At 36.6% G+C, this 72089-nt stretch overlaps 1 protein-coding gene across 1 annotated transcript; it reads right to left on the reverse strand.

Moving 5' to 3' along the window:
* Positions 1 to 30643: 30643 nt before the first annotated feature.
* Positions 30644 to 32053, reverse strand: LOC149202398 (uncharacterized). Its single transcript, XM_089399967.1, has 2 exons — positions 31840 to 32053; positions 30644 to 31635 (listed from the first exon to the last, which is right to left on the reverse strand). The coding sequence occupies exons 1-2, from the start codon at positions 32024 to 32026 to the stop codon at positions 30917 to 30919; spliced, it is 906 nt and encodes a 301-aa protein (XP_089256093.1). The 5' UTR covers positions 32027 to 32053; the 3' UTR covers positions 30644 to 30916.
* Positions 32054 to 72089: the final 40036 nt, after the last annotated feature.

Below are 72089 nucleotides of genomic sequence, written 5' to 3' on the forward strand. Positions count from 1 at the left end.
GCTCATGCATGCAGAGAATTCAAGTTACCCAGTTGATATTGGAGTTCAAGGGAAGTATAATATCAGTTGTAAACTATTCCAAGTTGTACAGGAGATGCATGCAGTTAGAGGATGAGCCTAAAGGAACTGCGCAATCGAATGGAGGAAAATTCGTATTAAATAGGAGCCTAATTCCTCAAGGAACAGTGCAAGGAATTGGGAGCTTGAGAATGCTTTAAATTAGCTAAGTGTTGGCCAAGTTCAATCAATCAAGTAGAGAGAGATTATACAACTGTAGGTTGTGCTCAAGCTTGAGAAATCATATGTATTCATCTCTATTCTTTGATTAATGCAATACAAATAGGAAGGGGTTTTGAGCAGTTTCTTTCCCCTAGATAAATCTATGTGCATGTGTGATGTTTCATCTTTCATGTCTATGATTTGCATTCTAAACGGTGAATTAATTTCTGCAGACGAGTAGAGTAGATTTGAGTCTTGTGATTTAGTAAATTTCATGAGCAATTTTGAATCTACACGTTAATTTCTACATGGTACCAAAGATAGATTTGTAGAAATTTTGATATGGTATCAGAGAAGGATTCACATTAGAACCAGTGATTAAAGTACTCATGTACAATGATATTTGAATAACTAATGAGTTGTTAGGAGGCAAAGTTGATGGAGTCCTAGTTTAGGGCATATCCAGAAGACCCTATGTGCATAATTCTTAATGGAGCAAGAGGGGTGCTAGTGGCAAGATTAGTGAGCCAATGTTTAGTGACACAAAAAGGAATTTTGATCATTAATATTGGTATATCGAGGGACAAAGAGATTTACCACAGGGAGATCGAGACTCAGAGGTAATCTAGTTTTAGAGGGAGCGAACTTATGGAAGCTAATACTTTAGGATATAGGGAGATCAGACTCATTATTGCAGTAGTTGTAGTGGAAGTACGGAAGTAGCGACAAAGAAGTAGTTTTAGAGGGAGCGAACTTATGGAAGCTAATACTTTAGGATATAGGGAGATCAGACTCATTATTGTGGTAGTTGTAGTGGAAGTACGGATGTAGCAACAAAGAAGTAGCAACAAAAGTATAAGTAGATCATATTTCACCTTGCATGCAGCTATACCTCCAGAAGTGAGGTGGGGTGATGTAGATCCTTAGTCTGAGAGTTGAAGAAATTTTGGTAGGGTCCATTGAGGAATTATCCTCATGGATCATTACCTTGCTATGGGGGCCCACAATATTCAATAGTAGGAGGATCAATTTCAGTTAGATAATGAGGATTGCAGAGGAGTGATGACACAAGAGCAGGAGGCTTAGTAGAAAAGTCAACATCAAAACAATTTTCCCAGTAGATAGTTGCAGATTGATTCAATGATTATTTTTAATTTTGGATGCTTCTTAGTTGCAGATGTTGCAGTAGCATTAGCAACAAAGAGAAGTGTTGCATGTAGTACATTCCAAAGGTGTTGGATTAGGGTAGATGTGAATCCCTTTCTTGCTAAGAGGGAGTGTTGAAAATGCAGCAAGAAAAGTCTTAATTTGATTTTTTCCTTAATTAAATTGAGGAAATTTGAAATTCCATATCAACAGACAACTTGGATGAGTTAACTAAGGTGACATGGTTGTTATCACTCAGTTATCTTAGTTAATTCAAGTTAGGGGCATGAAATTTAGTTGTGTGCAGTGATTCCTAAATTTTAGGAGCCTAGGTTGAGTTAATTTCAATTGTAACAATTTAATTCAGTTAAATTGAGTTATGGTGAGTTAAACTAGTTCTAACTATTGGAGGAACTAGTGGAAGGTCAAGTAGTGGGGTGTGACTTCAGAGATCAACCAATTAACTAATCAATTAGTCTAAATTAGCTCATCCATGCAGAGTATTCAAGTTACCCAGTTGCGATTGGAGTTCAAGGGCAGTGTACTATTAGTTGTAAACTATTCCAATTTGTACAGGTCGTGCATGCAGTCAAAGGATGAGGTTAAAGGAACTGCGTAATCCAATGTAGGAAAATTCATATTAAATAGAGGCCTAATTCCTCAAGGAACAATTCAAGGAATTAAAAGCTTGGGAAGGCTTGAAATTGGCTAAGCGTTGGCCAGGTTTAGTCAGTCAGGAAGAGGGATAGATTATATAGCTGCATGTTGTGCTTAGGCTTGAGAAACCATATGTATTCATCTCTATTATTTGATCAATGCACAGATAGGAAAGGGTTTTGAGCAATTTATTCCCCCTAGATAAATCTATGTGCATGTGTGATGTTTCCTTTTGAATGTCTATTATTTGTGTTCTAAATGGCGAATTAATTTTTGCAAATGAGTAGACTAGATTTGAGTCTTATGATTTAGTAAATTTCATGAGAAATTTCAAATACACATTAATTTCTACAAAACATCCCTTCAGTTGGCTCTCCCATTGAAGCCAAGTGCATGAATCAAGTCAGGAATGAGGTTGACGAATACTTGGATTAGCTCAAAAAGATTGACACCAAGGAAGATTTGGAGGTGAACAGAAACAATATGTAGAATTACATTGGTGGCCCTGTCCATATCAACACCATGTTGCTCCCGCTGAAGAATGAAATTCAAACTGGTTCCAAATCTGTCTACTTGGATGAAATGGAGGATAGAGTCTGCTTCCATCTTGATCCCATCGCATAGTTTGGGTAAGTCATCACACAGTACAAGGCTTGGCACTGCTATGTGACCGAGGAGCTACAAGTTGAAGTGTTGAGATGGGGTTTCCCAAAACTAAAGCTTAACTTGTTTTGTATCATTAGGCTATCTAGTTGACTCTACCTAATTTTGTCTTACATGGGTATGAGAAATATGGTAATATTTTTGTAATTAATTGTAAGTGAAATTCTAAATCTCAATTATGGAATGTGAAGAGCTATTTTGAAATGAAGTCCAAAGGTCACGGTTGAAGGAAGTCAAACAATCATGAGGGAAGTCAAAGAGTCACAAAGGGAGATGAATAATCACCCCTTTTGTTATAAATATACCCTCATTAGTCATGTAAAGGGCCTTTGTCTGAGATTTTGGCTTAGGAATAGCAGCATAAGATTTTTGAGCCTTGGATTCTCCGTAGCATAGAGGGAGTATATTTCTTTGGAGGAGAAGGATTTGGCTTCATGTTCCATTATTGGGACTAGTGGTTCGTCAATTGTACATGTATGCTTGGTACTTTCATTTTAATAAAAGCTTAGAGCCGACATGTTTTCATGCATATGTTGCAAATATGGTAGGACTATTCTTGTTATGTTTTCCATATATGTTATTTCATTTACGCTAACGCTTATGAACTATTTCGTTTGCATTAGTATGAATCTTGTTGAATGCATGTTGTTGTATATTTCCATCATGGTTAACTTGTGAACTATTTCGCAGGCTAACTTGTGATGTCTTTTATGCTCGTGGGTTCCTTTCAAGTTGCGTATTATTACAGGATTCCAAGGGGCTCACTCACTTTCCCTTCATTGTGTTAGAACCTTTCATGCATTTAACTTGAACCTTCACAAAGATATACACTTGTTTCACCAAAGTCATGAATACATCATTCTATGCATTATCGTAGCCAAGGCATAACAATAAATCCCACTATTTTGACAACCAGGTCGTATTTCAAATGCGGCTCCTACTCCAAATGGTGTGAGGTATAATTGGGACTTCATATCGGGGATACCCCCTAAATTTTGGTAGGTACGACACTGTCAACATTTATGGCGCTAGAAGGAGGGTCATATGACAAGTTGAGATTTCGAAGTCTGTTGTGAACTTTCCTATATTTTAATGGCTTCTTCCCATGTCTTAACCCCAACATGTTTTTCCAGAACTACAAATATGAAAGTGACCAAGGTAATAATTAATCACTTGTCAAATTTGAAGTTCAATGGTGAGGGTGGAACAGCCATTCTCGATCACACCACTCGTTTTCTTGATTTTTTCACATAACACGATATGTAAATGATGATACTGCATGTAGGTTGTTCATTCTCACGCTCGAACCACACGTTAAGGAATGGTGTTACACATTTCCAACTACTTCTATTCACTCTTTTGAACATCTTGTCAAGGAGCTCTACCACACCTTTGATAGGTATGATTATAAATATGTTTATATAAAAATCATGCATCTAAGAAAAGAACCTGATGAATCTATTAACGATTTTCACGATTTATTCATTCATTTATGTTATGAATTTTCTGAAGATGATATTGATTGGAATTTCATGAAAGAGAAGTTTGAATTTCTTTTTTATATTTTAATGAATCCAAAAGAATATAAATCGTTCAAAAGTATCCCAACATATACTGGTTAGGGAGTTCTTAGATCTGCGATGAAGGAATTTGTTGTTCCAATTGACTCTTAGTCTCCCCCTCATCAAAAAGATCCATTTACATAGGTCGATGTTGGAGAACTTGAGAGTCCATCCATTTATTTACCACCATCTTCTCCCACCCCACATGCTGAAAATCTAAGCATAAGTTTTGACTATGAATTTGATGATACCAATGATTCTCTTTCTCCTCCTCCATATGTTGGTTCCTTTAGTCCTCCTAATTATGGGTTTTTATATCCACTTGTTTCAATCATTTCTTCTGATGCTCATTGGGATCGAATTCAGGATGGAGTCAGCGTTAACTAGCCATCTTGCGATATCATTTATGATGATTATATGTGGGATTCTATTTCTGAACAAGAAACTATGACAAAAGTTGATGTTTCTCCTTCTTCCCCTCTCCCTCATTATCTTGACATATTCCATGATTTCATCATACTTGTTGTATATTTCAAAGAACCAGTTTATGGTGATGTTCATTATGATCACGCTCAGGGCTCATGGAATATTAGTTTTACATCTAAATTTGGAGAGGGAAAACCTTCTCTTCCTGATCTTTCCCGTCCATGATTTGATCACTGTGAAGATACAGGGAGTGAAATTTCTTGTTTTCAATCTCCACCTCTCTATGATTCATCAGATCATGAGGATCCTTTTCTTCTTGACGATGGTATTTCTAATCATGGCTATCATGACCTATTCATTAACTTATCTAGTAATGACTCCAAATTTTCTACTGTTTATTTTTCTAAACCACCAATTTTCGATGATCTACCTTTTGATATCTTGGAACTACTGCAAGTTGTCGAGACACTTCAACCCATGCTGATGGTTATGTCAGGTTATCATAGTCTTGATGTTAGTCCTAATTAGGATATTACTTCATCTCACAAGAATCCTCATCATTTGATTGTGTAGATTGAAAATAAATCCATTTCAAAGTTTTCACATCCTCCATCTATTTTTCATGATCCCATCACTCAATCATTGGAGGAGTCATACCTAGCAAGCCCATTAGCTAAATGCAAGTTTGTCACTTTATTTGTGTTTGCCAAGTTTGGATGTTCAGAAGAAGGATTTTTCATGTCATATTGTTGCAATGTGTATGAACACCATAATGAACCCGCATAATGTTTCGCATGTGATTTCCTCATCTATTTTTCTGCCTACATTTTCAATCTTTGAATGTTGCAGCATGTCATGATTTATCTTTATTGTCTACCACTATTCCTGAATATCTTTCTTACTGTGGATTCCTTCACCTCTATAGGTCAGTTTATGCTTCGGTGGTTAGGTTGGAAGTTTCATTTTACGTGAGCTTGCCCTTTTCTTGGTTAGTAGTTTTATTTTTTTATTTTTTATGTTTCATTTCGTTTTCTTTTCACCTTGCCCATTTCTTTATTTTCCATTGTAAATAACTTTCGCATGAAACTGTGTTTGGTTTCAAATAAAGCATGGTGAAGTTCAAGAGGGAATTTCACTACTACCAATGCTTGGTTATCTATTTATTACATCTCTTTGCATGGATATTGCACCTTTTTGTTGATGATACCTTGATGGAAAATACATTCATTCTCAGAGAGAACTGCAGTGGAATCACGGTGCTTGAATCAATAACTAGTACCACCTACTTTAATTGGTTGTAATGATTGGTTAGTTTTTCCTTGTCAACTAAGTCGAGTAGAGTAAGTAGGGGAGGATTTTTTAACAAGTGAATTGTATTTCATAGGTGTATAAATATCCTTCTCTAAAGGGACAATCTCCTATGTTCTCAATAAGTTGGGATCCCTCTTCCACCCCATGAAATCAATGAATTTCGATGCACAGTTCGATGAATAAAATATAAAATAAATAAAGGGTGAGAGAAGAGAAAGGCTTCTTGCATAAGGAGGTGAAGCAAGAAACTCCGCTGGGGTACTGTTTAGGCTCGCTAGCAGTAGAGCAATGTTTGTGTCCCTGAAGTGACTCCGTTGGAATACTGTCTAGGCTTGTTACCAGTGGAGCAACATCAGAGATGAAAAAAAATACTCTGGCAATATTTTTTCACTTGTGTATCTATATACTCCCCATCCCCAATTGAAACAACTGAGTTTGACTTGTTAGTGTGTCATCCATGAAGAGAATGGTAGAGACTATATCTTTAAATCAAGCGAAGTAAAGAAGATATGGTGATTAATGAAATGAATAATACTTCTTGAAGAGTTAAACCTGGTTTACATGAGTTAAGACCCATACAGAGAGATGGAGTTATACTACTGTGTCGCCAAGTGTTGTAGCTGCTACAACCACCCTCCAAAACTTTACCCATGCTTAGATTTTGGAGCCTTCCTTCTATCTACATGAGCATGCCATTCAATGTTGTCAATTATTCATGTTATATTAAAGAATTATATTTCATGCAATGCATTTGATGTTTTTTATTATTATCCTGATTTGATACTTTTCAGCCACAAGCTATCTCTTGCCTTGACTTTACAACTTTTCCGATCTTCCCTTAAGAAATTATGCAATCTTGGAACGAAAGCCAACCTTAAGGATATAAATTTTTCAATCTAGAGAGGTAGGTTAACCTTGGGGATATGAAATTCACAATATAGAGAGGCACACCAACCTTGAGCTCAAAAACTATGCAATCATAGAGGGAAGCCCGACCTTGAGCTCAAAAATTGTGCAGAGCCATCCTTCTCCCCAGAAACTATGCAATTCACTGAGGTAAGGAGTTACCCAAGCCCTTGAGCTCGGGAACTGTGCAATCTCCTTTTCTAGTGCGAAAAATTAGTTTCTCGAAAAAGAATAGTTGACATCCCTAAAAAATAGGAGTTGACCAATTGATGTCTGATTCAATCCACTAAGCTGATAATTATGAATTTCAGACAAGTGGCGCTCTTTTCCTTCACTTTAGGCATGTGCATCAAAAACCCTAACCAACCTAGATCTATATAATGGACACCCCTAGATCTCATTGGCACACTCGATCTTGGAGCTCTAGCCTTCCTAAGGAGATCAAGGAACTTTTAGTTGAGTTTGCAACACTTTTCCAAGTGAGTTTTGCTTTTGTTTCTTTTTTCTGTCGTTTTTTGTCATTTCGCTTCTTTGAGTGTTGTTTCACTTATTTATCTTCATAATTTCTAGCATTTTATCTTATATTAGCTTGCATAAGTGTGGGTTCAATTTGTCATTTGTTTTTTAGAAGTGTCACATCAACTTCTTAATTTTACCCATTAATGGTTGTCGTTTCGACGACTCCCTATGCATGTTTTGTTTCCTTTTGAATGTTGATATTATGCACTTGATTTTCACTGATCTATCCTTCCCTTAGTCATACTTTCTTTCTTACTTGCACCATCACTAAGATTTGTCACTTTTCCATCCTCTTCCTGGGAAAATCTACCCCTTTACTTGGCGACCAGTTGCCATGATCAATTGGGAATTGCGCAACTCAAGGCCAGGCTTCATGCTTGGCCTATGATATTGCATAATGAACATTCCCTAGCTTTCCCAACTTCCCATTTCATAGTTCTAGGTCTCAAGCCTCATCCCTAACCACTGAGTCTCCGCAATGTGTAGTCTCTCCCTCAGTCTGCCTAGGCTGAGACTGTGCATTACATAGTCTCAAGCCTCAAGCCTCTCCCCTAACTGCTGAGACTGCGTAATGTGCAGTTCATGAGGTGATTCTCTTTCATAAGTCGAATAATTGTGTAGTTTTCCCCCTCAGTCTTGTGTTTGCTGCCTTGATCTTGATTTATGAGTCAGTTTGCTTGAGTTAATTTATGTTTTCCATCAGTGCATTTTTCTCCTACATGTACTGTAGTTTTTGAGCACTTCTCCTAATCAGTTACTATCATTATGGATCCCAAGAAATTTCTCTCAAAGAAAACTATAGATAGTAGCACCAGGCAGGAAGTTGAGATTACTCCAGTGAATTTTCCAGTTTTCTCAGAAACTTAACTTTTCATCTAGAAAGAGTTAGAAATTACATGGCAGAAGGTGAATGAGGTGTTCTCAGAAAAAATATTCAAAGAACATCTTGAATACTGACAGGTGCATGTCAATGTTTAAAGGTTAAGATTACATAATATTGCATGCATGTACCCGATTTTCCCATGTGTAGACATTGTCAGCTGGATATTGTCCCATACAAATAACAAGACCATTACTCGCAACAATACCCATGGACAAAGGCTTGAATCTTTTATTGCACATGATTTTCAAAGTATGTATCATTTGTCGCTGCCAGAATCTCACATGGATTCCCGCTTCTACGTGGTCACTAGCTCCTTGAGAAAAAAGGATATTGTTAAATTTTGGGTGAAAGAGCCCTCCAATTTCTGCCAAACACCTAACAACACTTACAAGACCAAATCTCTGAAGAAATCTTATCATTACTTGATAATATTATGTTGGATTTGTGGCCAAAACAATATTGAGACCTTTCTAGAAGGATGGGAATTATTTCTTAATCAAGTTTGGAATGAAGTAAAACCATTCAAATGGTTAGATTTGTTGGATCAACAATTGAGAACCCATGTAAATAATTCTAGGAACCCTCCAAAGGGTAAGAAAGCCGAATTCTACATGTTTTCCTACCTACTGGATGCAATCTGTGCTCAAAATTCTTTTCCTGGCATGAGTTGGACCTGGTCAACCAAAGATCCTACCTTGCGCATTTACTACAAGCTACTTTCGAAGTGCAGTTAAAAAGGAGTAATTTAAAAGGTGACTGATCACTTCCTCATTCCATTGTATAAGTTAATCTTTGAAGAAGATCCACGTTGCATGTCCCATGGGGTAATGGAAGCAGTGTCAGAGTTAGCATATTGGTTTGCCTCACCGAATGGCACCTTCCTCAGAGTGTTTGGTGGTCAGAGGCCTCCACATATTTTGCTGAGGTATGCCACCGACAAGTTGGTCATACGAGAAGTCACTTATCATCTCTCCACATGGTTATCAAGAGTGTTTCATCGAAAGAAGAAGGCACCTTGGCTTGTTCTACCTTTTAAAATTGGGTTGTACGAGATCAAGAATTTCAAGGTTACAGGCACTAAAGGTAAGGTGATAGAGAAATACACATTCGGTCATTTAGATTTCAATCCGTATGATTGTAAGAATGTATACAAATAAAATTGTGCGATGATTCATTTCCATTGGCCAAGTGGAACATTTTACAAGCAAGAGGAGGAAGAGATGAAGAACTGTTACAATGCCTCCAAGTCCCACAAACCAGTCAACTTTGTAAGAACATCATAATTTACTCCTGATAAAGAAGTCACTCTGGAGGCAGAACTAGTAGAAAGGTGCAAACCAGTGTGCGAAAAGGGAAAGAGGAAAGTTGCACATAGTCCAGTAGAAGAGCAAAGCCACAAGATGAAAGCATATACAATCATCCTGAAAGCAGCCATAGCAACAGAAAAGAGGAGGAAACAGAGGAAGCAGGAAGAAGAGATGAAGCAGAGGGAAGAACAAGAGCATAGGAGATTGGAAGAAGAAAGGAAAAAACAACAAGAAGAAGAAATGTGGAGAATAAAATAAGAAGAACCAACACAAAAACAAGTCGAGGAACAAAAGAAAAACTAGCTACTAGAAGAAGAGAGAAATTGGATGCAGGAGAACGAACTTCCTTAAGAAATCAAAGAACTGATTGTGGTTCAAGAAATGTAGGTGGAACCAAAGCCGCTAAACCAAAATTTTGATCTTATGCTAAGTACTCTGTAGGTCTCCATTGATTTTCCCACTCCTCTAATAGTAGAGCAAGCTCCAAGAGAAGAAGAGGAAATCGTTCCTCTTGATGATGGTCTGGTCATGGATACATACAATCTAACTTACGATGAGATTTAGAAGAAGATTGTACAAGCAAGAAAGAAACATTTTTCGAAGGATCTTACATCTCATGTGTTCATTAGAGAAAGGGTGATTGTGACAAATACTAGGAGAAATCCAAAGGCATTTGCTTCAACCAACTTGGCCTTTGAAGGTGATACCAAGTCAAATACAAAGTATCTAATGGTCGACAATAGGAAAATGACAAATAACTTGTAGGCTACAAGGAAAAAAATTGAGCAACTCCAAACAAAGGTCTAGAAAGCAACTCTTGCATAGGTATATCTAGAAGAGCTAAAGGCATCCATACTTGGTGAAGTATCTACATTGGGAGGAACCATGTAGAGCCATTATGAGGAGCTTGTCACCGTGAATAAGGCAGTTGTTTGCTTGCATGACATGCAACAAAAGTGCAAGGATAATGCTAAATGCCTCAAGGTTGTCCATACAACCATCACTGTCATGCATGAGTGGTCAATGCAACATAAATGGGCATTGTTCGAATTGGAAAAGAAAACAAGGAAACATGCAGAGTTGGAGAAAGCACAAGTGCAGATGATCATATAGAGTAAGAAAAAACTTTCCTCATACATCGCCAATATTTAGGCATCATATGCACAATTATACAACACGTATTTCCTGGTGACAACACATAAGATCCCTTCTGTTGGCTAACCCACCGAAGCCAATCACAAGAATCAAGTTAGGCAGGAGGTTGAAGAATACTTGGACCATATCAGATAGATCATCACCAAGGAATATTTGGAGGTGAACAAAAACAATATTCAGAAGTACATTGGTGGCCCTAGCTAGGTCAAGACCATGTTCCTCATGCTGAAGAAGGAAATCCAAACCAATTCCAAATTAGTCTACTCAGATGTAATGGAGGCTAGAGCCTGCTTCCATCCTAATCCCATTGCACAGATTGGGGAAGTCATCCCACAATAAAAGGCTTGGCACTGTTATGTGACTGAGGAGCTATAATTTGAAGTGGCTGAGATGGAGTTTCCCCAAACTCAAGCTTAACTTGTTTTGTCTGATTAGGCTGTCTAGTTGACTTTAACCAATTTTTTCTTACATGGGTATGAGTGATATTGTAATTTTTTTTGTAATTACTTAGAAGTCGAATTCCAAGTGTCAATTGTGGAATGTGAAGAATAATTTTGAAATGAAGTTCTAATTGCACAGTTGAAGGAAGTTAAAAAGTCATGAGGGAAGTCAAAGATTCACAAAGGGGGATGAATAGTCACCCATATTGTTATAAATATACCCTCATTAGTCATGTAAAGGGCTTTTGGCCATGCATTTGGATTAGGAGCAGAAGCTTGGGAGTTTTTAGCGTTGGCTTCTCCATAGCATAGAGGGATTATCTTTTTTTGGAGGAGAAGGTGTAGGATTCATGTTCCACTATTGGAATGAGTGGTTCGTCAATTGTATATGTATGCTTGGGACTTTCACTTTAATAAAATCTCAAAGCTGGCACATTTTCATGGATATGTTGTGAATATAGTAGGAATTATATTCTTGTTATGTTTGCAATATATGTTATTTCATTTACGCTAACGCTTATGAACTATTTCGTTTGCATTAGTATGAATCTTGTTGAATACGTGCTATTGTATATTTCCATCATAATTAAGTTGTGAATTATTTTGTAGGCTAACTTGTGATTCCTTTTATGCTCATGGGTTCCTTTCAAGTTGCATACTATTATAGGCTTCCAAGGTGCTCAATCACTTTCCCTTCGTCATGTTAGAACCTTTCATCCATTCCACTCGACCCTTCAAAAAGCTATACACTTGTTTCACCCAAGTCATGAATACATAATTATATGTGTTATTGCATCTAACGCATAACACTAAATCCCACTATTGAGGAAACCAGACCGTATTCTGGATGGGACTCCTACTCCAAACGGTGTCAGGTCTATTTAGGACTTCATATTAGGGACATACCCTGAATGTTGGTGGGTCCAATGCCATAAAAAATGCGGAAATTAATTGAGCCGAGCTTCCCTAGAAATAGATTATCACAATATTGAAGCCCAATAACAATTATACATACTTTCTTGGCCATCCTTTCGCTATCGAAATGCGGTGTTTGCAGGAAGGTCTGGGAAGTCGAAGATAGCAAGAATTGCAATACAGTTATATTGTCCACACTTGAAGGGGAAGTGTCTACCTTGTTCATGATGGAGGATCAATAGGTTTGTACTTTTTTACCGCACTTAATGGGGTGAGCCACCTAAAACTCGAGCATAGTCATTGCAAGGCCTATGGGCTTTATCTTCTATGAAATTTTTAAATTTATTATGGTTATTTCGTTCGTCTATGAAATGATTATGAAAGTGATTCAGTACTCAGAGAGAATGGTTGATAAAATTGCGATTGTCTTATCATGGAGTCTTACCTGCTCCGATACCATTGATCCAGATCTTAGGGGGCCAAGATCTCAGGAACTGAAGAGAAAAAAACAAAAGACAACACACCAATAAATTCTTTATTAAAATAGTGAGAAAAAGGTTACATCTCCATTTTTTCTCAATTAATCTGTCTTTTACAAAGTGAGGCTCCTCATTTACCATGGGCAATTATCATGGTTGGATACCATGGGTATATATCCTGGGTGGATTTCATTTCATTTCATTTATTTATTTTTAGATCATACGTTTAATAAAATAAAGAAGTCTATAAGTTATGGCAAAAGTGCATAAAGAAATAATTGATAAATATCAAAATACAAGATAAGTATTTCACAGATAAGAGTATGATTTTAAAAACATATGAGTAATTGTATATAATCCTTACCCTTTCACAAGCATGCATAGGAATTTCGATAATCTAAGCCTTAAGAGAAAAATTATAGAGAAAACCTTTGGGGTTTGGGTAGGTTTACTCACTACTTTCATTAAAGATTGATGATTAGGGTATTTGGATAAAACCCTTATTTCTAATGATTAATTTCAAGGAAAAAATATAAAACATCAATGCAACAAAATCGTATGTAGAAAGAATACTACATCGATTCATCGTACAGTTTTAAATAAACACCATGGAATTGTATTAATAAATACAACTATTTATTGGAAAATTAGCCATATAATCTGTTTGAGCAAGAACCACAATAAAAAATTATGGTTAGGTAATAGTCATGGAGAACACTGTATACAAAATGACCTTTCTTCTTCAAATAAAAAATACATATGTGAAGGCCGCACTGACCAACAATACTATCAATATAGAGACAAAGTCCCAAATTAAATATACATTATATAAATAGTGATAGGAATCCAATAAGGGTTGGTCGGAAAAAAATCTTTTCGCTCCTAGGATTGGAATTTTAGAACATAAATTGTAACTATAGATAACAATAAGGATGTAAACCCCATGATTGCAAATCCTTAGCATAAAAATACAAGAAAATATGTATCAAAACCTAGATAAATTTGTCGAACCAAGAACTCCAAGGATCATTAGAGAAAATTTGAGGTAAAAATGGGCCTCAAAACAAAAATGTACAACCAAATCAACTTTATAAGAACCAATAGGATTCAAGATGATGACAAGGATTAAAAATAAACTTTATAAGTATTGATTGAGACATTAATTCCATGATTCTCTTCTTTGAATTTCTTGAACAATTCTATTTGAGTGGTGTTCAAGATATGTTTTGGATGCTCTTCATACTGATTTCGTGTTATTCTTCGTCACATCACATCCATTTCTTTTGGTGAAACACGTGAATTTTTCATCCAATATTCACATATCATATTTTTAACATTTTCTCCAAGTCTATCTTTGTATGGTTTCCTACAAATGCCTTTCCAACAAGCACGCTCATCATTTTCATCTATTTGGAATCTAAATTTCCTATGATTGTGCAATTTTTTTCATGAGGTCCCTAATGCTTCTGTCATAGATTTTATCAAACTATTTTCTTGAGTAGTTGATGAAACCACTGCTGTTTGTATCTCTCTACATGCATCTAGATCACTTTTTTTTCAAGATCTTCCGAATGATTTTAAAGCACTATTTTTATTTTCAATCACATTCTCCTTCACATTTTTAACTTTTGTTGATTTTTTAACGCCAAATAGTGTTGTAGCTTCTTTTAATTTATTCGATGTTAAGAGACCTCTAAAAATTTGAGCTTGAACTATCACATTTTTATCTATGAAGAACTTACCAATAATTTAACATGATCAAGTTTTTTGATACTATCACATTTTTAACTCTGAAGAACTTATCAATAATATAACATGATTAACTTTTTTATCTTCATATGTGCTAGTGTCAATATTTTATAACGTCTCATCATCAATATTTATTTCACCTATACATATGAGAATTTAATGTAAATGAGTATAAATATACATTAAATAATCAAATTAAAAAATAGAGAATGAAATTGAAACTAGTAAATATATATAATTTCAATAATGCATGACATATATATACATACCTATGGGTGGTTCAACTTCTTCTTCACTTGAATCTCTTTCAACATCTTCAACAACTTCATCAATGACTAGTTCATTTTCTTCTTCACTTTGTCTTTCATCATTTTCAATCTCATCGTCAATGTTTTTTTCCGAAGAAAAAACAGTAACTTTTTATTAAAAAGATAATGAAAAGTTACATCTGCTTATGCAATGAAGCATGTAGTGAGCTGCCACAAGGGCTCTACGCAGCGTTAGAAGACTAACGTGCAAAAAGAAATATGAAGAAGAGAAGAGGAAAGAGAGAATGAAAAGGAGCAGAAAAACTGAAAATAGTTCAAGTTTTCCGCCCCTTTTTCTTTTCGACCTTACGCCACTCTCCTTGAGTGGGCTCGGTCGAAGCAATGATCAACTGTGTTTCTACATTCTGTAATCCAATTTCTTTGTCTGAATCTGAGGTATCTGAGTGGTGATGTCGCTTGGTACCTCCTATGCTGTGGTCCACGCTTGTCATCTTTGCCTTATTGTCTTTTGTGTTTCCTTTCTGTTTCTCCATTTCTTGAGCTGCCTCGGTCTTCTCTGCAGAGATCTCTTCCTCCTCTGCTTCTGATTCTTCGTCCTCTGAAGCTGGTGGTGAGAATTGCCATCCTTTCCGCTGCTTCCCTTTCTGCTTCTTTTTACTCTTGGCTTCTGGGCATGTGCTTTGTAAGTGTCCTGTCTGCCTACAGAGTCTACATCTGAAGGCGGTATTTTCATAGTCTAGCACTTGCAACCAGTTTTGTTGTTTGTAGATCAGCCTTATATTGTCCGGCAGCCCTTTACTTAAATCTACTTCCACACAGATACGTGCGTAAGTGTAGATTCTCTCATCAATCCTTTCCAAATCTGTTTTGATATATTTCCCAATGCTGTTCCCTATGCCTTCCAGGACTCGTTCATTCCAAAAATGCAGAGGTAGATTATATAGTCTAACCCAGACCGGCATTTTGGTTACAGTCATTTTGTTTGGATCAAAATCTGGAAACCATGGGGTCATAAACAGCCCCGATGTTCCCCAAAACCAGGGTCCTGCACTGATGACTGTGTCTCTGACTTCCTTGGATGAAAATCTGACTATAAAAAACCCCTTTGAGCAAAGGTGAATATCACATTCCATGGTCCAGCTGGTGAAGATCCAATGGAATAGATCCAGGGGTTTTGGCCAAAAACTGTTGAAACGACAAATGAGAGCTTGCGTTTCATAAGACGCTACGAAATCATCCAGCCCAGAAGAATCTAAGTTTAAAGCTGGGGTTTGCTCTGCCTGATCTACTATGTATGGTCTGGGTATATGGCTGCCTTGATCTGGAGAGGACCCTGAATCTCTGCTGCCCTGTAAAATATTTTTGTAGGATAACCCTCCCTTGGGTTGGTGCTGAGGTGCAGTTTTTTTTCCTTTGTCTCCACTTTGCTGTCCCTTAGGCGTAGCCCCTCCTCTCAATCTGAGGTTTAATGAAATGGTTGACCCTGGCCCAATCTCATAGCTTTCCATCGGTCTACAGTCCTGTAGAGACCGCCTTCCACTGACCAGGTGTTGGATCTGGACTGGGTATCCCATTTCTACCCATATTTGTTGTTTCAGTTGCATGGAGGTAGTTCCTGCATAAACCCACACTAACCGGGATTTCCCTTGTGGGGGTTTAATCAAAATCTGAAAACAATTTTTTGTTACCTGTTCTGGCTGAAGGTCAAGCTCCAGATCTGGCCCTGATCTTCTTCGTTTTTCCTTTTGCATGTCAAGATCAGCGTGAAACCTGCTCGATCTGGGGATGGTGTCTTCGATCTGCGGCTTGGGATCAATCTGAACTCGTATGGAGGCTAGATCAAGTAGATCTGAGCCGAGGCCACACTGATTTGATCCATGTGTTGCAGAATGTGGCGGATCTGCACCATAGATTGATGAAGGAAGGAGCGGATCTGCATCAAGCAGACCTCCCCTACCGATTCTCCATGGATATTGGGGTTGACGAGGCCCGGCCTCCAGATGCCATTCGTCACGCAGCTTTCTAAAGTCAGAAGCGCATTTTAGGGCTACGATCTTCTGCAGAGGAAAACCCTCCTTGTATATCCATGCCGGAATGGGACCTTCGGTTGCTCGAGTAAGGCCTAGATCGTGTAGATCCATGCCGTAGTTACAAAGTTTGAGCCCATTCGTTGGAGGGGAGGGCAAATCTGCAACATGCAGTCCCCCCCAGCCGTTACTCCACGCATTCTGATTTTGACGGGCCCTGGTCCCTAAACTCCTTACGGCCCAACGCCTTCCTTGTTCCAACGCGCAGTTTGGTGCTTCGATCTTCAGCCATCCCGCCGCATTCACTGTTAACCCAAATCCTGTGTCGCCCTCGAGGCCTGAGACTGGCTTGGGGGCCACTGCGGCTACAAACAGAGCTTCGCTCGGCCATACCCTAATCAACGCCATCGCTTCCGAGAACACACTTTCTACCGATATAATCACATACAACAACCTCTCATCGTCAATGTTATGAGGGAAATCTCTCTCTTTACATTGCAAAATATTTTTCAAATTGTTTCATCAAATAAAAATTAAATTGCACAATACACTATTAAAATTTAAATATCCTTTACAATATGTACATCTACATACCTGGTTCAACTTCTTCCTGTTGATATTGGTTTTCCCTTTCAATATTTAAATGTTCTTTCTTCTTTCTTCTGTAATATTTTTTCGAGTATTCTCTATGAAACTCAATGTCTCTAATTCAATCATATTTTATCTTGTAATTTTTTCAATTCCCCATGATAATTCAATCTATATAGATTTAAAAAAAATGAATGAAAAATTTATATTAAGAAATATATTTTCAAAGAAAAAATTTTATACTTTAAAAATATATTTAAAAAATTTACAATCATGGAGAAGAAAGTGGGCAATAGATATTTTTAGTAAAATAAATGTTTGAAAAAAACTTTAATACTAAAACATTAAAAAATCTTACTTATGCTATCCATAATCTTATTTACCCATTCAAGAAATTTATTACTGAAAAAAGTTTACTATCTAAAATCTAGTCCAAAAAGGTTCACTATCCGAAAGGTAGATCCATTTTTTTTTTCTATCCATTTATCATATAAATGAACACCCTATATTCTATTTCAACCTTGTCAACACTCAAAGACAAGTCAACAACAAACCATACTCAACAAAAATAATCAACCCAAACCCTAGCTCTACAATCCAATAGCACTTAACACTAGTTGTAATACAACAAGTATTAAACCTTGGTTCATGTATATCAACAACATCATCCCTGGCACATGAGCCAACTTTACAATAAAATATGCTTAACATTGTCAAACTTAGTATCTTCAGTAGTAAACCCTTGTGATTAGCAACATTAATAACCCTGAATAATAAATATATCTAATAATATAATGATACACTAGAATTAGCAATACATCCTAAATATTCATACAACCAAACCCTAAATCAGGAGCTTTGGCAAGCTTAACTTAAACCAAAAATTCAAAATTCTTCAATAGTAAACTCAATGAAATATATGATACATTTTTTCTTGTAAAGATTATATTCTTAAAAAATTTTCATATGCCTTTTAGTAGAAACATCATCATCTCCTTTAAATCTTCGAAGGGTTTCAAGATAATTAATATGCATATCATGGAGAACTAGTGGGAGATTTATGGTTTTATACTTATTTGTGAATTTAGAGGAATAAAGGTTCTACACCTTTGTAGAGGTTTTCTCAAATTGGTTAATCATTAAAGGTGTTTCATCAAGTTAGTTAATCACTAAAAGAATGTCCCCATATATCTCTTGATGAATAGGACTACCAATGGCTCATGATGGTTTTCAAGAGGTAAAAGTGGAAAATATTTATCATCTTTAGCTTATGCGGAATAGATAAAAAAACATTTTTAAATATACAAAAAGAAAATAAGAGGACTAATTTGTTACAGATCCATTTGGGCACATCAAATCCCAACATTTAGATCAGTGTTTTAGGGCTCATCAAACCCTAAATTCAGTTGTTTCATGCCCTAAATAAGTCAACTCTTTGAGTGCCTCCTTCCCAGACAGTTTCACGACTTGAAGACATCCAGAAATTGCCTCTAGAGGGACCAACACAGGTAAGCCCTTATGAAGGTGTGCTGCAGAGAAGTTGAGTCCACTGCCAGGGTACTCTGTAGAGCGCTTATGCTTTCCTTTCACCTGCGCTGGGCGAGAATGAGCGAAATTCACATAGGGTTTGGGGAATATTCTTATCTTTTGGAGTCATCTAGAAGTTTCCCTTTCTTATAAACTCCAATGAGCTCGAAAATGGATGAGGAATGAGTTAAGGATCATCATATCCTCTCATCCCTTCCTCCATGGAACTAATTCTAAGTATGGAAGGCCATTCAATGTCACCATTAATGACAAAACCTCCTTCATCTTCCTATAAATTGACCACTCATCTAAGTGATCAGGGGTTGGATTATGTTGAATTATAAGGAGATAATGCTGCTATGAGACTTGACTTTAGAGAAAATGATGTGATGCTGCAAGCTTGTCTTGCTTTTGATGTGATGTGGATGGGATCCAAGCTGAAGGAATGACTTTGAATCAGACACGGATGGTTGTAATTCCTTCTTCTATCTAATAAAGTGTTTGAACCTTTTTCCATATGGTGTGTTCTTTCACAACACTTATATGTATGAATTGCTTATGATTCCTTTCATTTATATTCAATGGATTGTATGCTTTGATCGATTTTCGTCTTCTGTTGTGTTACAGGGTGATTTTCAAGCAGATTAATTACGAGAAAGAGCAATGGAATCGATACAAAGGAGACAAGAGGAAAGAGGAACTACAGGTAGGCCTTCTATCCTCTCTTGTTATCTATTTCTTATAGGGAAAGTCTAAAACACTTTAAACTATTGTTCTAGGCACAACTACTTGTCTAGTGAATTAGTATTTATCCATAGATGCTAATTCTCCAAAACAAATTGGCGACTCTGCTGGGGATTTTATCACCTTTCCTAGTAGCTTATTCACCTCCTAAGACATTCTTGTAGACCCTACTTGTGTTCATTGATTGTATTTTAGCTCTTTTGCATTGAATTTTGGTAAAAAATTGAGGTTAGATGACTCTTGAGTGGTCTCTCAGAAATCATCGCAGGCTTGGTTAGGGGACAGTGCTTTGTAGAGCACCCTTGAGTGAGAGATAGTGCTCTGCAGTGCAGTTAGGCCCTCTTTGACTTGCGATGATCAACCTAAGGTAAAATTCCCACCTTTGGAAAGTGTTTTTGCCAACTTTTCTCTATTTTTTTGCTTGCGATTGATTAATGAATGTCATGTCTTAGAGAACAAATTTTTATCTCCTTTGCTAGCCCTAATTTGATTTGATTGATTAATGTTTCTTTAATGTTTTCTTTGTCATTATCAGTCTATAGTCAAAGTTAGAATATAGTTGATTAATCTTCATTCAAAAGAAAGTGTGTAAAGTCTTCTTTTCCTTCGAAATAGAACTATCATCAAAGTCTTCTTTTCCTTTGAAATAGAACTATTGTCAAAGTCTTCATTCTTATGAAAGATTGATTGACTTTATGTGCATATTTCCTTTTTTGTTCATCATAACATTAAGGGATTCAAAAAGAAAAACTTGCATCGTTCATATTGTATTTTGTGAATGCTTGAAAGGAATAGCTAGGGAAATTGCATTAGATGTGCTCTTTGCTCTTTGTCAAAAATTTGATTGCTCTATCCCTACTAGCTAAGGATTTTCATTGTTAAATTGAATGGAAAGAATGCTTATCATATTAGTTTCATTTTAGGAATTGCAAACATACATCACGTGGTGAACCTTGAAAGGCAAATTCTAAAGAATATCAACTTAAAATTTATCTGAATTTACCTAATGGAGCATTGTCACCTAACGAAAAACATTTAGAGGTCTAGGCTAGAGACGTGTTCCGACATTGTAAAACAAAGCAGCTGTCGCTAACTTGTCTGCAATACATCCCGAGTGTGATACCTCATTCCACGTACATGAGTATATCGTAGCTCGTCCACATACCTTCGGGTATATAGGGCGGTGTTACAGTACATAAAGTATATGGGAATGCTCTCACTGTGCGGTTTTGCATTAGACAGTGCTTATACAGATTGGGCCTCCACGTACTTTCGGGTATATATGGGAGGAAAAAACTAGGTTGCTATCCATCCTTAGGTAACCGAGTCGGCTACCTTGTACACTGTGATACACCGAACACAACATTCAGGGAGATTTCCTACCCGTACTTCTTGGTTCACCGGGAGGTATTCTGCAGTTCACAGTTGCTTGGTAAACCTTTTGCCTAGATTATCCCTCTTTTATTTTGTTATGTTACTTTGATTAAAATAAAATTAATTTACCGCAGATAACATCCTCCACGCTTGCTCCTTAGTTGATCTTAGGTTGAAACATATGGCGACAAATCTAGAGTCCACCAATCAAGGAATTCCTTTTGATGGGAATCCTAGTCCTTTTCCTCCTTTTGGAAATATTGGTGCTCCATATATGGCTACATTGTCCCTTCCGGTATTTACCATTGGCTTTCTAGTATGGTTGTTTTCAACCTCCTTGGTTCAAAATGTCATGATTTCTCCACAATCGAGTACACCTCCAACTGGAAAAAATCAACCTCTAGTTGGTCCTAAAGTTGAGCCTTTGTCTTCTTCCTCGATTGTCTCTTCCTCCCCTTCTTCCTCTTCGTTTGGTGAAAGTATTGGTACTAGTAACCAGGTGGCTAAGAAGAAGAAGAAAGGGAAGAAGAAGAAGAAGAAGCAAATTCAGCAGAGGGGCAACCAAGCAACCATTTCTTTAAATGCAACATCTGATGAGAAACTGTCCATGAAGCCTCACAAAGTTCGATATCCATGCAAACTTTGTGTAGGAGACCATCTTCTTCGAAATTGTCCTGATATTCCTTAGATCTTAGAAGAATGGTCTTCTCGTTCACATCATCCTGTGTCATCAACTTCTGGAGATCATGCTGGTGACACACCATCAACTAGTGAAAGTAAAGTTCATGGAAAGAAGGGTAAAGTTAAGTTTCCCTGTAGGTTATGTGAAGGGAATCACCCCATTCACCTTTGTCTCGATTTGGATGAAGCCAAAAAAGTGTTGGGTAACCGTCCTGTTTCATCGCTGCGACTTCCATCTGGTTACAGGAGACTTTTCCTTAATTCTTCACTAGTTGATGAATTGACTGACCAAAATCAACAGTCGATCAAACCCACTCTCTCTGAAAGTGAATCCTATGAGTCTATACCCGACCCAAATCAACACATCGAGGTAACAGTTGAACCAATTTCACCTTCAGTTAATAGTACCTTTCCTGAAGAGGGTGAATATGATACCACTCAGGTTCTTTTTGTTTCTTCAGATTCCAATGAGCTTGGGGGCAATCTTCCTGTTCCATCAAGACAAGAGGAAAATCCTCTCACTCTCATAACTCAAGGGGTTAATTCTCCCGTTTCTATGGTACCCCCTCCAAGTAGTCTGGTCACTTCCTTTGATTGGAATCGACTGGCAGGATTCCATCTTCCTTCTTATGTGCCTTTCCAGATCATAGTACAGGTTTGTAATATGATTGTATCTGGCACTATTATAGATGAAGGTGCATATGTGAGTATCCTTTCCTCAACTGCTTGGCAAGCGCTCGGTTCGCCGCCACTTGTGCCAATTACCCAGAATCTGTTGTCTTTTAATAAAGGAACCAGTCAACCATTAGGGATCCTTCCTCAGTTGCCTATTACTTTGGGAGGAAAATTCGTTTATTTGAGCGTGATGGTAGTCTCAGGTCCTTTAGATTACAATTTACTTCTAGGGCGTGACTATGTTTATGACGTGGGAGCTATTGTTTCAACACTCTTTCGAGTGATTTTTTTCCCGCATGAAGGCAAATTGTCACCGTTGACCATCTTTCATTTCCTGATCCAAATATGGCTTCCAGTCAACCATCTTCCCTAAATGATCCTTCTGTACCAATGGTATTGTCCCCACCACGGGTTAATTATGTGGCAACCTGTTCCATACCTACTTCAACTGACGATCAATTCAGTGATGTTGTACATCATGTACTGGGGGCATTGGAACTAGATCTCTCCTTCATGACCTCTTATGAGTTAGAAACAAAGGAGTATGAGGATTGTTCCTTGTCTTGTGTCAACCTCGTTAAAAATGAAACAAGGAATATGAGGATAGTTCCTTGTCTTGTTTCAAGCTCGTTAAAAAGTGAAACAAGGAATCTGAGAAGAGTTCCCTGTCTTTTGTCAAGCTCATTAAAAAATGAAACAAGTTCCCTTGGAGAAAAGTTCCAAGTTGAGTCTTTGATTAGATCTCGTAAAATCCCAGTCGAGTCTTTCACTTGATCTCGTAAAAGAACCTTCATTCTATCCACTTGATAGCCACAAGTAGTATACGTAGGTGAATGTAATGAAGCTTGAGGGGCATGCACCTAATGGTAAAGTTAAGTTTCCCTGTAGGTTATGTGAAGAGAATCACCCCATTCACCTTTGTCCCTATCTGGATGAAGCCAAAAAGGTGTTGGATAACCATCCTGCTTCACCGTAGCGATTTCCATATGGTTATAGGAGACTCTCCCTTTCATCATGCTGGGGGCATGTAAACTGAATCCAAGCATAGTTTTTTGTTTCGAGCTTGTGTAAAAATGAAACTGAATCCAAGCATAGTTTTTCGTTTCAAGCTTGTGTAAACATGAAACTGAACCCAAGCATAGTTCCCTATGGTTCAAGCTTGTGTAAAAATGAACCCATTTCCATTTTTAACCCTCGTGATTGCCATTCTATCAGCCTCTTTCGTCAGATGAGCCTTGGTTGTTTTCATCCCATCACCACCATCCCTTTGGCTGATCATATGCTTTCACTTGGTTGTTTTACCCTTTTTGAGGAACAGTTGCAATGAGTGGTCTTATTAGCCAGCCTCTTCACATAAATCAACATGTTTTGAGAAGTTCCAACATCACTGGAACCAGTTGCTATCCTAGACACCACTCATTCCTCAAAGTGGAGTCCTCTTTAAGCTCTTTTCAGACTCTCTAAATATGAAAAGATTGCTGAGCACTTGTCCTTTCCAGCTCGTTAACAGATTGGAATTGATATCTCTCTTATATTATTTTACGCTTTTTCAGACTTGAAAGATTAATTTACAAAAAAGAACTTGTGGAGTTTTCTTTTTGTCCCTTTTCAAACTCTCTAAACATGAAAAGGACCGAGTTATCTTTGTCGTTAAACTCGCTAAAACATCAAAATAGCAACAAACTTGTCCATCTATACAAGACTGAGTTTCACCTTCGCTAGACTCGTTAAAACATCAAATAGCAATGGATTCACCCAAAGGGTGAAATTATATAACAAGCATATGTTATCCTGCTCAAGCTTGATAAAAATAAAGAGGTACTGGTCAACAATGACTGGGGAAAATGGGAAAAAGGGAAAACCACTTTATGGTAGCAGGTCGCTCTTGAACATGACACTTTCACTCCATCACCGTGACTATCTGAGTTGGGTTATTAGCTTGATGGTTATCACACCATTGGTCTATCATACCATCCATCACTTTGTTTTGGGTCAATGCTACCAATTCACTTTAGTGTCGCTGACATGTTCAAGAGAAGTCATTCAGTCAAAATCAATCTTTTGCAATACCATAAACCTTCATTTTCATGACCGCCATTCCTGGACCTTGTGTCATTAGTCAAATTATATCTCTAAAATCACTACACTCATTTCGTGTCATTGATGTGGGATACATCAAGGCTCTCCTGCGACGAGCTGCTTCTTGTCAACATCAACTCATTATCCAAGAAGTTGACTTAGAAACACCCATGTAGTAGCTTGATGCTTGCATGCATCAATGGCAGGTTTCTCGCTTTCGGTGATAGGCATACATCAATGGGCTTCGACCAAAATACTTTGTATGGTATTAGACATCAAATCATCCATTCACACCATGCAGAATGTGCTGCAGTACCTTGAGGATCATTATCATTATCGGTGATTTCTCTCGCATCTGTTAACAACTTACATCATCGGTTGGTAATAAGATGGTATCTTCCCATGTTCGACTTCAGATCACATATTCACATGGTTAGACTCGTACTTTAGTGAACGATTGAGCGAGATTGAAGACCCCAGATGTAGTTTCATCCATTCGGGCTGCGATTTCAGGAGTACTAAATCATATGTACAATGGCTTTACATTGATAGTCATTCCGATCATGGGTCTATATCTGTAGACGACTGTTTATGTACATGTAATGAAATTTTATAAGCTGAGCATGGGTATGCCTTCCCTCAACAATTCATGTAAAATCAAATATCATGATATATGTATTGTAATTGATGCAGGTCACCTTCCACTTTGATACCTCCTCATCACATCGTAAAGCATTTCATTCGACATTGGCATTTTTCCGACTTCATGCTTTAGGGGGCAACTGTTACAAATCCATTTGGGCACATAAAATCCCAACATTCAGATTAGTGTTTTAGGGCTCATCAAACCCTAAATTTAGTTGTTTCATGCCCTAAACAAGTCAACCCTTTGAGTGCCTCCTTCCCAGACAATTTCAAGACTTGAAGACATACAGAAATTGCCTCTAGAGGGACCAACGCAGGTAAGCCCTTATGAAGGTGCGCTGCAGAGTAGTTGAGTCCACTGCCAGGGTGCTTTGCAGAGCACTTAGGCTTCCTTTCACCTGCGTTGGGTGAGAATGAGCGAAATTCACATAGGGTTTGGGGAATATTCTTATCTTTTGGAGTCATCTAGAAGTTTCCCTGTCTTATCAACTCCTATGAGCTCAAAAATGGATGAGGAATGAGTTAAAGATCACCCTATCCTCTCATCCCTTTCTCCATGGAACTAATTCTAAGTATGGAAGGCCATTCAATGTCACCATTAATGACAAAACCTCCTTCATCTTCCTATAAATTGACCACTCATCTAAGTGATTAGGGGCTGGATTATGTTGAATTGTAAGGAGATAATGCTGCTATGAGACTTGAGTTTGGAGCAAATGATGTGATGCCGCAAGCTTGTCTTGCTTTTGATGTGATGTGGATGGGATCCAAGCTGAAGGAATGACTTTGAATTAGACACGGATGGTTGTAATTCCTTCTTCTATCTAATAAAGTATTTGAACCTTTTTCTATATGATGTGTTCTTTCATAACGCTTATATGTATGAATTGATTCTGATGCCTTTCATTTATATTCAATGGATCGTATGCTTCGATCAGTTTTCGTCTTCTATTGTGTTACAGGATATTTTTCAAGTGGATTAAGTATGGGAAGGAGAGACGGAATTGATACAAGGGAGACGAGAGGAAAGTGAACTACAGGTAGGTCTTCTATCCTCTCTTGTTATCTATTGCTTATAAGGAAAGTCTAAAACACTTTAAACTATTGTTCTAGGCACAATTACTTGTCTAGTGAATTAGTATTTATCCGTAGATGCTAAATTGTCCAAAACATAATTAACAAGATCAAAGCTTCTTGAACCAAATGCTTCAACATATACTTAACCATTTTGTAGTAAAATGTTTCTTTGCTAAAACAAAATATTTTCTTTAGAGTTTCCAAGTGAAAAGTTTTAAAATACATATTTTCTTGAATAACTAAAAAACATGTTTGTGTAATCCTATTCACCATCAAGTCACAAAATTTTAATTATATTTTATTACCCAGAAAATAAATTTTTAACTTAGATCCTCGGTAATAATGCCAAAACAAATGTTGTCCCTCAGCTTGATAGAATTAAGAATCAATGCCAAGGCATCCTAGGGAAGTTAGAAATAATCCTTGCTTTAGGTCCTAACCTAGCCCTAGGATTAGAGGGGCTAAACCTCAATGTGTTAGAGATGATAATCCCAATGAATTACCTCAAAACAATTCATTTAAACCCTTAAATTTATAGGTTTGATTTGGTTGATAAAATAAAAAGTGAAAAGCTGAAATAGGTTAATTAAAAAGATACGCTAGAATTAATATGTTTGGACCAAAGCACCTCCAAAAGTCGCCTTCACTCCCACAACGCAGATACTATAAGATTAATAGGTGAAAGATTTAGAAGAGACATATGCAAAATGAATAGTGTAGGTATTCATTGACATAGTGAAGGAAAAATATATTAAGCATTAATGGAAATAGAATTATTATTTTAGGATCAATTTAATAAGTAGGAAAAGTATGAAATTTACATAAGTAATTCCTTGTATGCATGAAAATAATGAGTCCACCATGTAAACCTAATAATTCACAAAATAATTTTAAACCATGCAAGACCCAATTTTCGATAAATTTATTTACTATAATAGATTAGTGATAATATTTACCATACCAAACCTAAAGTTTAAAGAAGATACACTAATAAAATCCTAACTAGTTCATGTAATACACTCTAAAAATATATATATTTTGTTGTTATAAATTAATAATTAGTTAAAGTAGTCAAAGAAACATAAATACAAGATCATAGTCTATTAACAATAAATACAATGATTAAATTCAAATCATTTATAGATTTGCACAATTGAATGCACGAAAACAAAAGTTTTTGAATTAACATAAAAAAATATTTTACATTCACAATAGAAGCACAATAGAAGCAGTTGGATTGAATTGGATTGAATCCATACCACTAGAGGTAAATCCATTGACTAGTCTTCAATACGCTGTCAAATCTACCTTCTAAATCCCGAAGCACTAGTTTTCATTTCTATAATTAAACTTTCATCCTCTTTTTATTCTTATCCAAGACTTCTCTTTTATTCCCATCCACCCATTAGTTTCTAACTTTTGGTTACATAACCACTTTATATTTCATTTACAAAAGTTGAGTTAAGGTTAAAATTAATTTGAATTAATTTTTCGCTTTTAGTTTCTTCCTAACTTATCAAACCCAAATGTTGAGTGGAAATATGCTCATATTCCACGTTTGACCTTGGAGGAATTTTGAGGCTTTACAAATTTCTTTCTAGTGACCTTTATATTTTTGCCATTTGGAAAGATGAAAATCATCCATCAATTTTCCAAGTAGAGGATACTCTTTCAAGTTATGCATATGCTATATCATGTTCCAAACTTCTCCATTAACATAATCTTCTCTTCCAAAAAGCGTGCTTTTGCGGACATCTTTCTATAAGAAACAACTTCTTCATCATTCAAAATCGCTGATTAGACATTGTCTTCACAACATTGCTAGGATTTTGAACTTTTTTTTCTTTCTACTCAATTGAAATAGGACTTTAATGTTTGTGTATTATGAAACTTCCGTGAATTGATTAAATTTAACCTGTTAACATTTAATAAAAAAATATAAAATAGATAAAATCATTGTTAGTATAAAGTAGATAAAGAAAATATATATATGAAAATTTGGCTTTATAGTTTAGGAGAAGACAACAATCTATGATCAAGGATTTATATGGAAATGGAAAGAAATCAATAAAGAAGAGGCTTAAGGATAAAAAAACTATATGCCGTGTATAAGACTATAGTAATTTATTAAATATGAAATCACAAATATTGATTCAAAGAAAAAATATAATTAATTAATAAGATCAAAATTGCCTACGGTTTAGAAACGAAAAGGAGTTTCTAAAACAATGAGAAAAAGATTATGCTAAAAAAAATTGGTTGAATGCTTAAATTTTAACAAAGATTTTGGTTGAATGCTTAAATTTTGACAAAGATTTTTTTTATATTTTTATTTGAAGGATTATAAACAAATATGTAACCAATAGAGTTAAATGGTGAACTCATGAAGATCAATGAAAAATATCTAATTGTGTTTAAGCACATTATTGTGATCCTAAAAGAGATATTATAATAAAATAAATTTTTTTAATTTTGTTATAAATCACCCCAACATTGAATAAAAATATTTAAAAAGAATTGTATTTTAGATTTCGATGCTTTATTATTATTTTTTTCGTTCTCTAAAAAATAAAATGATTTTTTTTTTTTTCATTCTTTAAAGAATGAAAATGATTTTTTTTTAAATTTTTTTATTTTCTAAAAAATGAAAATGATGAAAATATATTCACAAACAAGTGCTTATGGTATAAATTGGATGACAACCTAGAAAATTTAATCTTTCCAATCCAATAAAAATCTATATACACTATTCTACTCTATTCTACTCATAATAACATACAGGTATTTAAAAAAAAAGGTATTTATTAAAATTAAGCAAATACACTATTTGGGCATTTAATCTAGTAACAAAAGTAATAATTCCTATCCAAGTAATTGCTATAGTGAGTCTCATGAAGTACCTACAAAGAATTGAGCAAATGGGAGAAGGTAGATATCTTAAAGTTATCTTCAATGAAGGAATGAGTGAAAGAAAGAAATCATGGATGAGACAAAACAACAAATGGATGTAAAAGTGGAATATTTACCTCAATGCATGTCCCACAAATAGCAAGGATTTAAAGAGTTTTGTTATGGAGAAGTTTCGCAAGCCTATATGGGGAAAAGAGTTGGGTAGGAAGATGAAGTACTATGTTCAAGAATTCAACCCCACTTGTGATTTCCAACAAAAAAGAGTACATTAGATCTAGCATTCGATGAAGAACAAAGATTCTTATTACTCGGTTAAGAACTAACTCACATCAACTATTGTGCGAAACAGGTAGGTGGAAAAGGCCTAAAGAAGCTTGGGAAATTTGAGTGTGTACTTTTTGCACTTGGGCAGTCGGATTAGAAAAACATTTCATTTTGGAATGTGATGCTTTCAGAGACATCATAAAAAGTTACAACAATATGTTAAGATCCGTTCCTAGCATTATCTTTTTAGTGAGGGGACTCTTAAAAAGTTGTGTAAGCTCATCATTAATTTAAATAATAAGAAGATTAAATTGCAAAAGACAAAAAAAAGAAGCTAATAATCTCATAATTTTTCTCCTTTAAATAATTAAATTTATTAAATTTTATTTATGATTGAAATCGATGATTTTTTTTAAAATTCAAAATTTTAGTTGTAAACGTGTTTGTGAAAGTGTAAATAAAATCACTCTTAAAAATTGTGAAGATACAAAAAAAAATCACGAAAATACCAAACTTCTACGGATTAAACATAGAATTCCAAGAAATTTAACTATGATTCAAGAAATCACAGCTGTGATGTGATCACAGAGAGGATAAAAATTTATTTTACGCCATTTTATGTGTCAGTATGTTTTTTTTAAAGCAATCCACGAACTATGTGAAGGGGTTATTAAAAAATAACGTTCCAGTTATATTTTGAAAATCTGTTTAGTGCTCGAGTGTCAATCTCAACATTAACACGATTCCAGGAAAAGTTTATAATTTAAAAAAATAGTGTCATGGCATTCTTTAAAGTCCCTGTGTAATTTCCTGTCTCAAGCGTCGTGATATTTTCTTTGAAAGCGCCGCTAAAATTGAATTGAAAGAAGCGAGGTGGGATTTTCACTGTGTCATATAATGCGTTGTTTAAGCGATAGTTATCAAGTTTGAATTCGGATTTGAGTAAGATACTATATTGCAATAATTAGATTTAAAAAAAAATTATTTATATATTTTAAAAATTTTCAAATTTACTTGTAATTTAAATGAGGATGTTTATTGTTTTGGCTGGCCCCTTGACTCCTTTTTCTCTGTGGGTTATAAGAAATACCAGTGGCAATCCATTAATGTGTTTTTACAGTTTGTAAAGATAATCTCTTATTAAATTAAAACTAATTTTTTAATTTTCAGTTTTAATATGTTTGAGTGGTAAGAATTGGTTTGTGATATATCTTAAATTCATAATTTTTTCTTAAAATTTGATTATAAAAATATTTTAATTGTATTTTTATAATAAGTATAGATTTATCACTATAAACACTCAAAATCTTAAAACTTAACTACTATAACCAAAATTTCAATATTAAAATAAAACCTAAGTAAATATTCATAATCTTCCCACTACAAAATCGTAATGTTCATTGGAATAATCACTAATTACCACGACAATGAATATATCACAGCAGATTAGAATGAATATTATATAACAATGAAAGAATATATATGATAATCTTATTGCCAAAAACAAGAAGAATCATACATACAAATACAAATACATATATATATATATATAAAACGCAAACAACCAATCGAACCCTGAAACCAAACCCTAGGTTCGAAACCAAACCCTTATTAGCTATATGAAGTAAACAAGAACAAGGAATGAATAAGAGCCATCCAACAATATAAACGATAACTATATGTTATAGACTGCTGAGACCTGAAAAATCAAGGGCTCTTCTAGTGACCAGGAGGTGGTGGGGTGAGAAATGGGAACGGCGGGACTTGGAAGTTTGGAAGGGGAGGAGAGCCTGGAATGGTAGGTTTTGGAAATGGAGGAATACTAAACGAAGGCAGCGGAGGAATTGTGGGGAGAGGAGGAGCGTTGGGAAGCGGAGGAATGCTGGGTAGTGGAGGAGCTTTGGGTAGAGGAGGAACACTGGGCAGCGGAGGAATACTGGGTAGTGGAGGAGCTTTGGGTAGTGGAGGAACACTAGGGAGTGGAGGAGTAGCGAGCTTAGGAAAAGGGGGGACACTGGGAAGGCTAGTTGGTGGAAGCTTAGGTAACGAAGGGATTGTGGGCGTCTGTTGGCCTGCTTTGGAAGATTCATCGGCCTTCTCGGCCATTTCTCGTCCCCGGATCATGGCCAACAAATCTTTCGAATAACAGGATGGAGGTACAGTTTCATGGCGGTAGCTGAACAGGCCTGCACTGTACGTGACAACTCCATTGGAAGCCGACTGTAACGTAAGCTTTGAGGGTGCAGCTGTCGAGGGAATATTGCAGGAGACGAGAGGGCTGTTGCGTGGAGTCACCCAACACTTGTTCAATTGATCAGCAGACTGAAGAATACTGGAAGGAAGTTCCACCCTGAATTCTCCATTCTCGTCTGTTTCTCCTATAATAGAGAGGGTCATCGTTTTCCTGTTGAGAGCGCATTCCACGGCCACCGAAGCTCCTGGTCGTTCATCCAAAAGAGAGAGGAATAGCACAGCGATATAAATTAAATGGTTTATATTTATATATAACCATTAAATTATTTATGTGTTATTTATAATTTTGAGTATCTGTAATATGAAAATGGTAAAAAACTAAAAATACTTGAGAAAATTTTCATTGTTTTTCGGTTACTTTATGCATAAAACTCTACATAAAACTCTACCTGATACAAAGTAGCCATTTCCGGAAAGCCTGTTCTCCAAACATGTATCACAGAACACTTTTCCCACAACCACCACAGACGAATCCTGTTCTTGCTCTGCATAAGTACTTGCACCAGCCAAAGATAAGTAGCATATGAAAAAACCAAGAACAGTCATTAATATCACATTACTGTTAATGGAAGCCATGATAGCTGATGATATTCAATTCGACAGAACAAGTGCGTATATATAGTGGCCTGGACTCCACATTTTCTTTGGTAGTTGCGCTGCCATGTAAAATGAATGCTAAGAAAGTCATAGTTGGGCAGCAAGTAGGTTTCTTGTCCATAGGTGGATTATCTAGAAAAACAATTTTCAACTTTGGTGCGGGTTTTCTTGTGTAATGGCATTCACGTAAATGACTTTCCCAGACAGAGAGCGACGTGCAACTAGAATTATGAAGCTCCACGTGCAGAGCTTTCCATGTATATACAAACATTCTATTTTGAGACTTGACATTTTTGCAATCTCTCTGATTTGGTTTTCAATTGTAAACTTTTTCAAATTAGCTGTTCAGCTGTACAGAGTTGCAGAGTCAATTCTACCATTACGTGACGTGGGCTAAGCTTTGTTGCGTAACGAAATTTACCATTTTGATGAAATCTTCGATACGTTCGTTATTTCTGAAAATTATCTCAGGTAGTACATTGATAAAATCATTAATTATTATAATCGAACCAGTGGATTGTCCCACGTTATCGTCGCCACTTTCCCATTGCTCCACGTAATCCTCGCCACCTGTTACAAGAAACATCGCAAGTTCAACAACTCCTTGCTATTACCGATTCTGCGAATGCGCTTATCCCACGTGGCCCAAACCAAATGTTGTCCACCAATTATCAACCTGTCATCGTGCATACCGAGATACTGATAACTTCGAAGATCCATATAGTTGACCTGCCACATAGCGCTGATATAAGCGGATGTGCTAAATTGGAGTAATATGGTTTGTTATATACATCGCTATTTGGGGGAGAGTTCTTGGTTTCTGTATAGCATTTTTTCTTTAAATTTTTATTTAAATATGATCGGTTTAGATTTGGGTTAGTTTAGCGGTTGAGTTCTGCTTAATGTTTTGTAACATCTTTAGCTTCTTTGGAAAATTATATTTTATTATCATTGCAAGCTTATATATATATATATGCATTTTTTATATAAATTAATGTTAACCCATATTAATATATTATAAATATTAAAACACTCACTCATGTATAATAAGTTTTATAGAGTTAAGATTTAAAAAAATATTCACATAAATTAACTAAATTATAATTTTATATATATTAAAAATATGTAACAATATTTTTAATCATGGAAATTCATCTTTGCTTTACCATGACAAATTCTCAACTTGTAAAGAGCTATTGTTATAATACCATAGGCCAATACTATGACTTATCAATACCACATGCTCAATATGACATGTGTTGATATGACATTTTCTTTAATTAATTAATTTGAGATAAATTAACTAAAAAGCATAAATAAGTCGGAGATAAATCTTAACTCTTGATATATGAATACCATTATGAATATTAGTGCATATTCTATGGAGGTTAAATCTCTACCTTCCACCTAATAATTAATGATGATTAAATTAAAATTATGGAAGAAAACTAAAATGCCTCTCTAGGCATTTTAGATATTTAAAAAAAAAAAAGTCAATTTTTTTTTTAATGATGATTAAATTAAAATTATGGAAGAAAACCAAAATGCCTCTCTAGGCATTTTAGATATTTTCAAAAAATAAAAGTCCTTTTTTTTTCTTCTTAGAATTATGGAAACAAATTTTAAATTTTAAAAGAAAATTAATTAATTTAAATATAATATGAAATTCAAAATATGAAAGCGATATGAAAGTGGAGATGGAGCGATCTGTTAGGTTTTCATTTCGTAGCAACATCAAGTTTGGAGCCGCTACCACGCTTGATTCTACTCTTGATGCTCTCCTCATCTCATGACATGTTTCAACTGTGCTTCTCCCTACTTTCTGTGGAGGCAATAGATGTGAGTGGATTTTCATTGGGGGAGATATGACTATTGCCCCCACTGGGGATCAAATGGGTGGTGAAAACAGAGGAGGGTCCAACCCATTGGAAGCCTCTAGTGTTGAGAATTTGACATGGACGATTTTATGGTTCAAAATCACTTCCAGGAGCCTCTCTATCTATCTTGAAGGAGGCCTAGCACATTCAACTTGGGTGAGAGGAAAACACAAGTTAGGTACCATGGTTTTTATTCCTTTATCCATCATTGTTATCGTATTTGTAGGTGAAATATATGGAAATACACTGTGTTTTTGGCTCAAAAGACTATGGGGACGTTGTTATTTCTGGGGTCAAGTTCCCCTGTCATATCTCCCTGTTTTCAGACAAAATAGGAAAAAGAAAAACATTTTTAGATTTTCATCAAAGATATGGGGCCCGGGGGGATCAATTGTTTTGTGGGCAAAAAATTCAGATTCAATTTTATCTCTTAAACAATCCATTGATGAAATATAGGGCATTCCCTAAATGTTTCAATGTCTGCAATATAAATGGAATGTCCTCCATGACTTCTCCTTGCTCAAAGATAACTATATAACAAGAAACTCATCTATAATTTTGAACTTTAGACTATGTGGGGGTGCTCCCGGGGCCAAGACATCAAATGGTATCTTTGTCTCCTTCATGGAAGTAGTCCCAGTGAGGGCTTATGGACATGCAAAACAAAGCCAAAATATTCTAGGTCCCTATATAGTAGACAAAATGGAACAAACCTTGGCTATGGTGCTTAATAATCTAGAGGCATCTACTCTGTTTTCTTCTCTTCAAAAAAGACAATCATTTGTAGATTTAATGGCTTTTGGCCAAAACCTTAAGCAAATTTTCAATGGGTTTTCACTTCATGGACACCAAATTCTGACATATACTTATGCTCCAAAGGATTCTTCATAGTTCAATTTGACACACAAAAGGACATGGATTTTTTTCTATACGAAGGACATGGTTTGGGGGAAATGTTGGGTTATTCATCACTCCATGGTTTCCAAAGTTTGATGCCACAATAATGGTGGTCAAAACCATGCCTATATGGGTCAGGTTCCAAATTCCCCTTCCTTTCTGGCATCACAAAGTTTTTGAAGGCATTGGAAACACTTTGGGAAAATTTTAAAAAGTGGACAGGGAAAGAACAGAAAAATATCTCTTCACTTTTGCTAGAATATGTGTCAAGATAGACCTTAACAAAGGACTTCTAGATCACATAACTTTGAAGAATAATAATTTATGATGGTTGCAAGCTATGGAATATGAGAATACAACATTCTAATGTCATGAATTATAAAGAGGAACCCAAAAGAAGAGAGGCAACCAAATCGGCCAAAAGGATGGTAGTTTTCCGAGCTTCTCTCTTTGAGGATGAAGAAGAAGAAATCAAAGAGAATAACAAAACCCAATTTGATGCAGATAATAAGGCTCAACCTAGACATCAACCGAAAGAGGATACTCTGATATAAACATGAACAATCATATAGTTTCAACAAGGCTCAACCTGTGTTGACCTGCAGATATCAGATGGGCTTGGGGGAAAAAAGAGTCGATGTTTTTGAGAGTTTAGATTCTGATAAAGAATATCCCCATTTGGAAGAAGGTAGATAATTGGTAATGGTTCCTGTTGAATTATCTTTGGATGGCTGACACAAAGTGCAAAAAAAGAAGGATAAAAATGATCTGCAAACTACCATGAATATTCCACTCAACAGTTCGTCACAACAAATTTGATAATATCATATTAAAAATTTGAGATTCTATACTATTACAGTTTTATTAACTTTAGGACCTGTAGATTTAACTGTAATTAGTGCATGCATGCGAATGAAAATTATGCAGTAAATTATAGAACAAAAAAATAAGCTCACACACATACATAAGACACAAGATATGCTTTTGGAAACCCTTTCGAGAGGAAACCCAACTGGAAGTTGAGGTCACTTTGCTCTCTTTCTCTGTTTGGAAAATTGCGCTTCTATAGTGCACATATCCTCTCTGTGTGCACTACATCATATCTCTCCTAGTTATATTTGCTTAATTATGGAACAAAATGCTCTCAAAAGAATGGAATGCCTACTAGTGGTTAAGTTTGACTAAATCAACTATTAACTAGAGTTACAATATAGACACTTATAGAGTTGTTTACATCATAATGATGTGGTTAGCCCCCTTTCCATGAATATTGGGGGTTGATGCGACATTGTCCCAAATATAGGTGTGAAAATAACAAGGTCAACTTTTGAGTGGCATTACTTTTGCATATGGACTTTGATTGATGCACTTCTTGCGCCATTGGAAATATCTTTGTGTGTAGAACAACATGAAAATGTGATGCACTTAACTGATAAAGTCTTACCCTCCAAAAAATGTCATTTGATGCATCAAAATGCTCTTGGAAGTTTTCAGACCTCATTTCGCCAAACTAGGTCTCACTGGTAAAAATGGTCCCATGAGCTGATTCCTCCACTTGTTCCATTTCGAATGCATCGATATGGATGAAAAACAATATAATAATCCAGTCTATATAAAAGAATATCGGATAAGTGAAAAATTTCAATCAATATTTTGCACTTTTCATATTGTATGTGCATCAATTTTTATGTTTCTTTTTGTTAACTATGTACCGAGAGACATCTTTCAAAGGAATGCTTTATATCATATGAAAAATGTAATTTTATTTTTCCTCAACATGAATAAAATTACACATCATTTTCTACGGATAAAAGAAGAAAGTATGAAATTGATACACCATTTGATAGATGATTTACTAGTAAATCCATTGTCATCAACACTCCCACCTAAGATGAAGGGGATTCATCAATTGAAATTTGGATCTCTAAATCATATTGTAGAGAGAGCTCGATTTTAAGATTTAAAATCCTCGATTGAATTATTTAGCTTAGTGAAGGTTTCTGATAAAACTCCATCAAGCGCAAAACAAGAATTTTCTAAATATCTCAGTTGAGTGATGATTAAATTCTTAATCAAGGTCATTATAGGTTAAGAAAATAGCCCAATCAATATGTTGGGTTGTGTTATATTCTTTCCACGACTAGCCCACATAGTTAACCGGGGGGTTAGAGGGGGGGTCACATGGGGTTTGAGGGGTACTCGTAACCCCACTTTATGGGGTCCAGGGTAGCGCCTTGGGAAATTTTGGTTTTGGACCCTATGTTAGGTTGGGCGGACCCACCTATGGTTTTGTGCATGATTTTCGCACATGTTTTTGGACATGATGGTTTTCGGTCCATGGTTTTGGACGCGATGGTTTTCCGGTCCATGTTATTGGATGCTTTGGCATGTATAAATATGTATTGTAACATTGAAAGGAACATAATGAAAAATCAAGCTGGTAGTCTCGGTTTTGGGATACAGGGGAAATCTCTGTGTATATGTGTTTTATGTGTTATGCTATCACATTGTTTATTTTATGTGTTTTAGAATTCGTATGCAGGTAATTTCTATACGGGGTTAAAACCTACATAATATTCTTATACATCACTGTTTCAATTAGAAATAGGGCCTCTAACTTATTTTTGGCTACTTTATACAAAAGGGATGTTGATCAAGATTTATAGTTCAACAAAGGTCCTAACTCTCATTCAGCTCTATAAATCAATTGAGGATTCATTTTTTTTATTTATTTATTTATTTCCAAGGAAATATCTGGGCAGATCAACCCAAAATGGATCACATCCCACCAACTTATTAGTAGAGCCTAACCCTGAAGATGCCGATGAAATTTGACCCTGTGACCTACTAATAGTGAGGTGCTTTAGTGAAAGGAACTGAACCAATTGAGATAACCCTTGGGGCTAATTGAGGATTCATACTACTTGTATAAGCATCTCAATTGGTGGTTTCTTTTCTCTACCAATAACCCTTGATTGTGTGCTTATTTAAGAAATTGATTGAGCTAGTGATACCTCAATTTAATGCTTTATATTACCTTAATATAGGAATGAAATATCTACTATTTCACCTTCTAACTTGCTAGAAAGTGTTACCTAGCTTCATGCATTCATCAATGATGGCATGGATAGTTTCATATAAGCCTTATTACACAACTAAAATCTCATGACATTCCCTTAATTAAATGAATATTGTAGGGGATCCTTTAACTTCTTGTTTGTATGCTTGATTTGTCCTTTATTAATGTTTACCATAAAAAATGTCTTTGAGCTTGTGGCTATGAGCATTCCACTAGATAAGGTAATTTATACCTTTGAATTTCTTCTTAGAAATCAATATTAAGTATGGAATGGTTATGGTTAAGTGCAGAGAAAAAGCTTGTGCGGAGGAAAAGATTGCGTAGAGGTAATGGTATGTTCCACCGCTCTGCACAAGATCAAGCCCTTAGTGTCACGCCCCCAAGCCTACGGTAGTCTTGCAACCGTGCCGGCGAGGTGCGGCACCACCGAACGCTTTCTTTTTAACAATACTAACGTTTATGGGCTACGCCTATTCCAACATAAACTTGCTTAACTTGTGTTCTTATAACCGAATAAAATGTTATACTTTATACTTCAACAAAGAACATTCTCATTCATTAACCATAAAAAATAAACCAAGAACAATACAAGTATAAAGGGAGGGGCAACTCCCCGAACAGTCTGCCCAACAATAATATTATTTCAAGAATATCAGATTTTACAACAAGTGTGTCTTGGCTGAACCAAGTCTCACACTTAACCAATATTTTCAAAAGACAGGCCACTTGCCTTTTACAACATTTCATGCAGCCTTGCACAAGAGAGAGTGCTCACCCAAGCCACTCAACCTCCCTACAAAAACCTGCATAAAACCGTGTACAAGAATCCACTCGCAATGGCACTCTTTGCCAACCTCCAACTAAGATAAACTGCGCACTTCCTTCAAGCCTAATGCGCATGAGATATGCGCATTTACCTACCTAAGACTGCACACTTCTTTACCCCTTATGCGAAGATCTTGAGCAAATGTTCCTTGGTTCGAATGAGGAGCATCCTCCTCATATATATACACTTCATATCATACGTACTCTCTTTAAGGCCGACTTATGTTATAAGTCCTCCACATAATATTATATTTTATGTTTCATGTTTCAACATGTATAAACCTTCGTATCATATGGTTTTAATGCATGTGCTCCATTATATTTTATTATCCATGGTTCTTCATATGTCTTATTATGTCGGTCTTCATATTTTATTGTTTTATAATTCCATGCGTATATATATAACCTCCATATTATATATATAATATGTCCACATAATACTTAGTCGTATTATGATTCATTATTGTCGCATTGTGTCGTTTATCGTTGCATATGACTCACAGAAACGTCGCACCGTCATGTGCGCTCACCCACCGTGCGTCTGTGCCCGCCCGTGTTCCCGTGCACGATCGCCCGCCGTCGCCTTGCTGCACGAAGGCCTTACATTCTCCTCCACCTGAAATCGTTGTCGTCCTCGACAACATACCATCTCGGTAGCTCTCCACCAAGATCATCATCATTCAGGATGTCGACCTTTCTACACAAGGCAAACATCCTTGCAACATATGTAGAGACTCTTTCTCCACTATGTCTCGGCCTAGTGACCACTGCCACCAAGCTCACCATCCATAATCCATGCTCAGGTTCATGGAAACTCCATCCATCTCATCTGCAACATGTTGTCCATATCAAACCGACTCTTGATGTGCCCCATCCAGGTTCATGAAGCCCCTTCATCATCTGCAATGTGCCATCCCACAAGTCTCCATAGAAACAAGTATGCACTTGTCTCACCAAAGCATCATCATCATCATCGTTGTAACTCCATCACCCCAAAGTGCCTCATACCGATCTTCTACATCAAGTCACTCTTCCAAGCCATGCCCATACATGTACCTTGAAAGTATGCATCCCATACTGCATCAAAGTCTCCTGACCTCAGCTCCTCAATGCATTAGATCTTCCAAGTCCACCATATGAAGTCCCTAAAAGTCACAACAATCTCGTGTCATCATGAGCTCCATAAACCATCCCCAACCAATACCTCAGCAAGCATACAAAATGCCTCAGCTCCCCATGTAGTAGGAATACTTCATAGCTGCTCACAAGTCCATCCAAGTCTTTCAATCTTCGGTTTAGTGAACTCGGTCACTCAACCATCCCATCATCATGTCATGAGTCCCTTCACCATAGCTCCTCCACCAAAGTGTCCACCAAGACTTGCTCTTGGTCTCGGCCATGAGAAGTCCACCCAAGACATCACAAGTGTGTGCCCTCCTCAATCTGTCCATGAGTCATGCCGGGCACTTAGCCAATTCTCCATGTGGCTAAAGCATGACTCAATCTTCCACAACGATCATCAAGTCCCACCCTTGTCAAGGGCCTTTGCACCTTCAACCATAAGGTCACAAGTAGCCCCAACAAGCTCTGCAATAGTTGACAATCCTTGCTTTTCCATACAAGGTTCCATCATAGTCATCCATGGTAAGATGTCTCCTTGCCTTGGCAAACTGACTTTGCCCTTTCCTGCACACGGTCCATCTCCCAAATGCCCAAATGAAACACAAGTATCATCACTTACTTCATCATCATGAGGTTCCTCCATGTGAGTGACCTCATCCATACATGTTGACAAACTGCACGATCCTGGTTCAACTTGATCAGCCTCAAGTTCATCCTTCATCGTAGTCATGTCTTCAACATCCTCGATCATCACGACTTCCTCTTCCTTGATGGCACAATCTGCAACTTCACCTTGTTCCATTGTCCAACCGGGTTGAAGAAGTTCTTTCTCAGCTTCCTTCTTCAAGGCCATGAGATGTCCCAATTCCTTCTTTCTTATCTTGAGCCTCTCGAATTCAGCTTCAATCAACTCTACTTCCTTTGCAAGTCGAAGAGCTTCCTCCATATCGGAAACCCCTTCCTTAATCAAGGTACAGAGAGTATTCTTTGTTTCAAACATCCTTTTGCCACATTCTTCAAATTCTTGTGTTATCCTTCCTGACTCTTCAAGTAGACTTCTTCTGAATTCTTTCAAGGATGTATAACCCAATCTCTGCAAGATAGACATCTTCATCTGTCACCAGCTCCGACCGAGCTCTGATACCAACTGTCACGCCCCCAAGCCTACGGTAGTCTTGCAACCGTGCTGGCGAGGTGCGGCACCACCGAACGCTTTCTTTTTAACAATACTAACGTTTATGGGCTACGCCTATTCCAACATAAACTTGCTTAACTTGTGTTCTTATAACCGAATAAAATGTTATCCTTTATACTTCAACAAAGAACATTCTCATTCATTAACCATCAACAATAAACTGAGAACAATACAAGTATAAAGGGAGGGGCAACTCCCCGAACAGTCTGCCCAACAATAATATTATGTCAAGAATATCAGATTTTACAACAAGTGTGTCTTGGCTGAACCAAGTCTCACACTTAACCAATTTTTACAAAAGACAGGCCACCTGCCTTTTACAACATTCCATGCACCCTTGCACAAGAGAGAGTGCTCACCCGAGCCACTCAACCTCCCTACAAAACCTGCATAAAACTGGGTACAAGAATCCACTCGCAATGGCACTCTTTGCCAACCTTCAACTAGGATAAACTGCGCACTTCCTTCAAGCCCAATGCGCATGAGATATGCGCATTCACCCACCTAAGACTGCGCACTTCTTTTACCCCTTTATGCGAAGATCTTGAGCGAATGTCCTTGGTACAAATGAGGAGCATCCTCCTCATATATATACACTTCATATCATACATACTCTCTTTAAGGCCGACTTATGTTATAAGTCCTCCACATAATATTATATTTTATGTTTCATGTTTCAACATGTATAAACCTTCGTATCATATGGTTTTAATGCATGTGCTCCATTATATTTTATTATCCATGGTTCTTCATATGTCTTATTATGTCGGTCTTCATATTTTATTGTTTTATAATTCCATGCGTATATATATAACCTCCATATTATATATATAATATGTCCACATAATACTTAGTCGTATTATGATTCATTATTGTTGCATTGTGTCATTTATCGTCGCATATGACTTGCAGAAATGTCGCACCGTCGTGTGCGCTCACCCGCCGTGCGCCCGTGCCCGCCCGTGTGCTCGTGCACGATCGCCCGCCGTCGCCCTGCTGCATGAAGGCCTTACACTTAGCATGCTATCCGAGTACTGTGATGTTAAAACAGACGTGCAATAAGAGATTTCTGGCGTAAGCAGTCCTAATATGACATGGAAGTGGTGTGATGTGGAACCACCTATATGATAGGTGGCGAAGACAATGATGTGTAGTAGCAGTTGATGACATGTAGTAGGTGTTTCTGATAGAATTGGAAGGTTGTTTGGACCAATGGTGGGTGACACATGGAAAGTACACATTAACAGTTGGACACATGACAAGTCCTAATTGGATGTAACAAATTATGTGACAGGAAATAATAGCATATGATGTAGCAAGGTGGGCCATACTGAACTATAGGTTACCAGATTTCTTGAACATCCTGTCAGTAGATCTAATATCTGATAGAGTCCAGCTCTAGGTCATATCCCTCTCTCATGAGGTGCTAAGTGATAGAACCTAAGAGCTTCAGTATCTGAACCTTGGCCTTTAAACATTGGCACATTAGTGTTCAACATGAAAGGAGGAGAACTGATATACCAATATATAATAGGGAATAGTCAGCGGTCATGGCGCCAAATCATGTGGAGGTAAATATGTAACACTTAAGAGATTTAGGGCCTTTGCATACTGATAAGGTGGAATGAAACTATAGCTTAAGAACCTTGATGTTCAATGTGTTAAGCTGCTAGTTAGAGCATGTGGTCATAGACATCAATGATTCTAGCCTTGAGAGCTATTGGTTTATTGGCTCATCAGTGTGTTGGGAAAGAATCAAAGCGTAATAATCCTTTGTCTGAGGAGTTTGGGTAGTGGTCACAAATTGTGCTCACATAAAGAAAAAATCCAATCCCAAGATTTACTGGCATGTCGCCATGGAAGAGGAGAGAGTGAGTCTAAGGTTCTAGTATGCAGAGTTGTGTTTTTGTACACAAGTGAAGGTGAAGATACATAGGCCACTGCATTGGATGAAGACACATTCAATATAAACAAAAGATAATATATTCTGTGTAAAGAGAAATTTTCCACTGTGCTATCAAGTTGCACAGAACAAGACTCAGTCAAAGCACAATACCATGGGTAGATACTATGGGTTGATACCCATGGTAAAGGTAAGACTCATGGAAAAGTTCATGTTGTATAATTATATTTTTAACAGTTAGTGATGTAGTTGATACAATGGATATGTGAAGGAGGACTAATTGAGATATTAAGAGACTTTACAAAGAAGAGAGAGAAATTAGCTTAAGCTAAATCATTATGAAATTGTAAGAGGGACAACAAGAGTGAGAGGTATAATAAATACATTTTTTGAGTAACTATAATAACTAGAGTAATTTCTAAGGGAGTAGAGAAAGAGGAAAATAGAAAATAACTCAAATTGTAACAAATAATATTCAAATCAAGGCAGGATAAGTGTTATGTATAGGTGGGTTCCAACAAATCTTTGGGGCTAGGTGTCTCCAACAGGTTGGAGCTTACAAATTTGAAAGGGATAGGAGTCCCCTACAAGTGGATGCTTGCAAACCTTGTAACTATAGGTTGGCTCCTACAATCATCTTCTAAAGAGGAAATTGTTTTTGTGGTTTTCTCTTGTATTGGTTTCCATGTTAAATATCTTTTGTTTTATGTATTCATTTGATTATGTGTGGTTTATTATTGTCTTCTTATTTTACGACATCGAAAAAATATAAATGTTGAAGTGGAAATCCTAATTAGTTTTGACGAAATAAGAATATTGATTCACCTCCCCCTCTTAGTATTCAACTATTGGTATCAATTAAAGGTTCCTTTAGTAAAAACCTAACCGTTGGAAGGGATATCTTGTAAGAACAATGGAAATTTAGGATGGTTTCTCCTCAATCAATCCTACCTTATTCAAAGGGACACTTTTCAGATAATCAAAATGAAAACCTACCTAATGTCACTTGGCATGGAAAATTCAAAAGTTGTGGTAGAGGGTTATCAAACCCCAATAACCATTCCAACTGATGAAGCTGGTAAGAAAATATTCACATGCAATGCTAGAGAAATGAATGCAATCTTAGATATACTTGTAAATTCATAATTTTTCAAAGTGATGCAATATGAGTGAGCTAAAGAAATGTGGGACAAATTGGTAAAAAATTATGAAGGGGATACTAAGGTTAAAAATTCCAAACTCGACATTTACAAGATGCAATATGAAAGCCTAAAAATGAATGAGGATTAAAATATAGGTAGTTTCTTTCTCAAAGTGGATGAGATTGTAAAACAAATGAAAGGATTAGGCGATAAGATTAATGATATTGCAGTAGTACAAAAAATGAAGAGATCACCTCCTTCTACACTTGATGCCAAAGTGTTTGTCATAATAGAAATGAACAAATTAGACAAATTGACCATGGAAAGGATCCATGGACTACTTAATACTTATGAGATGAGAACAAAGAAAAAAATTTGAGAGGAGCTACTTTCAAAACATCAAATAAGTCAAAAGAACATCAATACCATGAATGCTCCAACCAAATTTCAGATGAAAAGGAAGTAAACTTCGTGAGAAAGCTATAAAGAGGATCCATAAAATATAAAGGTATGTTACCATTCAAATACTTTCACTATGGTAGAATAGGATATTTTTTGTCAAAATGTCCTTCTAAAGAAAATAATAGTGATGAATAGGTGTTTCAGGAATATTTAGTGTTCTTGGACAAACGCCTAACCCTCTAGATCTAGTAGCTAATCTAGAAACAAAGAACAAAGTAATCTTAACTTTTCCTATAAACAATAGATAAAATAAGAGAACAAAGAACCTACTTGTAGCTTCCACTTGTTCCTTATCTCCCTTGATCGATTCCGTTGCTTCTTCCCGTACTTAAGTCACTTGAGAAGTACCTGCACAACTACAGAAACAAAAACCCGTCAAAGCATAATGATCTATTGCTTATAAATAAATGTAGAAATTTTGAATAATAAACACATATTCAACAGAGATTATCCTGATTATACACTATTGCGGAAAACATGCATAATACATAACCTCCTCTACGTTGATCATCAATTTACAGAAGCAGAAACAATAACATGCACACATAGAAGCATCAATCACACATATCAACACAGTATTTTCCCGGGGAAAGCATCTTGCTAAAAACCCCAACTATCTGTATATTATATTGATTGAGAACATGTAACAATACATAGTACAATACTCCTCTCAATTATCTCAGTACTATCTCCACCTGTTACACACAATACAACTCAGATTTGATCTCCAAATCTCCTCCGCTGCTTGCCTGCCTCCACTGCACAATACATGCTGAGAATGAATTAGAATGGCTGATCCAAACTCCTATTTACCTTGTGAAAATCACCCACACTGTAAATCACGTGAGCACAAGCTATATTTCACTTGGTATTGGCCCACACTACACAGAGATCATTGGCATAACTCAATCCCATGCATGTGCACAATCTCATGCACAACTCATAGCAATCTTAACCTCTAACACCTGTCTCCACTGAACTGTACATGCACTGAGTTAACTGATGCATTCTTCAGTTGCATTATGAGTTAATAATTAGTGAATTAATTAATAACTAATTCACACAACTCATCACTTAGTCTATTGATCAGTTAGACTAAATACAACTAGTTCAACTAAGTCAAAATGAACACAACTCCATTAACTGCTCATCCAACTCCACAAAACTCAACCACATGAGTTCTAACTGATGTCCTGCATGCAATAGCTCAACTGACTCACAAAGAAAGGGTATTTCCTTCTGACAGATGCATGTGCCACATCTGTAGCTCAAACTGAAGTGCTCCAAGAGGATAAGATAAAATTTATAGTCTAAATATTATTATGAGACAATAATATTTGACTTTTCTATTTTTGACTAGCAGTCTAAAAATAGACTCTGATCACTCCTGCTGTGATCACTCCTGCTGTGATCACTATTGCTGTGATCACTCTCGCTGTGATCACTCTTGTTGTGATCCAAAAATAGACTTTGCACCATACTTTTCCTGCGGGCCCACTTAGTGAAGGCGACTCCTTTCCACTAAGCTCCATCATCTTGTTGCATTCTCAATAAGCATTTCTTGTTGCACACTTTTCAACACTCCCTCTCAACAAGAAAGGCTTCCTCTCAAACCCGATCTTGTAACTCTGGAATGTTTTGCATGCAACACATCTGCCCGGTCCACTTTGCTCCAACAACACTTGGAACAAAAACACTCCCAACTGACCACTCTGTTGGGCTAGGAACATACTCTGATGCTGAAGCTCTACCTGCTGCTGACAAGTGCTCCCTCTCTGACATCTGCGCTACTGCAACATCACCATGCATCTCGCATCATTGCACACCTCTTTGTGCCACCTAGCACTGTGCAAAACACTTGTGCCTCTCGCATTGCTACAGCCTGCATGCTATGCGCTGTCCTGGGATTCCCTGCACTATCGCTCTCTGCCACTCCATCCACATCTGTCTATACCCAATCAATCAGTTCCTGCTACTCCACATCAGGGCTCTCATAGTAAGGTCTCATCCAAGAGGTTGGGTACCTCAAGGATCCTACCCCTCCTCCTTGGGACAATCAATCCACATCACCCCACCTCCTACCTGGAGGTATGGTTGCATGCGATCCCTCAGCCCACCTGGCTCAAAGTTTCCCCCTACTGGAGGTCTCTGCATGAGTAGATGTCTCTACTCGATCTCCTCTCAGCTTCCCTTGTTGTGGCTACTCCACAACCTCCTGAAGCTGCTGTACCAATCGTGGCTCCTCCACAATCATCTGGGACTTCTTCTGGCTCTGCATGTTGAGAGGTAATATACCCTCCCTCTCAACCACCAAGTCTCCATCCGTTGCCTTGCTGCTCAAGGCTTTGCATGCATCTTGAACCTCAAGAGCATATAGTTTCTTGACCCGTGAACCAATCTGCTTCACCTGTCTAGTGATGATGTGTCCAAGGAAAACCTTTCCTTTACTGAAGACTACATCATAGCCTCTGTCTTCCACCATCGCAATCGACACCAAGTTTATCTTCAGTCCTGGTACATACTTGACATCGGTCAAGGTAAGGAGAGCCCCATGCTCCCTCTGAAAAATAATCGTGCCTACACCTGAGACACTATACTTCTCATCATTACCCATCGCTATGAGTATCTGGAGATCTTTCTCCTCCAAAGTACTGAACAAATTTTTGTCACCAGTCATGTGGAAAGAAGCTCCATTGTCAAGAAACCAACCAATTCCCACCATGGATGAAACCATGCATGCAAAGAGTGTGAAATCCAACTCAAACTGTGAAGCAAGTGCCTCACCTTCAGATCCTTCCTCGAATCCCTTCTTGGATTTCTTCTTTGGGCAATTAGTAGCATAATGGCGCAACTCATGACAACGAAAGCATCACACCTTCGACTTGTCAACCTTATTCCCATCATTGGAAGAACTGGATTCGGAAAGAGAAACCTTCCCCTTCCCCTTCTTTTCCTTACTCGCTAAGGCACAATTCTCCTCATCATGCATAGATGAAGAACTGTCTCTGGTACGCCATCTAATCTCCTCTTGAACAAGATCCTACCAAAGTCTCTCCCATCTTGGCAATTTCTCCCTTCCATTCACTGAGTCTTGGTAGCTATGCCAACTCTTAGGAAGGCCAAGGAGTGCTAGACTCACCATATCCTCATCCTCAATAGTTACCCCCACACTTCCCAGCTCATCCCGGCATTGGGTGAACTTCGTGAGATACTGGGGCATACTGTCTCCATTCTCACACCTAATGCTTCTGAGTTTATCCTTGAGCGCCAACTTCCTCTGGTCACTCTTGCTTTGGAATAATTCTGTCAATGTTTTCCACATCAAATATGGAGAAGCCTTTCCATGGAGGCTGGACACAATGTGATCCCTCACGCCCTCCAACATAATCCTTCGACACTTTGCTGTCTTCTTTTGCAAATCCCCGACTTGAGCAGAATCATTAGGTTTTGGGACATCCACATCTATGAACTCCTTCAACCCATTATCATCTAATACCACCTCCATCCTGTCCTTCCATGCAATATAGTTCGAGCTGCCCTCAAGGGCATACTTCAGTCGCAATCCGTTGAAAGAAATTTCAACTTTGACACCAAGAAAACACTGCTACAAATTCGAATTCCACTAGCTCAACAACTCAACCGCCTCTGATCTAGAATTCGTGAGAACAAAGTATTTTTTGTACAGAGATCGACTATATGGGAATTCACCGGATATCTCACCTTCCAAAAGAAGGATGAATCCAGAGGCTACCTGTTGGGTCCCTATAATACTAGTGATTACCCCATTACTATTGTAGTTATACCCCTTATTTATATTGTTGTGCCCCTATTACCCCCATATTGTTATTTCTGTGCCCCATAGAATCCCTCTATTGTTATTTTTGTGGCTTTATATTATTATTGTTAGGTCGGCTGGATTATATTGTGACTCCTTAGACTCCTATATATAGAAAGGAGGTTTTGTCATTTGTATCATCAAAGAATTGTTCATTTATGTAATGTAAAGGAGGTTGCCCCCTTGAAGAGGCTGAATTCTAAGGCGTTGATCTATCTTTTCTATCTTTTCTTGAGCTGGTTTCATAACATTTGGTATCAGAGCTTTGGATTCTAGGGTTTTGCTGCTCCAAACAGGTCATCGTGGAATTTTCGCTATAACTTTTTTTTCTGTGATGTTTCAGAAGTCGCAAAAAAAACCCATTTGAGAAGAAATCGCGCTGAACCTTGGGTCCGAATTTCAGAGCTTTTTTCACGATATTTGCGGAGATATGATCTGAGGAAGTTGGTCTTTTTGCAGACTCCTGAATTACATTCAAAACAGGTGACCTGGGGAAAATCGTCATAACTTTCTCTCTGAGGATCGGATTGAAATTTCGTAAGAAGGTACAGAAAGAGGATGGACTGTAGTTTCGTGTGTGTGTGTTTTAGATTCAAATGTTGAAACAGTGACGCGTGGCACGTCGTACAAGTTTGCTCTACTGAACCAATCTAAAATCAAGTCACTGTGGGAGATTTCACATAACTCTTCCTTGGAGAATCCAATTTGGCTCAGACTTGTGGCATTGGAAAGAGGACGCAGAAGGATACTATAGGTAGCAATTTCAGAACTGGATGATCCGAAATTACAGAGATACATCAGATTCAATATCAGGCTTCTATAAAGTGAAAAACGGTGTGTAGTTTTCTTTTAAATTTTTGTGTAAGCTTGGTTTAACGGAATTCAAAGGGCATAGTAAAGCATTATTATCGGTAACTGATGCCCCGAGGAAAGAAAATGCAAACACCTAGTAAGGAACCTGAAAGCTCTAGCATGACTCATGAAGAAGAGGAAGAAATGCTACATGATATATCAAAATTACAAGAACAAGTGCAACAAATGTCACGCTCACAAAAGTTAACAGATGCTAAGATAAATGGCGTGGAAGCTAAGATAAGTGGCGTGGAATCTAAGATAAATGGCGTGGAATCTAAGATAAAGGGCATGGAAGCTAAGATGGATGATTCGAAGACAGATTTGAAGAGAGATATGGTAGATTTGAACACAGACATGGAAGAATTGAAGAAGTTGCTACAAGAAAGGGTCACTAATGGTGAAAAGGTAGTAAAGGAAACTCATGATGAGAACAAAAGAAATGTTAATCATGATTCCATAGACGCTAATGTTGGATCGAAGAATCACCATATTCCAAAAATCGATATGAGGAAGTTTGATGGCAAGGATCCCGCCACATGGATATTACAGATAGAGCAATTCTTCGATCTCAATAATGTGCAAAACGCACAAAAGGTACGTATGGCAACTGTATATTTGGAACCAAATCAGTTTGTATGGTATCAATGGCTTTGTTCTTGTAAACAATTTATCACTTGGGCAATTTTTACGGAAGAATTGATAGCACATTATGAAGATACAAAAAGCAACGCTTTTTTTAGCCAATTGATAAGTCTCAAACAAAAGGGTTCAGTAATGGAGCACATTGAGGAGTTCCAAAAATTGAACATAAGGGTAAAAGATATTCCAGAGGAGCATAGGATTGATGTGTTCATAGGGTCTTTAAAGGATAATATCCAACATGATGTTTGCCTTTGGGAACCTGATTCATTAGAGAAGGCATTCAGGTTAGCAAGAAAAATGGAAAGCAAAATTATGGCAACCAGGAAGCATACCACTCACAACTATAAAGACGGAAGTGTTGTTGCCCCTAGTCTTCCACAACCTATAAGGTTGACACCACAACAATTGGAAGAAAAAAGAGTAAAAGGGCTTTGTTATAGTTGTGATAGCAAATACACTAAAGGTCATAAGTGTGCTGAGAAGAAATTATTCTACATAGATTGTGAAGAGGAAGAAGAAAAGGAGCAAGAAAGGTCAAAAGAAGAAGATATACTCCAGGAACAAAGCCTAGATGAAGAACAAATAAATCCTACCATATCTTGTAATGCATTGGCCGGAATTACCACTCCTCAAACCATCAAGATAGAAGGACAAATCAAGAAGAAAAAGGTAATAGTGTTGATTGATTCAGGAAGCACCCACAATTTATTCATTGTAGGGTAGCAAAAGAATTGAATTGCTTCTTATATCTAGCACCAGAGTGTCAAGTGATGATTGCAAATGGAGGAACAATAAATTGCTCTGGAAAGTGCCATAAGATCAAGCTATCCATGGGAGAATATGTATTGACTAGCCCAATGCTTTCCATTCCAATGGGAGGTGCAGATGTTGTACTAGGAGTCCAATGGCTACAATCCTTGGGTACAATAGCTTTTAATTTTCAAGAACTTTTCATCAAATTTTCTACGGAAGGAAAGGAAGTTGAATTAAGGGGTATTGCAGGGAAACCAGGAAAGATAATCAGCTCTCATGGTATGGCAAAGCTTCTAAAAAAGGAGCAAAGAGGTGTAATTGCACAATTATGCTCGCTAGATGTTTCCACATTGGAATCATCTATTTCTCCAGATCTCCAAAAAGTCCTGGACAATCATTCCAAGGTATTTGAGACTCCCAAGGGTCTCCCACCTATGCGTGATCATGATCATGCTATTCATCTGATTCCAGGAAGTGTTCCTCCAAACATCAGGCCGTACAGATATCCCTATGTCCAAAAAAGTGAAATTGAACGTATGGTTGCAGAAATGCTAGAGGTTGGTATAATTCAACCGAGTCAAAGTTCTTTCTCAGCTCCAGTAGTATTGTTGCACAAGAAGGATGGATCATGGCGCATGTGTCCGGATTATAGGGAGCTCAACAAGCTCACTATTAAAGATAAGTTCCCCATTCCTGTTATTGATGAATTACTGGATGAATTGCATGGATCAATTTACTTCACCAAGTTGGATCTTTGTTCGGGATATCATCAAATTAGAATGAAGATTGAAGACATTCCGAAAACGACATTTAGAACTCATGAGGGTCATTATGAATTTTTGGTCATGCCTTTTGGCCTTACCAATGCACCTTCAACATTTCAAGGTTTGATGAATTTAATTTTCAAACCATTCCTTAGAAAATTTGTGTTAGTATTTTTTGATGATATACTAATCTACAGCAAGTCTTGGAAGGATCATGTTGAACATGTTGATAGGGTGCTACAACTATTGGAGGAGAAACAATTATATGCAAAAAGATCCAAATGTTTCTTTGGAGTCCAGGAGGTGGAATATTTGGGTCATATTGTATCTCATGAAGGAGTTAAGGTAGACCCTAGAAAAATTAAAGCCATTAAGGAATGGAAAATCCCCACATCCATAAAGCATCTGCAAGGATTTCTTGGGTTGACAGGGTGTTATCGCAAGTTTGTTAAGAATTATGGGAGAATAGCAGCACCTCTAACAACATTATTGAAGAATGATTCATTTTCATGGACTTTGGAAGCAACAAAGGCCTTTGAACATCTTAAAGAGGCAATGTGCCAAGCACCGGTCTTAGCTACACCGGACTTCACAAAAACCTTTATTGTGGAATGTGATGCTTCAGGAAACGGAATTGGTGCTGTTCTAATGCAAGATGAAAGACCCATTGCTTTTGAAAGTCGTCCAATCAAGGGAAAGTTTTTAAGCATAGCTATTTATGAGAAGGAAATGTTGGCAATACTCCATGCACTTAAGAAATGGCGACCCTACCTAATGGGAAGACACTTCAAGGTAAAAACGGATCATGATAGCCTTAAATACTTTTTAGAACAAAGATTATCCTCTGAAGAGCAACAAAAGTGGGTCACAAAGATGTTGGGTTATGACTTTGAAATCATCTACAAAAGAGGGAAGCAAAATGTGGTGGCAGATGCACTCTCAAGAAAGGATGAGGATGTGGAAGCATTGTTGTGTGCCATTTCTATTATCCAACCAGATTGGATAAATTAAGCAAGGGAGGAATGGAAGAATGATGAAGAAGTGTGGGCACTTATTCGAAAGCTACAACAAGATTCCAGTACTTCTGATACATTTAGCTGGCAAAATGATTCGTTATGGTACAAAGATCGCTTATACCTCTGTAAGAATTCCCAACTAAAACAAAATATTCTTATGGAATTGCACACTTCTCCCTTAGGAGGGCACTCAGGTTTTCTAAAAACTTACCACAGGGTTAAGAAGGAATTTTTTTGGGATGGCCCAATTACAGACTCTGCCTGAAGAAATAGAATGTAAACACTTCCTGAATAGTAGATCTGATGATCAACAGCTCCGATACCATGTAGAAATTTTGAATAATAAACACATATTCAACATAGATTATCTCGATTATACACTATTGCAGAAAACATGCATAATACATAACCTCCTCTATGTTGATCATCAATTTACAGAAGCAAAAACAATAACATGCACACATAGAAGCATCAATCACACATATCAACACAGTATTTTCCCGGGGAAAGCATCTCGCTAAAAACCCCAACTATCTGTATATTATATTGATTGAGAACATGTAACAATACATAGTACAATACTCCTCTCAGGTATCTCAGTACTATCTCCACCTGTTACACACAATACATCTCAGATATAATCTCCAAATCTCCTCTGTTGCTTGCCTACCTCCACTGCACAATACCTGCTAAGAATGAATTAGAATGGCTGATCCAAACTCCTATTTACCTTGTGAAAATCACCCACACTGTAAATCACGTGAGCAAAAGCTATTTTTCACTTGGTATTGGCCCACACTACGCAGAGATCATTGGCATAACTCAATCCCATGCATGTGCACAATCTCATGCACAACTGATAGCAATCTCAACCTCTAACACCTGTCTCCACTGAACTGTACATGCACTGAGTTAACTGATGCATTCTTCAGTTGCATTATGAGTTAATAATTAGTGAATTAAATAATAACTAATTCACACAACTCATCACTTAGTCTATTGATCAGTTAGACTAAATACAACTAGTTCAACTAAGTCAAATTGAACACAACTCCATTAACTGCTCATCCAACTCCACAGAACTCAACCACATGAGTTCTAACTGATGTGCTGCATGCAATAGCTCAACTGAATCACAAAGAAAGGGTATTTCCATATGACAGATGCATGTGCCACATCTGTAGCTCAAACTGAAGTGCTCCAAGAGGACAAGATAAAATTTATAGTCTAAATATTATTATGAGACAATAATATTTGACTTTTCTATTTTTGACTAGCAGTCTAAAAATAGACTTTGATCACTCCTGCTGTGATCACTCCCGTTGTGATCACTCCCACTGTGATCACTCCCGTTGTGATCCAAAAATGGACTTTGCGCCATAATTTTCCTGTGGGCCCACTTAGTGAAGGCGACTCGTTTCCACGAAGCTCCATCATTTTGTTGCATTCTCAACAAGCATTTCTTGTTTCACACTTTTCAACAATAACATGGAATCGAAAACATGATATACATATAAATGCATTAACATATAAAACAAGCATAAGGGAAAAATCTTGAAAACTTTATTGATAAGAGGAAAGATTACAACCAATGCAAGTTCGATCCAATGTCATCCTTCCAATTCAATCATTCATCAGCCTCATGAAAAGCAAGACACTCTAACACAATGACAATACTTGCACTCAATTCTCATAGCACCAACATCTCCTTACAACTCAATATTTTTTAGCCCAGATCTATTAGATGAGTGATCTATTTATAGGTGAGTGAACGAGGTTATGCTATCAATGGAGGTAATGAATGCCTTTCTAAATTTAGAAATCAGTTCCATGGAAGAAGGGATAGTGGATTAATGTTTCCTAATTCCTTTTCTCATCCAAAGGTGAACTCAAAGGAGCAGGTGGCAGTTAAGAAACTTCTAGAGGCTTCCAATGGATAAGGAATCTTCAAACCCTCATGGAACTTTGCTCAAATTCGCCCAGCGCAGGCCAAAGAGGGACCAAGTGCGCTGCATAGCACCCTGTCAATGCATGGTTTACATTGCAGCGCACCCTAATGAAGGCCTACCTGTGCTGATCTTCTTAGAGGTGGTTTTTTGGATGTTTTCAGTGATGGAACTTCTTCTGGAGTAAGGAATTTTGATGAATAACTTCTTTAGGGCATGTAACAACTACACTAGGGGTTGATGGGCCCTAATAGTACCGATCTGTAATTTGGGATTGATGTGCCCAAATGGATCTGTAACAATAGGAAAATAAAATATCTTGCAAGAATAACAAGAAGAAGTTATTTAAAGAGAAAATTTTCTACTTAATAGAGGACAACTACAATTCATAAAAGGATGAAGAATACTATGAATTTTATGAAAAGATCGATGAGAAGTTCCTCATGGCACTTGAAAACCAGATGTCTCTTTAAGAGGAAATTGATCGAAAAAAATGTGAAACAATGGTTGGCATGGGAGGTGAACTCATAAATGCACTTGAGGAAATTGACAGAATTAGAAGGAAACCAAAAATAGAAAGAGGATCCCTGATCCTACAAAGAAAAAAATGATAATGTTGATGAAGAATCAGTTCTTTCAAGAACCCAACTAGCAAAAACCAAATGAGTGGAGGAAAATGCTAATGAACTAGCTAAGAGAAAAAGTGAAATACTGTGAAAAAGTAGAATACAAAATTTTGTGTCTAAGAAAATTTCCAGAGAAGAATAAAAATCAGTTGAATATGAAGCTAAATTTGTGAAGGGATTTAAAAATTTAGACAATATCATCAATAACCATTGAGACCCATGAATCAAAATAACACTTGTTTACAAACAAACACTTGAACAAGTCAAAGGTCAATCAAGCTCAAAAGCATAAAAAATAGAGGAATCAAAGAGCTATGTTAATGCTCTTAAAAGAACATTCAACCAAACCTTCAAACCAAATATTGAACACAAGGATCAACAAAATCATAATTAACCAATCCAAATAAGTAATAATGGAGCGAAAAAGAAACCGATTCTAGAGTTCCATCAAATCAACAAACAAAGATCAACCTCCTCAAGAGGGTTCTTCACTCCCAAGTAACCAAACATTTTCCATGGCTATTGTTTCTCTTGTTATAATTGTGTTCAAAAGGAAATATATTACAAAGCATATTGATACATCAAACATAAAAATGAAAGTTTTAAATTCAATCTTCCCGAAATTCCCAGAATTAGAGGCTCCTACAACAATGCATTTTCTCCCCTCATGGATGAAGTCGAGTGTTACATATGAAATAATATTTGGCATAAGGAAAACAAGTGGAGAAGTAGGTTATTTCCTTATAATAAATACCAAAAGGAGAGATTATTGTGAAGGAAATAAGGACACTAGGGAACATATATGTGTTAGAAGGAGACAAAGAAAGGTGTTATATGGGTAAAATCGATGAGAGTTGGATGTGACATAGGAAATTAGGTCACCTTAGTTTTCATAAACTAGTTAAATTAGGACAAATTGGTGTTGTTCGAGACATAAACAAAATCTACAAACCTGAAATACTATTTATAGGTCAATATGGAAAATAGTCAAGAGTTAAATTTAAATTGGGGGAACATTCTACATAAATAATTTTGACCTAATTCATAGAGATCTATGTGGACCCACAAGAACATAATCTGCATGTGATGAGAAATAATTCATGTTGTTGATTGATGATTATACAAGGATGGCTTGGGTTAATCTATTCAAACATAAGTAATAATTTTTTCAAACATTTAAACTATTCAGAGCCTAGGTAGAAAATGAAATAGAACTCAAAATTAAATGCCTTAAATCAGAGAGAGGTGGAGAGTACATATCTGATGACTTTTATCTTTTATGTGAGCAACATGGGATTAAGAGACAATTCTCAGTAGCTATAACACCTCAATAGAATGGAGTAGTAGAAAGGATGAGTGAAATAGTCTAGGAGATAGCTAGAGCTATGGTTGACGAATCAAAGGTACCACACACTTTCTGGGGATAACATGTTCAAATTGCGCACAACATCATTAACAAGGTTCATGTTAGAGTGAATATTGATGAAACCCCATATGAGCTATGTTATGGAAGACTAACTTCTATAAAACACTTTAGCGTCTTTGAAAGAAAATGTTTCATCAAAAGGAATGAGTATAATCTTGAGAAGTTTGATTCTATAGAAGATGAAGGGATCATTCTTATATACTCCTCTAGGAGTAAATGTTACAAGTGATACAACAAAAGACTCTGCAATACCATTGAGAGCATAGATGTAAGAATAGATGAAGAATATTTCCACACTAAAAGACAACTACAATGTGATGTACCAATCAACTATGAACCCAAAGAGGATGAGCTTGAAGAGCATCGAGACCATGAGGAATACAAAGCATTAGAGGAAGGGGAAAGAGTTGAGTCTCCACATCCAAAGAATCCATCAAGGTATGTTCAAAATCACCATCATAAGGGTTAGTAACGAAGAAAAAAGGGTGAAAAATATAAGAAAAATTCTAGGAACTTCTATCCATGCAAACCTTGGACTATTTTCCATGATAGAACCTTAAAACTTTGCACAATCAAGTCAAGATGAATATTGGATTGAAGTAATGAATTAAGAATTATATCAAATAAATTAGAAGGAGACACACGATCTTGTGCCAAGACCCATGGAAAAAATGTGATAGGAAATAAATGGGTCTTCAGAAATAAGATGAATGAGGATGGTCAGGTCATGAGTAACAAAGAAAGAGTTGTTTTCAAAGGGTATGAAGGAGTGGACTTCGAGGAAATGTTTTCTCTAGTTGAAAAAATTGAGGCAATACTAATGTTCTTGGCCCTTACATGTTATAAAAACTTTAAATTATATCAAATAGATGTCAAATGAGACTTTCTTAATGGGCAGTTGATAAAATAAGTATATGTTGAGCAACCTAAAGTTTTCCAATTAATTGATAAAGAAAATAACATGTCCAGGTTGAATAAGGCACTATATTGACTAAAACAAGCTCCTAGATCATGGTATCAAAGACTTGATAAATACCTCTAGAAACAAGGGTTTAGAAGAGGAACAACAAATAATAAAATTTATATAAAATCAGACGACAATAACCTATTGATTGTTGTGGTGTATGTAGATGACGTCTTATTTGGAGGTAATGTTGATAAGATGAGTCAACTATTTGCAAATGCTATGCAAAATGACTTTTAAATGTCCAAGATTAGGTAACTAGCATTTTTCGTTGGAATATAGGTTCACCAAACAAAGAGAGGGATTTTTATCTCTCAAACAAAGTATCTTAAAGAAATTTTAAGGAATTTTGGTATGGGAGACTATAAATCTATACATACACCTATGGAAACATGTTTTAAACTTAGCAAGGATGATGAATATTTAGAAGTGAATACCCTATGTATGGATCAGTGGTTGGAAGTCTTCTTTATATCATGGCTACAAGACTAGATATCATGCATACAATTGGACTAGTGGGACAATATTAGTCAAATCCCAAGGAAACTCATGATCCCCAGGAAGTTAAGAGGATATTTAAATACTTGCAAGGGACATTAGATTTTGGTTTATTGTATTCAAAAGGAACACATCAAATTGAAAGCTTATAATGATGTTGATTAGGAAAGTAGTGTTGATCATATGAAAAGAACTCGTGGTGGAGCATTTTTCCTCATTAGTTGTCTTAGATCATGGATTAACAAGAAACAAATTCCCATTTATTTATCTACTGTTGAAGTAGACTACATTTCTGCAACCTCATGCTATACCCATATTTTATGGATGAAGAAAGCCTCAAGGACATTCAAGAAGAATGCAATCAACTAATGCTTATATTATGTGATAACACCATTTCCATTAACCTGTCTAAAAATTTAGTCATGCATTCTAAAATTATGCAAATTTCTATTAATTATCAATTTCTCCATGAATAACTAATGGAAAAGATAGTTATATTGGAGTATGTGTCTACTTAGGAGTAGATTGTGGAATTTTTACCAAGCCCCTCTCAAGAGATCCATTTCAATATCTCAAGTAGATGTTGGGATGATCTCTTTCCCATCTCATTTAACTTGTGAATGTGAACTAGTAGCTCCACAGTCCATGGAAATATTTCATCAGTGAGATATAATAAAAGCATGATAATAACCATCTCCCAAATCAAAATTCATTGAAGAGTTCATGTTATAGAGAATACATAAATCATTAGAGAAGTCATCAACTCAGAGGGAGCCAAGGTTCACTTAAAGGTAGATGTGTTGATAGTAAAAAATGAGGACTCCTAAATAGGGTGAGACATTAATATTCAAGGAGAACATAATCAAAGGCAACATAAGCATAGGGGGAGTAGTCCCAAGAAAACACAGTTTCCCAATGGGGAGAAAACAAAAAACGTCATGATTCAAGTTATTTTACAATGTTACATTGATGTTGAAGGGGTAGAATGAGAAAATATTAGAGACATCAGGAAAAGAAAAGGAAAAGTCAAATAACAGATAAGGGGAGTCTTGCCCAAGAGCATCAATGACTAGTAGATGTCTAGTGCTGTTTCCATTAATGAAAAAATGGGAGATTGTTCAGTTTGTGTTTTCATTGATGTCAAATATAATGTCATTGATGTCAATAGACGTATTGAGCAAATTGAAAATACGAGCAAAGAAGTGCACAAGGAAGCATGGAAGATTCAAACAAGGATTATGAAACACCAAAGGCTAATTAGGGTGATTCGATCAGAGTCATACATCAAGAAGTTGAGTAGAAAACTTGAAGTGAAGTTCAAACAATAGTCAAACAAGCAGGAAAATCAAGTGGAGATGGTGAAGAAAGATAAGAGGTCCAAGAAGGACGAGAAGGTGGAGAGGGTTGAGAAGACTTAGAAGGTCAATATGACTATTCCTTGCTAATCATTCTTTGTCACATGATAGGTCCAACAAGATAGTTCCGAAGGGCTAAGAGCTTACCAGACCTCAAAAGTATTAACGTTGTTCAAAGGCACAAGGATCCTCTCACAGTCCAATATCTCAATATGAGGTGGTAGGCCAGGTGGCAATGATGACATGGAGATATGTGGGCAAAAATTTGACTAAGTAATAAAATGTGTGCAAGGAAAAGGAGTGAAGGTAAAATAACCAAGCAATAAAACATGAATATGAGAGGTGCGTAGAAAATAGGTAATGTTGTGCATAAGTTAGGGTTGTGAAAAGGTAATGGTAAGAAAAAAATTATACACATCCTTGAAACTGGTTAAGTATGGAATGGTTATGGTTAAGTGCAAAGGAAAATCTTGTGTGGAGGTAAGGGTATCTTTCACCACTCCATACAAGGTGGGGCCCTTAATGGTCCATCAGAGTACCCAGATGTTAAAATAGACATGCAATAAGAGATGCTTAGTGTGATAATTCCTAGTATGATGTGGAAATGGTGTGACATGGATCCACGTAAATGACGGGTGGTAAAGATAGTGATGTGGAAATAGTGGTGGATGACACGTTGTAGGTGTTTTTAATATAATTGAAAGGATGTCTAAACCAATGGTGGGGGGCATGTGGCAAGGAAATATCATCACTTTGGAACATGGAAAGTATTGATTGGCTACAATAGATGATGTGGAAAGAAATAGCAGCAAGTGATCTAGCAAGGTGGGCCATATGAGACTATGAGCTATCAAATTTCTTGAAAAACTTGTGGGTTACTTAGATATCCAATAGATTCAACCCTTAGTTCATAGCCCCTCATCATGAGGTGCTAAGTGAAAACACCTAAGAGCATCGTTCTTGGAATATTAGTTTTGGTACATAGACATATTAGCATTCAATAAGCAAGAGGAGAAGCAATCTACCAATATATGATAGGGAATTTTCAGTGGTCATTGCGGCAAGTCACAAAGGTAAAGGTGTAGTTCCTGAGAGATTCAGTGCCTTTACATAATAGTGAGGTGGAATGAAACCACAACTTAAGAGTTTTGATGTCCAATGCATTATGTCATTGGTTATAACATGTGGTTGCAGATAGAAATGAGTCCGTTGTCGATCTATTGGTTCATCAATGTGTTTAGAAAGAATTAAAATGTAATTTCATAATGTCTAAGTTGTTTGGTTAGTGGTCACATGTTGTGGTCATGTAAAGAAAGAATCTAATCATGAGAGTTAGTGACATATCTCTATGTTAGAACATACAATAGGTCCAAGGTTATGATATGTAGAGATGTGGTTGTGTACACAGGAGAATGTGAAGGTACATAATCCATCGCATTGGATGAAAACACAATCAATAGAACCAAAAGGTAATATTTTGTGTGTGAAGAGACGTTTTCCATTGTGCTAGAAATATGTGTAGGATAAGATTCTCTGAAAGCATAATATCTTGGGTAAATACTACGATTCGATACCCATGGTAAAGGTAGGACTCATGGAGGAGTTCATGTTGTATAAATACATTGTTAACAATTAGTGATGTAGTTGATATAGTGCATATGTGAATAAGTAGTATTTGAGATTAAGAGATTCTCCAAATAAGAGATCAGAGCATCCAACTAGAGCTAAAATACTATGGAAGTCTAAGAGGGAAAACAAGAGTAAGAGGTATAATAAACACATTTTCTAAGTGTAACAACTAGAGTAATTGCTGAGGGGGTAGAGAAAGAGTAGTACATATAACAAATAATATTGTAACAAACATTATTCAAATCAAATATCAAGGGGGGGTTGGTGTTCCTTGTACGTTGGTTCCTACAAAAATTTCAGAATAGATGTCTCCAACAGGTTGGAGCCTGCAAATTTGAAAGGGGATAGGTGTCTCCTAAAAGAGGGTACTTTCAAACCTTGTAACTATAGGTCAGTGCCTACAATAATAGTTTATAGAAGAAATTGTTTTGTGGTTTTCTCCTGTCTGGGTTTCCAAATTAAATGTCTTGTGTTCTATGTGTTCATTTTATTTTTGTGGTTTATCATTATTTGCTAATTTTTTGATAGTGAAAAGATATAAATGTCTATGTGGAAGTCTTAAATAGTTTAAAGAGATAGGAATACTAATTCAACCCCCCAAGTATTCAATAGATGCTTCTCAAAAACTTCTTATAATAATTATGTCAATTCTTGCATGGCATTAGACGATTATGTAGTATTAGAGATGTTGATGGCAATCACAAAGCTACGAATTGGCTATGACAATATGGTGAGCAAACTGAAAGGAATTGGGTAAGAAATTGTTTTAGCTCTACTTCCATATCATAATTGATATCTCTGTGATGAAATATAATTGCATGCATGAGAATTGATACTTAAGGAGGAGTATGGTAAAACATTGAAACATTAAACAAGTAAATATTTTAGAATCTTTTCAATGCATGGATATGATTTATGTCATGATTAATATTTTTAAAAGGTAATATATTGAGTGAAAGAGCATTTACAGTCATCTTGTGCATTTTTACACCATGTGAGGTAATCATGTGCAATACCATAGTGTGTTGGAATGGTAAAAGGCTATAATGTTCAAGAACAATTCCCTCTTGCGAACAAGAGTGATCTCCCTATATCTGCAACTCAGATCTAAAACAAAACAAATGGTAATAGAAAACTTTCCCTAAGTTTATAATGATAAAATCATATATGAGAAAATAAAGTGAGTGTTTCATACCTTGTTAATCGATGTTTCTCATTGCTAGTTTCTTGGAATATTAAACTCCCAACTTTGTCTTCAGTGTTCATAGAGAAGAAATCCACATATAAGCACAAACAAACAAGAGATCAAAGCATCAATATACAAATATTATTTGAAAAAGACCTATATATATGATGAAGGATATATATAATAAAAATCATCAATTTTAGATAATATTTATGGGAAATAAATGTATTACTGTGCTAATCATAAAAGAGGTGGTTACAACCTAAGCCTTGATGTTGTAGGTACCCTTCCAATTTGTTACTTCATTCCAATGCATTTCCTTCAAAAGTATTATGATCAATAGGTTGGTATTTCAACATAGTTTCACCAAGATAAGAGATTTATTGATATTCACTAACTAGCTTTCTCAATGGGAGATGATTGTACTTGTAGGCTTGGGAAAAGATAGGAGAAGGATAAGGGATGGAGGTTGATATCCAAAAATTTAAGGATATGAGTGATATCCACACTACTCTGAGGAGTTTCCATCTAAAAATATTCTATTATAGAAGATTCTTGTAATTTTTATTTTTATATTCATTAAAACAATGTCAGATATTGTGAAATAGAAAATTGTGACACTTTCGCACCTTAACAGTTATGCAACCTACGATAATGAGATATGTCTTAGGATGTTAACACTAAAAATTCGATATCCTCTTGATTTATGGTTTCTTAAGGTATTTCAACAAGATTCTTTTCTTCCAATAAAAGGTTTTTCGTCCATTTTCTTCAAGGATTAATGGAAATTATGCTTTAAATGGTGAAGGGAAGCTGTGCGACATCAATTTCCATGAATGTGACAAAATAATGCATAACAAAATGACCCCTGAAGTATGAATTAAGAAAATGGGTGATGACTGAAGTACTTTATCATGCAAAGGCATCGAAACAAGGGATCAATTGGTTGGAAACTTACCAACAACAATTAAGAAATTATAGTACAATAATATCATATGATCATCTCTGAGGTAGGCATTCCAATACTCAAAATAAAAAGGAATCAAAGAATAGGTTTGGATGTGCAAAGATCCAAGCATAATGAGTAAAGGCATGTCCACAAACATACATCATGTATTTATGCCTAAATGGCTCAATATGAACATAGCCACCAAATATACAATGTGTATCTATGCAACAATAATAAATACTCAAATAACTCCATCAAAACCTGGACATAATAGATAGAGCCGAGGGTCTTCATCTCTAGCACGTTATAATACGAATATAACCATGCAAATGATGTTGTTTAGGTCGAACATGGTAGACACAACATGATTACTTATCAATGATGAAAACCATTAACATATGCGAAAGGAAACACCAATAATCACAATGGCCCTTAAGGTACTCAAGCACATTTTATGGAGTGTAAATAAATGATCTGAAGTCGAACACTCATAGAATCAATTGATAAAAGGTCAAGGATTTAAGCATATCATCAAAGGTGAGGAAATATACCATTAAGGAATGCAAGCTCCAAGGTACTAAATGGTTTCTAAATCAAATTCCTAGATAATGTGCTAAAGTCGAGTGGAAGTGATTCATCGCAGGAGGGCTTTGATGTATCCCTCATCAACGACACAAAAAATGTTTAAAGATGTGAAGTAGTATAGAGCACAAAGTAGTTTATAACTGACTCAAGGATGGTTGATGTGATATAATGCTTTAAGGACCATAGAATCTAGATAACTTAGATATGGTCAATGCGATAAAAGGCTTAGAAACTAAATTCAGGTTGAACTTCTTCTGAACATATTGATGACATGACAATTTTCCTGGCAGCACTAACTCAAAAATTGGATCATAGACCAAAGTGTAAGACTTTCAACGGGTCATGATCAACAAGAGACGAGTGGATTTTCCCAACCATGACTTAGGGAGTGAAAGGGTGTCATGTTGAAGAGTGATTTGTTGCCATATAGATTATATACATATTCCCTTCCCAAATGCCTCCCCACCATTTCTGGTGAGTACCTCTTTATTTTTATGTGAGCTTGAGGAGGATAATGTTCAAAGTATATGCTCATCCTTCAAATGAGTCATTCAAAGTATTTTTAATGAACCCTAGGAAGGAGTGGTTCAGTCCCAATTTATAGATGGGTCCTTTGTTGTTTAAGTTTTACAAGTCCAATGAACGAAAAACTTGATGTCTTTTCATGTTTAGAGTGTTTAAAAATAAATAATAAGGAAAATCTAACATGGAATTTTTCATTTAGATTTAACGAGTCCAAAAGGAGGATAAAAGTAACTTGTTCATATCTTTCAACGTAAAAATTTAACGAGCTAGAGAAAGTAAAATTGATGGTGACTTTTCATATTTAGGGAGTCTGAAAAGAACATAAAGAAGACTCTAAGTGTGTTATTTTTCGTAAATTTATTCTCCTAAGGCCTAAAAAGGATAAAACAATATAAAGGAGAAATATTCTAGCCATGATTGACTAGAACATTCCTTTTTCATGATTAGTTTACTCAGTCTGAAAAAGGGTTAAATTGATACCATATAGACAATTTATAGTCCTTTAACACGTGTGAAAGGAAACAAGCTCGTTTGGAAATATTTTCATGTTTTGGGAGTCTAAAAAGAGCTTAAAGGGAACTCCTGAAAGTTCTTTTTTTCGTATAGATTTTACGAGCTCAAAAAAGTGATAAAGTATACTTGATAACTTATTCTCATGTATTTATGAGCACGAGAAAGGGCAAAGAATAATCTTGAGATAGGTTTCATTTTTACATAAGCTTGAAATAGAGAAAAAACTATTCTTGAGAAAGTTTCATTTTTACACAAGCTTGAAACATAGAAAAACTATGCTTGAGACAAGTTTCATTTTTACACAAGCTTGAAATAGAGAAAAAAACAATGCTTGAGATAGGTTTCATTTTTACACAAGCTTCAAACAGAGAAAAAACTATGCTTGATATATATTTCATTTTTACACAAGCTCGAAATGGAGAAAAAACTATGCTTGAGATAGGTTTCATTTTTACACAAGCTTTAAATAGAGAAAAAATATACTTGGAGGTTAGTTACCATGATTTGGTTACCTTGTCCCCCAAAGTATGACCTGCAAAGGCTAGTGGCTTAATTCCAGCATGATGACTAGATGCAAATTCACCCCATAATTTATGGAGGGAGATCTGTTTCATTATTTAATTAGCTTGAAATAGGAAAGGAACCATGCTCATAGTGACATATTTCGATTTTTTACAAGATTGACACAGACAAAGAACTATGATCATGACTACCTTGATCAAGGATTCAAAGAGGAGAAAGCTCTAGAAGGAATACATTTCAAGGGACATACCTTGATCAAGGATTCCAAGAGGTGTTCATCGGACGAAAGAACTATGATATGGAAGGAATACATGTCAAAGGACTCAATATGGGTAGGAAGATCATGTTCCAATGTCCCCTTTGAAGGGTTCAGCATGGAAGTTACCGAAGTCTAAGTAAAAATAAGTCGAGCATACAATGATAGGATATTTTTCATTGGAAAGTGAAGACATGGTATATGTTTCCACATAATTAACCTGTGGTGGGGGGGATACCACTTGCACATAGGGAACATTCAAGGAGGTCAGATGGTTGGCAGTCAAATTAGGACCAACTAACAAAAGCTGGTCAATAGTCACAATGTTCCATTATTAGGGAAAGACATCACTTGAAAGATTAGACACGAGGTATTTCATCGCATAGACATAGTCTCTCCCAAAGAGAAAATTAAAATTTAAGGGATCTTGGACTACCATAATATTAATACAAATAATTTTTCCTTTCAAGGTAATTTGTAGCTGAGGAAGGATCCCAAAAGGTTCACTAACTCTTCCATTAAAAGCCAATAGATTCCAAGTAACAAACACAAGATGAGGGGAACCTATAACTTTCCAAGAAGTCAAGGATATAATTCTAATAGAATAACCCTTATTTATAATAGTGCCACAAATATTATTATTACAAGTCTACACAATGATTTGTAAAGGCATGCAAGAAGGGAGACGAGGCTCCATTACTCTATTTCAATCAAAGGAAATGACCTTCGTACTTGGAGATGGTTTCATAGGAATGGGAGAAATACCCCTTTGTACGGTGGAATTTAAATTAACAAGAAAAAAATGAGCGATATCGACTTCACTCTTTAATGGGAGAGTGGGATCGAACTATGAGTGAATTGGATCGACCACTTCAATTTCACTCTTCAAGGGAAGAGTGGGATCAAATGATGATGGAGTTAGAATAACCACTTCATCAACTGATGGTGGGATGGGAGAGAACTTATGGTGACCAATTGGAAGTTGTTGTTGAGAAATAATAGGGTTTTCCAAAAATTATGATGCTTCTTCCATACTAGGGAATAGGTGAGTTCAATGACTCCCTTAATATAACCTACAAGGAAACCAAACTCTTCCCTTTTCCCTAGAACCTTATAGTCACTAATTGATGGACCAACAACAAGTTGATGAAAATCCTTAGACCACACTTCTAAGACTATGAGAATACCAAAACAATTGTTAAGAAGGTGGTCACCCTTAAAAATATTGTAAGGGAATTTTGGCTTACGAGGTATTTTGGAAGGTTTCTCAAAATTATCAACACTAACAACAATGGTTGGTGGGTTTCCCCCTTTCTTATTTTGTTTCTTATTATTCTTCCTTTTCTTACTCTTCTTAGCTTCTTGGTTACTAACATTAAGATTTTCACCAAGTGAGGAAGAAGAAAGGGAAGAAGACCAAATGAATGAAGCAATAAACGAGTAAACATAAGGTTGGTATTGTTGAGGTTGTGAACTTGGTTGAGGAGTAGCATGGGCATTTTGCACCAGCAAAGTCGAAAAAAACCATACTAGTAAACCTATCATGAATCTGGGAAGGGGTAATGTAGCCATATAAGGAGGACCAATATTTCCAATACAAGGAAAAAGAATAGGATCCTTGTTAAAATGGGTTCCTTGATTGGCATATTATCGAACTATTTCCATCATACTCAACCTAACGTATGCTAAATGGGAAAATAAACAACACACACTATCAAATATAAGGAAGAAAACATACAAAGCTTCCCACATTGACCACATTAATTGGTGATGAAATCTAACATCATGATATCAATCTGAAAAGTGGCTAAAAAGAGAGTGGGTGGAATAGTCATGTTGGCGACTGCTTAATGATTCAACTTTGGTGTAAGTACCCTCACATATAGTGGAGCACCCTCCAAGAAGGTTGAAGTGATTTTGACCAATGTCTATTCGAGGTACAACAAGGGTGCCCCCTCATCGTCACCTTATGTATGATCCTTAAGATAAAATCCACTAAGGTCACCACCTACAACAACCTAGACCGAGGGAACGATCAACAATTAGATGTACATGCAAGGGTAGGGAAATAAACTAAAAATACCATTGAGAGGTTCCTTAAAGAGAGGGTATTCCTCCCAAGTGATCCCCAAGTGTTTTACAATGCCATTTTTAATATGTGCAAATAAATGCCACCAAGACCTGTAAAGGAAGGTAGATTAATTCAAAGGGCACAATGCGACCTTGTGCTTAACTCTTATGTGATAGGAGCTTCCTAGACAATGCGATGTAGTAAATGGATTTTCACTCCCTAACATAAGATTCTAATGTTTTTTTTTTTGTAGCCTTAGAGAGTTTAAACTCACCAACTATTCCAAGGGCTTGAAACTAATCTAATGTAGGTGTGCTAAAAGGGAAATGTAAATTTTTTGAATTAATTTTATTAAGCGTTAATTTTATGGTCATTGTTTACACAATAGGAATATGGAGCTGAAACCAATGGTATTTTGACATGACTCAAAATCTCAAGTGTAACGAAATGAAATGCAAGATTTTATTTCAATGAATTCTAGCTACAATAAGGAGTAAGAGGTTTTAAGAAAAGAAACAACTATAATTTTTAATGCAAGAAACATGAACTACTCTTTGAATGAAAATCAAAGAAACTGTAGGATACATGATTCCTGGCCCCTCCCCTCAGCCGTGAGGGGGGGTTTTTTTTAAATGCAAGCTAAAAAATACCCCACCTATGAATTATAATGCAATATTTTTTTTTTTTTTTTCTTTCCAAATGCATTGAAAAAATTCAAATGTAATTTTTGCTTCCAACACGAACCCAAACAAAAAATCACACAAACCCAAAAAAGCTAAAAACAAACAAACTAGGCTCAATTTGGAAAATTTAGACTATAAAATGACAGTAAACAAACTCAAAAACCATATAAAAAACAAATCCAAGTTCAATTCGAGAAAAACCGAGGAAAATTTTGTGTTTTTAGACAGTGTCGCAAGATACAAGTATAACATAGTGTGATAGGAAAGCAATTTCATAGGTATAAGGTTTCCTAGGTGCGATAATGTCAAACTGGTTTTGAAAGAAAAGTGCAACAATATGGAAAAAATAAGAAATAATCAAAATTATTTTGAATATCTAAAAGATCTGAGTTTCGAGAGTCACATCTGGACCACCAACATCTTAGAAAGGAGGAAGGCTCAAGAAAATAAGGACTCAATCAATTAGAATGAATTTGAAAGACAAATTTGATGATCGTTCCCCAACGAAGTTGCCAATTTTTTTGACAAACAAATCCCTCTTATGGACAAGAGTGATCTCCCTAGATCTGAAACCTAGATCTAGAACAAAACAAATGGTAATAATTCCTTTTCCCTAAGTCTATAATGATCAAATCATAGATGAGAAACAATAAAATGAGTGTTTCATACCTTGTTAATGATGTTTTTCCTCATTATTTTCTTTCTAACTTTAACTCCCAAATTTGTCTCGAGTCTTCATAAAGAATAAACCTGCAGATAGCACAAAAAAACAAGAAATCAAAGAACCAATATACAAATATGATTTGAAAAATTCCTATACATATGATCAAGGAGATATGCAATAAAAACAATAAAATGTAGATAATATTTGTAGGTTTTAACCCCGTACAAAAATTACTTGCATACGAATTCTAAAACACAGAAAATAAACAATGCGAGAGCATAACACATAAAACACGTATACATAGATTTTCCCCTGGATCCCAAAACCGGGACTACCAACTTGTTTTTTCATTATGTTCCTTTCAATGTTATAATACATATTTATACATGTCAAAGCATCCAATACCATGGACCAAAAACCATCGCGTCCACAACCATGGATCGAAAACCATTGCGTCCAAAAAACATGTGCGAAAATCATGTGCAAAACCATAGGTGGGTCCGCCCAACCTAACATAGGGTCCAAAACCAAAATTTTCTGGGGTGATGCCTCGGACCCCATAGAGTGGGGTTAGCTGCACCCCTCAAACCCCCTCTGACTCGTCCGCTATGCAACGAACGGGGGGCTCCGCCCCCCTTCTAACCCTCGATTAACTACGTGGGCTAGTCATGGAAAGAGTATAACACAACCCAACATTCTCCCACTTGTTGTTTTCTTTCCACAGGGGGCCACAAGAGAGCTTAGTCATATATCCAACCCTGCAATGCCCATTGTTTCTCTACACCAAGAGAACTTCTCAGAGCTCACAAATTTTGTCAATGCATCTACAATATTGTTCAAAGTGTCCACCTTTACCAACAACACCCTTTTGTCTTCTATCATATCCCTCACAAAGTGATACTGAACATCAATGTGCTTTGTATTTGAATGATATGCAAGGTTCTTTTCCAAGAAAATTGCACTTTGGCTGTCACAGTATATCCTTATAGCTCCCTGTACTAACCCCATACTTGAACACAATCTCTACAACCAAACTGCTTCCTTGCTTGCATGAGTGGCTACCATGTATTCTGCCTCTGTAGTTGATAGTGCCACTACAGATTGTTTCTTACTCATCCAACTGACTGCACCTCCAAATAGGTTAAACACATACCCACTTGTATATCTTCTCTGATCCAGATCTCCAGCCCAGTCAGCATAAACAAAGCCACGAATATCCAATACTCTATCCAATCCTGGTCTTCCTTGGTAGCACAAACCATAATCACTAGTGCCACGCAAATACTTGAAAACCCGCTTCACTACTGTCCAGTGATCTTTCCCTGGTTTTGACATAAACCTGCTCAATACTCCCACTGCATGTGCAATGTTAGGTCTAGTACATACCATTGCAGACATTAGGCTACCGACTGCACTTGCATATGGAATGCGGGACATGTCCTCTTCCTCTTCTTGTGTCTTGGGACATTGTTCAGCAGATAACCTCACACCTACAGGAATAGGAACCTTCACCGGTTTACTATCTTGCATATTAAACCTCTGCAGTATTGTCTCGACATACTTCCTCTGGTTTAACCAGAGATTCCTATTTTTCTGGTCTCTTTTAATTTCCATGCCCAAAATATAGTTTTCAGCACCAAGATCTTTCATGTCGACTTTGGAGGACAATTGGGTCTTTAAATCTTGGATAATTTCTTTGTCATTTCCAACCAGCGACATATCATCCACATACAAGACCAGATAAATAACATGGTCACCAATTAATTTAAAATACACACAGTGATCTGCTTTGCTTCTGGTGAAGCCAAGTCCCCATATAAATGTATCAAATTTATGATACCACATCCTTGGTGTTATCGGGAAATCTAGCGTCCACTTGGAGCTGCTAGTCCCACTAAGACTGGTAGCTATCTTAGAACAAACAAACTAAAACTACTTTCCTTTTTCTTTATGAGAAGTAGATAAGAGGGGAATGCAAGACACCAACCTCAGTCTTGCACTTGGTTCCTTGCTCGGTTCCTCTCCCTTCTGACAGATCCTTGCCGCTTCTCCTTCATCTACCCAGCCTCAAAGAGCACCTATGGAATCAAAGAAGCATAATACTATCGAAGAACAGAGATCTACAATCATAAACAATATAGGACCAGATATATATTGATCACACAAATGCATATATCATCAAACATATAAGAATTTGGAGGAAAACTTGAATAACTTTATTAATATCAAGAATAGAAAAGAGGATTACAACCATTTGTTCTGACCCAGCGTCATCCTCCAGCATGAAAGCCCTTCTTTCACCTCATGAAAAGCTTAGATCACCAAACACTATGATATTCCACCAAGAAACCAACAACACTTCCTTACAAGATATGAAATTCCAGCCTCTGGATCTCTGGGATGAGGGATCCATATATAGATGATTGCAGGGGGGTGAGTCAGCTTCTGGGATTTTGATTAGCGTCCTCTCTCTGATAGTTCTTGATTCCACTTGGAGATTGATGATCTCCTACTCATCCCTGGGTGAATTCAGAGAGGAAAGTGTCATAGGAGAAGTTTCTGGAAGATTCTATGATCATCCACCTCGCAAACTGTCTCTGCCATTTGTTCACTCTTGCCCATCGCACCCTACAGAAGGGCTTTTCAGTATGCATCACACCCTTTACATTGGGCAGGTGGGATGCATCACACCCTTAGCATTGAGCAACCTGTATGGTCCAGTTTTGACCAGTTCTGAGCAATTTCCTGTGGAGAACTTCTGGGAGCTGATGTAATCAGCGGACCTTGTTCTTTTAGGGTATGGAACAACACTTTTAGGGACTTAGGAGCCCTTGGTTTATGGACATGTATGATTGGGGTTGCAGTGCCCAAAAATGTCTATAACAGTTTCCCCCTAAAGCATGAGGTCGTTAATCTTTTGATGTCGGGTGAAATGATTTATCATGAGGATCTGAGTTTTTCCGAGATGGAAGGCGACCTGTAATAAGATACAATATAATACATTATCCTCATAATATTTTTCATGATCTAGCTGAGGCAGGCATTCCCATGCTTAGCTTTATAAATTCATTTTCATGTACATAAGACAGACAACTGTCTGTGCGGCAGACTGATGATTCTGATAGAGTCATCATCCTTTGATTCGGATGGTCATCTGTGTAGCAAAAATGTACATTTGATGTCTTTACTTTCGTGAATATGTCGCAGCCTGGATGGATGAAACTAGATCCGGGGTCTTCAAACTCGTCAAATCTTCACTCAGAGTACAAGTCAATCC

This window comes from Pinus tabuliformis, chromosome 2_1, assembly GCF_031772625.1.
Source record: "Pinus tabuliformis cultivar Carrire ecotype Pingquan chromosome 2_1, CPIR1, whole genome shotgun sequence".
Taxonomy (NCBI): domain Eukaryota; kingdom Viridiplantae; phylum Streptophyta; class Pinopsida; order Pinales; family Pinaceae; genus Pinus; species Pinus tabuliformis.

Bases quoted from the DNA above. Each gene is read 5' to 3' on its own strand.
- LOC149202398 (XM_089399967.1), bottom strand. From the start codon at position 32,026: ATGGCTTCCATTAACAGTAATGTGATATTAATGACTGTTCTTGGTTTT. The intron at 31,636-31,839 runs GTAGAGTTTTAT...ATGAACGACCAG, and splicing joins AAATGGCTACTTTGTATCAG to GAGCTTCGGTGGCCGTGGAA.